The sequence below is a fragment of the Paramisgurnus dabryanus genome, chromosome 23 (assembly GCF_030506205.2).
Source record: "Paramisgurnus dabryanus chromosome 23, PD_genome_1.1, whole genome shotgun sequence".
Lineage (NCBI taxonomy): Eukaryota > Metazoa > Chordata > Actinopteri > Cypriniformes > Cobitidae > Paramisgurnus > Paramisgurnus dabryanus.
In genome coordinates, this window is record NC_133359.1 from 18,938,032 (window position 1) to 19,010,120 (window position 72,089).

The 72,089-nt window shown below is 39.6% G+C and overlaps 2 protein-coding genes across 5 annotated transcripts; one reads left to right on the forward strand and one right to left on the reverse strand.

Annotated features, from left to right (window-relative positions):
* Window positions 1–1,615: 1,615 nt before the first annotated feature.
* Window positions 1,616–35,041, reverse strand: man2a2 (mannosidase, alpha, class 2A, member 2). Of its 4 annotated transcripts, XM_065297659.2 has the most exons (25): window positions 34,800–35,041; window positions 31,282–32,084; window positions 28,742–28,903; window positions 26,825–27,082; window positions 25,774–25,918; window positions 22,534–22,705; window positions 19,623–19,750; window positions 19,327–19,500; window positions 18,755–18,941; window positions 18,248–18,425; window positions 14,787–14,989; window positions 14,050–14,232; window positions 13,830–13,944; window positions 13,681–13,748; window positions 13,172–13,337; window positions 11,506–11,742; window positions 11,225–11,347; window positions 11,033–11,147; window positions 10,807–10,940; window positions 7,705–7,846; window positions 7,049–7,182; window positions 4,661–4,738; window positions 4,031–4,225; window positions 3,775–3,885; window positions 1,616–3,700 (listed from the first exon to the last, which is right to left on the reverse strand). In XM_065297659.2, exons 3-25 carry the CDS (start codon window positions 28,871–28,873, stop codon window positions 3,548–3,550), a joined length of 3,531 nt encoding a protein of 1,176 aa, XP_065153731.2. In that variant the 5' UTR covers window positions 28,874–28,903; window positions 31,282–32,084; window positions 34,800–35,041; the 3' UTR covers window positions 1,616–3,547. The 4 variants fall into 4 exon arrangements, with proteins under 4 accessions (XP_065153731.2, XP_065153730.2, XP_065153728.2 ...); XM_065297658.2 differs by lacking the exon at window positions 4,661–4,738 and having other exon boundaries at window positions 34,800–35,038; XM_065297656.2 differs by lacking the exon at window positions 4,661–4,738 and having other exon boundaries at window positions 3,775–3,888; window positions 34,857–35,036.
* Window positions 35,042–35,987: 946 nt separating this feature from the next.
* unc45a (unc-45 myosin chaperone A) lies at window positions 35,988–47,780 on the forward strand. The gene is made up of 19 exons (XM_065297660.2): window positions 35,988–36,156; window positions 36,295–36,496; window positions 36,634–36,809; window positions 39,340–39,429; window positions 39,514–39,681; window positions 39,785–39,953; window positions 40,260–40,430; window positions 41,431–41,602; window positions 42,323–42,623; window positions 42,704–42,798; window positions 43,746–43,887; window positions 43,967–44,107; window positions 44,225–44,352; window positions 44,723–44,789; window positions 44,878–44,991; window positions 45,088–45,203; window positions 45,289–45,406; window positions 45,587–45,742; window positions 47,174–47,780. Exons 2-19 carry the CDS (start codon window positions 36,295–36,297, stop codon window positions 47,432–47,434), a joined length of 2,787 nt encoding a protein of 928 aa, XP_065153732.2. The 5' UTR covers window positions 35,988–36,156; the 3' UTR covers window positions 47,435–47,780.
* Window positions 47,781–72,089: the final 24,309 nt, after the last annotated feature.

Here is a 72,089-nt window from a genome sequence, read left to right on the forward strand (position 1 = left end):
CAAAAAGCACCATTCGCGCGCACGGCGCTCAATTCGCATCTTCCGTACTACACAAAATGCCACATCCGCGCCGCGAGACCTCCAGACACGCATCAACGCGTCTTCACATTGACATCACTTGCGCTTTACGCGTCTACCGCGGCTGGTGTAAACGCAGCATAAGGTTTATGTTTTTTGAAAAACACTTTAGAAAAGGGAGTCGGGCAACACACTTGTAGCCAATCAGCAGTAAGGGGTGTGTCTACTTACCGACATCGTTGTCTAGGTTGTGTATGTGTGGGGCGGGTCTATCAACAGAAGGTCCAGATTCTATTAGTGTTTGTTTAGGTGATTTCAAATATCAACATTGGCTTTCAGAGATCATGCACCCCGCCTTTAAGAGACGCTCCCATTTGCAATCAGAGTTTTGTGTTAAATAAGTGTCTTGCGAGACGCGAGCGTCTCTTTTATCATGAACCCTTTCGACGCGGATGCAGGAGGGACGTATTTCGACATGACACGCGATGCACATAGGTTCACATGACGCACTGAACACATCATTTTACATGACGAGCCACACACGACACACCAAACACATATTTTGATTTTTACAGGCCGCCACTTATCTGTGAAACAATTAAGATGTTACAAAACAGTCCGTAACAGGCCAGAAGCCACAGTAGTGTATGACTCATGTGTATTTTAAAACCATACAATAGCTTTTCACGCACTAAGACTTTAGTCAATAATCACAGAACATCTACCCCCGTCTCCTGTAGATATGCATTGCCTTTTATAGTATTAAAAATAATGGCTTGGATATTCTGAAGAACCCAAATTCTGTGTTGCACAAAAGAAAAGAAAGCCTGTGGTTGAGTAAGCAATGACCGAATTTTCATTTTTGGAGCACTAATCCTTTAAAAAAAAAAAACATCTCAATCTATATCAGCACCTCTCACATCTTATTAAAGTCTTTAGCTGTGAGATTGAATTTTATTGCCGTCTCAGCCCACATCACTGACAGATTTATTAAGAGGAATGGCTTCTTTCACAAACGCACTGAGCAAATCTGCCTTTTATGCCTTTACTTCGTAGGTGAAACCAAATCTGGTCTCAGCTGAGCATTAAAGGGCATCTAAAAAAAAAAAGAAAAAGAAAAAAGCTAAAGGGCAGCACTGATTTCCTCAGACCTGTCAGCTCGGTGTAAGGTCAGCTGTCCAGGGGTACACACCAAAGTATCTGGTAGAGTCCGTATGTGATGTTCTGGTCATTACCGTACGTGGTTTGATGTATAAAATTTCTTCTTTAGTCAATTCCACACTTTTGCATCCAAGGCTGCATCCTCCGTAGGTCGAATATGCAGGCTGCATACGTCACAAAGCCTGGTTTATTTCAGTTAACTATGCAGTCGCAATTCATAATCATATTACAACAATTTACGTTTAACTAAGTAAAATAATAAACTTATCAATTGTTAATATTCTGAAATAAGAGGATGCAGCCTTCAGTTTGATAAACAGCCTTTCACAACGTAGATGACTCTCTACTGCCCCCTGTCTTTAAAACACAATCATGTAAAAACTGAATAGCACCCATCTCCCTCAAAACTTGAATCAGTTTTCACATAACCATTAAGTACACATGTTAATGTCTGATCTTTATTAAACGGCCACTGTAATGTCTTTTAACACGTTCCTGTTGGGAAACCCAAAAAAGATTTTTAAACAAAATCCTTCTCACTGACTACACAAATCAAGGAAAATGTATGCACAACATAAGCATGGCAATGACACACAGAGAGAGAGAATGAAAATGAATAACAACAGGCTGAATTATCAAAGATACCTGCGCCCGGAGCCAAAGCGTGTACCAAGCAAATGAACAGACGCTTTGCTCTCTTGTTATTCATACTCGCCGTGCAAGCGGCCTTCGTCCTGCACGAAATGACGTTCCTGATAGGATGCTACTGTGGAACCTGATTAGCTGGGAAAGCCAGTTCGCGGTCTGACTGATCAAAGTGGACGCGCCGCGGAGAAATAAACACATGTAGTGTTGAAACGCATATGAGTGAAAATATCTTTCCGTAATTTAAATTAAAGTCTAGCTACTGTTTCGAGCGCACAGGTTTTTAGGTGAGATGTACAGTATGAGATGAGACACGACACAACGCAGCAGTTTGCGAGGAGGATAGCATTCGCACGTTCAGAATTGTCTGATTTAGGCTACTGAGGTGACCGACAGAAGCAGGGGTTTTCAAACTTTATAATACCAAGGACCCCCCCAAATACAATGAAACGTTTGAAGGGACCCCCTATCTAAAATATATATGTTTTTATGTATAACGAATATAATTGGCTACAGTTAAGAGTAATGCTGGATGTATAAACTATTTATTTGTACTGCAGCAGCTTTGACAATAAATCTTGTGTCGTAGCAGCGTTACAAGAATATATATTGCCAAGAAGTGAGTGAGATCGACCACTGTAATAAAACATTTTCTTGGGACCCCCAGTTTGAAAACCCCTGTGATACGCAACACCAAGTGGTTTTCGACTTGCCAGCAGATCACAATTTAGCATAGTAATTGGTCGAATACAAGTCATGTTTCATTTACTCTAATATACAGAAGGTATTCAAGCAAATAAAGAGGCTTCGTATATGTATGGATGTTTAAGTGAGCTCTTAAACTGATCTAGGGCCTCTTATGCTTTGAAATAAGACAAATGCTGCGTATCATTGAAGTCCAATCCAAATACGGTATTTACGGGCTGGCGGCTTTAAAAAAAACGGCTCAGACCTGCATACAAGATAACACAAGCAGTAAAAACAAACATTCGGCAACTCATAAACCAGTACTATGCCAAATGCAACACGTTACAAAAAATAAAAATGCGTCGGAGGATAATTCATAGCTAGCTTATTAAAAGGCAGCATTATTTTTATATAATAAAGTTCAGGTAAACATCCCCATGTCAGCTTTATGTATCACCTGCGAAATAACCGGCCAATGAGAGAGCGAGCTGAAGACCCGACCACTGCGTCTTCTCAAGCATCATGGTTGACAAAGAAAGACGATTTTACAGGCGTGAGTGACATTCATCATGCGTTCGCCACGTATAGTCCACATCAGATTTAAAGTAAAGCAAGCTCACGTGAAAAAACAAAAAAACAAAACGTGAATCGAGCGTAGCTTCCAAGGCCTTGAGTAGAAAACGCACAATGAAAGACGGCAAGTGACGCATCACATATTGCACCGAGTCCCGCAGGTTTGTATAGATCCAATCGTATAGCTTTGACATATTTACATAAAGTACAAACTCCAGGGGTGACCATTTTAAAAGAGAGTTTTTGCTCTGTCCAATAAAAACACGCTCAATTATTTCATTTCGGCTACGTTCGGCTGGAACATGCTCATCTTTGTGTGTAGTTCCTTCATGTTATATTTTCTTAATTTTGGACAGACTGGATAAACGATCTCCGACAGAGTCCTCCGTTCGTCCAGCTGTGGCTCTCTGCTTTTGCTGACACAGGGTCCAAAGGGAGAGCCTGGCTCGGGTGCAACTTTGTCCTAGCACAGCTTGAGCTTGTAGGCAGAGACTTCCATTGGCTCTAGATTGACGTAGGAGTCGTTGGAAAGCGGAGGCTGGGAGTGCATCAGAGACAAAGACATGGGCTGCAGCAAATGCACGTCCAGCCCACGAAAAAGTCCAGAAATGGAGAGCTGGGGAAAGAGATAAGAGATTAAAAAAGTCAACTATAAAGGAAGAATCTGCTAAGATAAGTTTCCTCTCTGACCTGTCCTTGTGTAGTCGTACAGTTAAAACCGGGATTTTGAGCCTCCAGACCACAGTCCAGCCCCAGGCGATGAAGTAGGAGAGCCGTGTGGGGAGATGGAGAGTGAGCGTCCTGCTGTGCAACCATATCAAATAAATGTCAGCAACAGAAATGCATTTCCTAGTACCAAGTATCAGGATACAACACGCGTCCGTATAAACACAGTAGTGCCACATTTTAAACCAAACACAGCAGGCGATTTTGACACATGGCTTACCGAGCTCTGGATGCTCCTGAGGTTCAGCAAGTGGAAGTCACACGGCACCGTGCTGGCCAATGGGGCAAAGGTGCGAATGGGGGGTACGCCGTGTTTCCTGGGCAACACGGGCAGTGCCAGCACATCGTGGTTTAGGATGGCGGAGGTCATGTGACTGAGCAGCGATGGGAAACTGACCGGTCTGCTGTCTGCCATCTGGAAGATCAAGATACATTAAGGTTTGTTTAATAAACTCGTATTTACATAAAAGAGATTTAAGTAAATGTTCACCCGAAAAATAAAATGTGCATATTTTACGAAATGTTAGTGGCTCCATTCACTTATATACGCCGAGCATCAAGTTAATACAAAATGAAGGTGCGTAAATAGTGACATTTTTATTTTTGGGTGAACGTATAAATAGACTCAACTACCGGTCGACATGTTTTCCTCTCGTACTCTTAAAGGTTGGGGCATAACAGCACACAAGGACACAGCGGATGGTTGACGGCCTTTGACATCTCAATTCAGCAGGTAACCCGTGGCTTGTTGCTATGGTAACATAAAGTGAACTACAAGGGGTCTTAAAACTGCTATTGCTACAAACCTACTAATCTAGTACACACTTCACCAGTGCATTAGTCATGTTACCTCTTTTTTGTGGTCTCCTAAAATACCAGCAATGATTTTGTTTATGACGTTGGTGACTTTAGCATAAGAGCCGAGAGGCTGCATGCATGTGAGGATAAAGCAGAAGAGAAGTACAGTGGACAAACAAAAAAACAAAGCTCAATATTTATTTAAAAAAAAAAAGAGCACAATAACTCATTACTTACAGAGACCCGTATTTTTACAATCTTTCAGGCGACAGCTGGGATTAATATAGATTTTATTTAAAATCATTCAAAATTAATCTTAGCTAGCGGAGAGGCGTGTTAAAACTCCAAAACCCATTAAGCAATATTACACACTTGACAGCTTTAAGACACACTAGTCTTAGGATTACACCCTCCCCGGAGCTTTCGGGTAAAGCAGCTCTCATGAGAAACAACACAGTGCCCCCTACAGGTGATGGAGAGATTATAAATCATTGACTTAATGTACTTCTTTTTTATTTGAATCTTATTTTAACACATACTGTGAGGTCAAAGACAAAAGCTTTATTCAGATTGATCGACCACTGTGCGCTTGCAGGAGTGCAAATGCACAGATCACAAATTGGCCTACTGGGTAATTTTTAAGAAAGACCTATGAACTCTACTTGACAAACGTTTTTTAGCATTAAGTCCTTAAAAGTAAGTGAAATATTCACATGCACAGTTGCATAACTGGTGCATATAAGACTTGCTTACCGGCGTACTTGTTGTATTGTCCATTTCAACCATGATATAAAAACTAAAACTGTGGTTGGACACGTCAATCAGATGATCTTGTCCTATTTAAATATGCTGATTTTACAGCGCTTCATAATTGTGCACAAAATCAGCTTTTTGTAAATCAAGCTTATCACTTCTTACAAAGTATCCTTATCTGCCCTATGCTTCATTCAGAAGGGCTCATCCCTACGCCCTAAGCCTCCCGAATGGTTTACCATCCCTCGTAAGAACTTAGAAGGGATGAGGGGTGTAAGGGAGGTACCTCGGGTGCACACTTTGTATGCCGGTTGACAAAAAAAATACGATTGGATAAGTGGGTAGTAGTTTAGTTAGTTTGTTTTGATTTGTGCTCACTTTGGTGGCACCATTGTCAATGGATAAGACTTGTTTTTAATTTTAGTTTTGGCTACAGGATGACTGCAGGTGAAATTATTAATTTGTTGTCATGCATACAATAAACTTTTTTCAGTTTATTGGTCTAATGTATTCATAAAAGTGTACCTGTGCAAAAAAAATCACAGGGGAGTGACCATCAGTTGCACCATAGGCTGTATAAAACATGGCCGTAGTGTCCGTGATGTTACCCATAGGCATTTTTGAAGCCCAAAGTGGGTGGAGCCTACCGTTCCCATTTTGGCAGTGCATCATTATGAATCTCTTGCGGATAACCAAAAATGGGCAAAGAGGCTGAAGGTGTGTGGAGCTGAGGTGCTTGGTTGCCCCCTAGCTCGGCAGTAGTGACGGCAGCGGCAATCAACCTGTCACTCAAGTGGCCACGTCCTCAAATGGCATTCCACTTTTTTTTGAAAATATGCTAATTTTCCAGCTTTTCCAACATTTGATTCTTACAGTTTTGGAATCCATTCAGCTGATCTCTGGGTCTGGTGGTACCACTTTTAGCATAGCTTAGCATAATCCATTGAATCTGATTAGACTATTAGCATAGCGCCTAAAAATAACCAAAGAGTTTCGATATTTTACCTATTTAAAACTTGACTCTTCTGTAGTTACATTGTGTACTAAGACCGACGAAAAATGAAAAGTTGCGATTTTCTAGGCAGATATGACTAGGAACTATACTCTCATTCTGGCGTAATAATCAAGGAGTTTGCTGCCGTAACATGACTGCAGGAGGCGCAATGATATTACGCAGTGTCCGAAAATAGTCACCTGCTATTGAAAGTAACCAAGGGGACTATTTTCGGCTGCTGCGTAATATTATTGCACCTGCTGCAGCCATGTTACGGCAGCAAAGTCCTTGATTATTACGCCAGAATGAGAGTATAGCTCCTAGTCATATCTGCCTAGAAAATCGCAACTTTAAATTTTTCGTTGGTCTTAACTACAGAAGAGTCAAGTTTTAAATAGAAAAAATATTGAAACTCTTTGGTTATTTTTAGGCGTGACGCTAATGGTCTATCAGATTCAATGGATTATGCTAAGCTATGCTTAAAATGGTTGCGCCAAACCCGGAGATTGGCTGAATAGATTCCAAAACAGTAAGAATCAAAGGTGGAGCTGGAAAATGATTGTAATTTGTAATTTTGAAGGCCCCTTTGAAGTAGACAATTTTGGGCACTTCGATTGGATGCAACCTTCCAATATGGGGGCCATTATTGTTTTGAAATATCCCATTTGGAATGCTCTGAAAATCAGAACTCACCTTTGCGCCGTTGCTCCTTCTCTCCAACAGAAGCCGAAAGCGGTTGGCAGTTCGCTTGTTGTCCTTAAGACCCTGTCCCAGACCCCTGTTATCATCCTGCATCAAGCGCCGGTCCAGAATCACCTCCAGCTGACCTAAGATAGAGGGAGATAAATAAAGAATGAGAATGAAAGAGAAATAAGACTTGCGTTACACTCACTTCATCTTCATTATCGGATTTGTTGCATCAAATCAATATGGAAGAAGAGCTTTGTGTCCCGCTATTTGTGTTTTCTCTCTCGTCATCTCTGATCCATAAAACCTTCTGAAGGGTACTCAACGATACGGGTTTAAAATGTATTGGTACTTTGGAACCGAGTCAATACCACATTAAAGCGACTGTAATGATATAGGTTTTCAACAGACTTAGTAGTATAGACTTCATGTGGCTGAATTACGAATTTTATTGAATGGTAATGGTTTGGCACATGCAGTCATTGCACCAGAGTGATGAGTCACGTGACCTAATTAATATTAATGAGATGAAATTTGTGTGAAGATTGGAGTATGAAAGTAGAGTTGGGTAAATGCTATTACACTAAGTAACAATTGCTGTTTAAAAAAAAAGTATGCAATTGTGAAGTTGCACTTGTACCTTGTGTAATTGTCCTACTTACCACTGGCCAAACTGGTAACCCCCAATGCCTGTGCCGCATGGAGGGTAAGTCTGTACTGACTGTCCTGAATGTACGCCATAGTGGGCATGGGGTAGAAATTACCCTGTATCGGAAGCTTCTGGAAGTAACGTCGCTGTTGAATCTGGAAAAATTATGAAGAATATGTTTGTTGGTTACAATAATTGTGTTTACATGCACTATGTTTTATGCTGCATTTACACCAACCACGGTAGAGGCATGAAGCGTGAGTGATTTCAATGTTAAGTCAATGTGAAGACGCGCGTCAGGAGGTCCCGCGGCGCGGAAGATGCGTTCGGCGCGGAAGACGTGTTTCTGCCTCGCTCGCGCGAAAGGCGCGAACTGAGCGTTGTGTGCGGTACGCGCGAATGGTGCTTTTTGTGCATTTTGCGGTTCACGCGAATTTGCGGCTTAAGCCTGAGTTGAAAGATTTGAACTTTGCCGGATTTTCACACCGCGTTAACCAATCAGGAGCCTGCTTGCTGCTGTTGCGGCAGCCCCGCCCGGAGTCACTCATTCAACCAACGCTTGATATTGTCCATAAGCAGTCACCCGGAGCTATACGACACAAGTTCTTATTTCTACAGACGAGACAGGAATAAAAAGGACTTCGCTTGTAAGAGTGTCAGTGAGGACAATGGGCAACCTGGTAAGTTGTAATACACATTTCACTTTTGAGTCACGTGACGTTTATCGAACATCGTCGTTTATTTTCCCCCTATAGTAAGGTTACCAAATACAAACTGGTAACTCTCTCGATAAATGCACAATCAACATCAGTCATCTTGCAAACAGCACTTGCATAGCACTTGCCCCTACCACAAGAAGCGGAGTTTGTCTCTGACGCGCGTCAAATGCTTGCTTTTTCCGCGCGTCTACTCGCTGTACACGCGCGAATGCATCCAAATTTTTCAAGCGGCAAACCACGCGCGGTAGATGCGATTTTGACGCCTGAAACGCGGTTGGTGTTAACTCAGCATTAAGGGGTGTACACATACCAAACGCGAATTCAATGATTTGCACGAGCAGATAACATATTAAGTCAATGCAAAGACACAAATAGAATTGAACTCGCACTGGGCGACGTGAATGACGCAAATTGGGTGGCGTGATTGCCACGAAAACGCACTATTTGCCTTAAACGCATCTAACGGGTAAAGCGTTGCTTCGCGTTTGGTGTGCATGCAGCATTATGCATCCTATGCTTAAAGGACAAGTTTGGTATTTTTGGCTTAAAGCCCTGTTTTCAGATTGTTTATGGTGAAATAAAAAGAATTTTCGCGTGTTTGTGTTTCATCTCACACCTCTACAATGGGTTTAATGGTGCACTGGAACAATCTTTTCTAAAATGCATTAAACTTTCGTTTACAAAGATGTGAAACTCACCGAGTGGTCAAGGGTGTTCACTGATATGCTCACACAAAAATGGCTGCAAAAGATGCTTTCCAACAGCTGTTTTAGCATTCATTGTTAACTTGTGGACCTATTTTTCCAAACGCCTCACACCCGTACATTCTTCCGCTTAGAGCTTAAATAATAGACACTCCAGCCCAGGTGGTGGCGCTAATCCGCCATTGCCAATTGCAAGAATAGAAACAAAGTTCCCGGCGCGGAGTAATACCGTACCTCACAGCACATCTAATACAAGTCAATGGAGTTGGTAAAAACTACGATAAAACCTGTTGGAATGCGTATTTTGCAGCGATTTATTTGTGTGAGTATATCAGTGAACACCCCTGACCACTCGGTGAGTTTCACGTCTTTGTAAACGAAAGTTTAATGCATTTTAGGAAGGATTGTTCCAGTGCACCATTAAACCCATTGTAAAGGTGTGAGGTGAAACACAATCACGCGAAAATTCTCAGGGCAGCCGCAAATGTCGAAATTTCAGTCAAAACCGTTCTATTTCACCATAAACAATCTGAAAACAGGGCTTTAAGTCTAAAATACCGAACTTGTCCTTTAATAAACTGATAACGTGTGAGGTCATTTAAACGCATAAAACGTTATGGGAAGCCCATAAACGGCTTTAGCAAAAAAACTATTTCCAAGCTTCTCTGTGAAATACTGCTCTGTGTAGCAAATAAGGGTGTCACGATTTCGATTTTAAATCGAAATCGACCGAAATTAAGTCACAACTTTGAATTAAAAAATTGGATCGTTGATGCTGCCACGCCCCCATGTCACGTCAGGACGGCTTGCCGAGCAAGGGAAAAAACTCAGAGGTGCCTTTCAAAACATCGCTCCAGCGGAACGAGATTTATATTTTAAACACGAGGGATGTATTGCTACAACCCCTTGAAATGGATATCATAAACAGGATTACTTCCTAGTGATCTGAATTCGGACAGAGCGCAGCTCTCTGCACGTGCGCGAGAGTGAGAGAGGCGCCAAGATGCATCAGGTTATATTTTAAACAAAAGGCATAGTTTGCCTCAGTTCGCATGAAACGCATAAAACTGAACAAATACGTAAGGATTACTACTTTAGTTTATGTTTAGACTTCGGAGAGATGTGCAGCTGCTTATGATTCTGGATTTATTTTTAGATGCTAGGAGTCCAAGACGCACGCATTAAGTTCATGTGCGTGCAAGAAGGAATCCTCTCTCTACAAGCTCTCTCGCGCAAAGTGAAGCCCACAAACCCCCATGCGAGTTGTGCAATGTGCATGTTAATGTGAAACTAACTATAATAATAAATAATGGCATATCATTTTTGGCTTTAAAAAAAAAAGAAGTAAAAAACTATAATTGAATCGAATCGTGTCCTTAGAATGGAAAATGTAATCGAATCGAGGATTTGGAAAATCGTGACACCCCTAATAGCAAATGCCTCTCCTTTTGAAAGGAGGTGATGGCGATTTACTACTAATCACGAAACCGGCTTTACTGATGAGATACGCATGAGAATCACAGTCGATTTATCGCCCGCCCCTACTCCCAATAATTGCTGAATAATCAGGATGTTAGACAATTCAAGCTTCAAGTGCACCAAGAGCCTGACAGACCTGGCTTCATCCATAAAATGAATTTATCCTCTTACGCAAAAAATCCAACGTTTGTCGGAGAGCCGGGTGAGCTTTACCTGAAACCCATTGAGGTCTGTGTAGAAAGTGTCTCCACTTTGAATGTCGGTAACCAGGCGCATGGCCAGCTCCTTGTTATTCTGGTCTCTGATGTCCACCATGGTGGTAATGTCCAGAGACAGACCATCCACTCCTGCAAGAGCCATACATCATAATCGAATAAGTGATAAAGCAGGATATCCTCGCACAAGTGACAGATGGATGGCTGAAGGATCGAGGGATTACCTGGAACATTATGAATGCGGACCGTCTGTTGAAAGTGCTGGAAGTAAGTCGTGACCTCGGCGAACAGCGGCCCTTCTAACACCCGAACGACCGGAGCTTCTCTCTGAGAGTAAGGCTGAGAAGAAAACAGAACGGAGCGTTAACTCACCAAACGCGTCTGATAAAGTGCTTTTCATCGCGGGGGGAAGATACCTTGGCATTTCCATCCGGTATGAAGAGATAAGCTCCGCTCTTGTCTTTCGAGGGTCGAGTTCCGTATGTCAAGAACTGAATCTGTACCCTGACCTCCTGAGGGTCATCTTTACGCCGAATACTCTGATGGAGAAAAGAACGAGTGCGCAAAATGGATTTAATGAGGGACACAATAGCATGTTAAGTCATTTACTGTTTACTACATAATGTAAAGAACCATTTCTTTAATATTGAGTGTTGATGTAGAAAAAGACTTTTGATGTTTTACTAAATGATCTCACCTCAAGCAGGCCTGTGGTTCCAGAGAAGCCCAGAGTAAGAGACTGGCTCTGAATGTAGAAAGGTTGAGAATCCGACATCTGGGATCGCACGGGCAAAGGGTCCGAACTTCGTATGCTTTGGCCCCGCCCCGGAATCCTTAGTAGCGTATCAGAGCGCAGGGTCATGGGGGAGTCGGCAGAGTCATACAGGTGAAAAACAGCCAATCCTAATGCGGGCAGTCGTGCCATGAAGGAAGCCTGAGCAGAACCAAAACAAATCCATGCAATAAATTCATTTAGTCTGAGCATACGAGGGCTGCGTCCAAAGGCGGCTGGTGCAATGACTTCGGCGTCATAAAGGCAGCTCCGGGAAACGCATTTGGACAGTCTTCATAGGCAGCGTAATGGAATTCAGTTTGAAATATACACTGAGAGGACCTTTGTAATAACTAATCCCATATTTGAAGAGTTTGGTTCTAAAACACGATAAACGGCATTAAACAAAAAAGTTATGTCAAAATCAGTATTGTATCTGGTTAGTCTTAAAAAGTAAATTCTTAATTTTACGCAAAATCCGATATCCGCCGTGTTATTCTGTCAACTTTTCTCCCTTTTCACAAAACGCAATAAAACGCCAGTTCTCCTTAAATCCACTCAACAAATCACAAACAAATCTCATTGTGTAGTTTGTTTAGTGTGTTGTGATTCGATAGCAGCTTAGCTTGCCGTTAGCTTGGCTGGCGACTGACGTATTCCTGTGGGCGGAGTTTAGTCAAAAAACTGTTCTACTGACGTCATTAAAGCAGGAAGCAAAGCGCTGTAGTCCAAACCGGCCCTTCGCTGTAGGCTTTGAAAGGGGAATTCTGTTAAAGAAAATATATCGCCTGCCAGTGAACTTTGAACTTTTCATTTTACAGGTATTATTTTTGCTATTATAGCAACATTACACACTAAATAGGGTTTAAAATGGGATCAGAAAGAACATGACCTTTAAAACTTAACAAATGGTAAAACAACAAAGCGGGGTGACCTAATACTTTTGCACAGTACTGTATATATAATTATTATACACTGTAGACAAACATAAATGATGTTAACAAATACTGTATTCTGCTCTATACCCGGGAGACAGGAAATAAAGCAAACATTGGATTCGGACGTGCCTTTAATGCCTTCCTGCCTTGGAATGCTGCCTCCGAAAGCAGCATTTTAGAAAATTTGGACGCAGCCAATGTGTTATGAAAACAAAGAAACATGGTATGAGTTTTTTTTAATAGTTTTTGTCTCTTGCCAATAGTTCATGACTCGTACTGTGTTTTGCATATCTTGTGGTGTGAGTTTTGCTCTGTGTTAAGTTTCAAATACACTTTGAAATAATGTGCCTAACGTGAAGAAACCTTAAAGGGATAGTTTACCCCCCCCCCCCCAAAAAAAAACATTTCTTTGTTTTGATGAACACAAATTAAGATATGGTATTTTCCTACTATGAAAGTCAATGGTGCTTCTGTTTCCTGCTTCAAATAACTTCCTTTGTGTTCAGCAGAACAAAGAAATGTATACAAGTTTTAAACAACATAAAGGACAGTTAATGATGACAGAATTTCAATTTTTTAGAAACTCTTTCTTTAACAAGCACATATAGATTAGTATGGATTGTGAAATTATATGTAGTTTTGCACAACCGTACCTGGTAAACCTCTCCGTTCATCTCGACTGCGGTCACCCACTGCGCGCTGAGCTGCACCGGTAATGTTTGTCCGTCTTCTGTAAGCACCCTTACCCGAGGTGAATTCACAAGCACCGTAACCAGACACAAGCGCTCCTGCTCAATCGGGTTAAACAGTACCAGATACCTGAGGAAGATGATGAAGATCAAGCCAATATTAAGATAAAGGATTTGGTACCTCTTTAAAGAAAAATTGCTCTCACAAACAATGACACTTTAATTTAAACAACACACACACACTTAACAAATGTTGGTAAAAAATTACAATAATACTTAAAAAATAAATTATTATTATTATTCAGTCTTTTTGTTTCTGAAATTCCCACAGGGGACATTTTTCCATCGAAGCACTGAATATAAGCCATTCTTTTTTTTTAAAGGATCGTTTACAATAATTCTAGTCGATTTTAAACGCATGTACTTTTAAATATTCCTCTTATTTCCTTAAAAATGTAGACGAAGGATCTGACCTGGGAGAAGATTCTAATTCGATAAGCGTGCGCTGAGGAAGAGAATCATGTGTGGCCCGTCGATCATCCTACAGAGACAGAAAAGGTCAGAGGTCGGCCATTTTTAAAAAGTGACACTCGTGTTAAAATAAACCAGTGCTGCTGCTCACCGTCTCCAGGAAAGGCTCTGTCTGATAAAAGCGATAAACATCTTTGTTTTTCATTATTAGAAAGTGGGCTGCATTAATGATCACCCGCTTCAGACCGACCAGGGCACGCAATAACCTGCACAACAAAACCAAACATGAGACACTTACCCACCATAAGCCGTTTATCTGAACAACACTGATGCCATTTTACAAATAAAGACCCAAGCTTTTATCCAGACACCTGTTTCCATAGTCGATGACAACAATCTCTTTGGCGGTGCCCGCGATGGCATCGTGGTGCTGAAACAGCCCTACGTTTCGCCTGGCATCGGTAAGCAGAGAGTAATCCGAAGTAGGGTAACGTCCTTCTAGGCCCGCGTGCCGTGCGTGTGAGACCGCCAGGCTGTAAAGGATCTCCGCCCCTCTGTAGGAAACATAAGAAACGAGAATAAACCTAAGCATCATTGTATCACTAATGATTCGAAAAATAATTTGTGTTTATAATAAAACAGCTAGGTTGCAGCTAGAATCCAGGGATCTTAAACTTGAAATGCAACACGCATATGTAGATTTCCCATGTGTATTACTACCCATTTAAGGTGTGATTAAAAAACTATAGTGTCAAACCACTACATAATAAACAGATAATTACATCATGCCGCTGCCACAGGTGAAAACATTGGTTGGATTAATGAGAAAAGCTCGTCCGCCACATGGTGACAGAGACCAATCGTTTTCATTACTCCTTGATAATGCCACAGAGAATCGGCCTCCGTTTAAACCATAATTTAATCTTGGCTAATAAAGCCAGACACTTGCCCAAAGTTGCCAAAACGCAGAATTGAATTAAGAGAGTTCAGTGCCAGCCTGTAAGTGCAAATTTAATCATGCAAGACAATTAAAAATAAACAGTACTACCTAAACATAATCGGTAACATAAAACTTATTATCACAAAGGTGCACTAATCAGGAACTAACCGTAGATGAGACTCTAACACGCGGTCCAGGTTTTTGTAAAAGGGCCGTGAGGTGAAGTATCCACTCCAGTAATGATCCTCTCTGTCCGCATAGGCGAAGAAGTCTCCGCTGAGCACAGGATAATCCGGCGGTCTCATCCCCTGGGCAACTCCCTTAGCCTTGTATAGAGCGCTAAAGTAGTCCGTCAATGTTGCAAACTGAGCCTAAGGGCACAAAAACATGTCTTTTAGCACAATTTTAATTCAAAATCAAATCACTCTTTTTAAAGTTGCAATCTTTGTAGATGTTATTCATTCTTGCACAATGCGGAGTTAAACACACTGTGATTGGTTAAGAGAAAAGATCTTGATTTTGCTCCAATAGCTCAGCACTGATTATAGTTATTTAAACCAGTAGGTCATTACAGTCATAGTGTGGATAAAATGATGTTTTGTTTTCTTAAAGGGACAACATGTAAGGTTTGTGCATGAAAATATTTAAAAAATACCAGCACAGTGTTATATTTTTTCATGGGCGGACTGGGACAAAAAAAAAACGTCACTGCCATTTTGAACCAGACCGGCCCCTCACTCGATAATGCACACATTTTCGGTCCTTTTGGTCTCTTGAATGTGTATACCAACCATGACATAAAACATTGTGCCAACCATTGTGCCTAACAACGCCCCTTAGCTGTTATAAAATGCACTTCTTGGGGTTTATTGCTTTAATAAGTTTTATAAATCATTATTGAGAACAAATTAATTTACTGAAAGCTACCAGAACAGCCAAAAGTGTAACCAAAGGTGTGGACGGACATTGTTAACATGAGAAGGAAACACAGTTTTTGGATATACTGTCCAAAATCAAAGCTAATTTTGTTTAAACAAAAGGGAACAAATGAAACGTTAAACTAAAAAACTTTTTTTAAAAGATTTTTAAAATCGTATTAACACAAACTAAGCCCTAAATGTAATTTCATTACTTGTGATAACAGTTCTGCCTTCTCGTGAATTCTTACATTATAATTTAATCCACAATTTACACACATTCATTCTTTATCTTATACTGTATGCTATAAACATTTATGATTTCTATTTGCTTGACGGACAGTCACTGCAGCAAGTGTTACATGGCAAATAATCTAAATGTCACTTTTAAATTAAAACTGCAAAATTGACCTAAAGTTCAGTAGTTTGCTAACTGTCTGTATTTTTTTAATATAAGGATGCATTTTTTTTTTAATGCAGCTATTGAAACAATATGCATTCATGTGTTAAGCACTGTACAAACGCTAGACTCCTGCCTTCTGTCATTTAATTGGTTGGAATTCTGCTTAGCTCTGTAATGTTATTGGCTGGAACTCACATTCGTCTTAATAGAAAATCGATTTCTTTTATTTGATTGGTTAAAAATCCTGCTAGGCGGTGTTATTCGATTGGCTGGGAGTCGTTTATGACGGTTTCTGTGAACAGAAACTCCTGCAGTCTTTCATTTTGATTCGTCAACATTTGGATAATAGCCTATGGGCCGCAGAGTGTGTGTCAAGGGTAACCGGTGGTTACTCTTGCACTATTTTTTATTATTATTATTCTTTACGCCGGCAGGACGTAAGGGAAAGGGGTTGGTGCTTTACAATGTGATTGGGCCATCCCAATGTCAATCGGGCACTGATCAACTGTCTGGATTTATAAGCCGGTCAGAAACAATAATATACAGATAAAAAAAAAGTGTCGGACTCTGGACTTTCGGCCTAAATAGCCCCGCAGCCCACCGGGAAAATGCCCGGTATGGCAGATGGCCAGTCCACCCATGTATCTTTGTTCATCATGTGTACTTACATTAAATGGATAGTTCACCCAAAAATTAAAATTCTGTCATTTACTCACCCTCATGTTGTTTGAAACCTGTATGTGCTTCTTTATTTTGTTATTAACACAAATGAAGATATTTTGATAAATTATGGTAAGCACACTGCTACTGGTACCCATTAGCTTCCATCGTTTTTATTTCCTACTGTTAGTTCTGTCACGGTTATAAAATTTGGCTGATGGTTCTTAATTGTCGAATAAATCATGACGGTTATGGCGATTAATTTGTTGTGATTATTTTTATTAATTTGTTTGCAAGGTTTCCTGGCACTAAATATTAATACACATAACAAATATTTAAAAATAATTATGTAATTAATATTACATTAAAATGTAATCAAAATAAACTGACTACAACAGAACAAGCCTTAGTAGTATCCTAATAAGGTCATATTAATACTGGACCACATGTCTGTAGTGGCTACAAAAGATCAAAAAAGCATCCTTCACTTCCCTAAATTTGTAATTGCTGTTTTTGAAACGTAGATGTTTTACATTTTAGTTCATACTGCTTATTAAAGTTTTTTTCACTGTATTGAATGGTTGCAATTCCTTTGCAATGTATCACGTTACACTGTCAGTAAAAAGTGTCTCGTTTATACAGGCGCTGCAGCTCCCCCTTGTGTTTTTTAGAGAGATGTGCAATCATAGCTGTGATCTGAAATTATCACGATGAGGTCAAACAATCGCGATGAGACGATTATGGAACTATGGAATTTAATGGGTACCATTAACTGTATGCTTGCCAACATTTATCAAAATATCATTTTTTGTGTTCAACAGAATAAAGAAACTCACAAAGGTTTATAACAACATGAGGGTGAGTAAATGCTGACAGAATTTAAATTTTTGGGTGAACTATCCCTTTAACCCAAATGTTTGAATGCAGAGAATTAGCTCTGTTCATAGGCTCACTTCTTAATGACATCACATGGGCATATCATCGGGTTCCACTTACTGTGGTAGAAATCATAGATGTGTTTGACTTCCTGCAGCGCTGTGCAGACCAAATGGCAGATGACATCATCAAATAAGAGCGATTCAAAGCAGTAATGTAATATGCTGATCGACGTACTCAATGCTGCATGTTGAAGTAGTATTGTAACGTCTGGCACGCCACTGTTTTGTTTTTCTATCAAGCCACTTTTACGTATACCTCACAAAGCATAGTTTATTTACATGTGTACAGACGTTCGATGCATGTGCATTGCGACAAAATACAATGCATCTCCTGGGCTACGTACTACAATCTCCTGCAGGCGCATGCACAACATACACATACGAATTATGTGCGTTTACAAAAACCCGGCGCTGCTTGTAAGCCTACCCTCGCATATGCATAAAAATGTGACTATACTTCTAACTATACTTCATAACCAGAGTTTGAATTGAATACCCACCAAATGCGGGTAAAAATCAGCTATAGTGGGTAAACTTTGTCAAATCCCTAGCCAATTTGGCGAGGTTACTTTTTATTATGTTCAATCGTTCATTTCTTTGTAAAGCTCATGTAAGCCAAATCTGCACAGTTTTAGTGCAAACACTTTAATCGTCATCATGGTATAATAAATTCAACATTATTGAGCAGCATGTGCATAAATATAAACATACCTTCACGTGCATTTCCGGATGCGAGTTCATGAAATCAAACAGTTTCTGGTAATTTAAGTACTGCTGGTCCCACTCCTGCACTTTATCGTACCGAAAATCATCTCCCAGAGGAACCAACAACACTTTGCTACGGAAAAGCTTGGACTTCTTACGATACTGATCGAGCAAGACGGTAGCCCTGTAAAGCAAAACACACTTGCATTTGCAATTCGATCTTGGAAAAACCTTTCTTAACACCTAAAATGAAATGCTTCTGGAAAGTTTATGGTTTACCCATAATGCCAGCATGGGATAGGTACTAATTGCAACAAGCTTGCTAATATAATGGTTTTGTAGGTCTCGCCGTGCAAAGCGAAAAATGGATTTGGACCCAGTTCAAACACGACCCATGTTGTGACACAGCTGGTGCCAGCAAGGTTTTATTGACCAACACAGGAAATTAACCCACATTCGTTCGCTAGCTTAACTTCACCTAATCAAATTCAACCCCTTATTTATCACCCTCACCTCTCTGCCACGTTGGCATCCGTGATGGCTCGGGGTGGCACCTTCCATGGGCAGTTGACTCTACTGCCCGGGAGTCTCTTGAAGTCAAACTGGCAGCAGATCTTTGGGTCGGGACCGCAGGTATGAGGCACATCGTAGCTGTAAAATGGCATCATGTGGCAGAACATATCCGTGCCCGATTCTGGATCTGGAAATAAAGGAAATTAAGCTCTACAAAATTGGGTTTGGCACGACTCCTTGGCAAGGTTTCAAGAGCATTTGCCAAAGGTTTGCGATTTCTGAAACTTTCGTTAGACATTTAAAGCCTTTCTAACGTTTATTAAACAAAGATGAGAAAAGCAATAAATCTTTTTATAACTACATTTTCTATAAAAAAACACATTTATTTAGATGACTAACACTAAGCAGGTGTAATAATAATAGATGAGCTGCTTACAAAATGAACACACTTTAAATTTAGGTACGGTATGTATTAGGTCTATTATTGTATAACAGTTTACCAGTATCACGTGTACCAAGGCATAAATAAATATTAATTTTGTTTGGGTTTTGTAGTAATGAAGAGCTCTCACCCCATGCCTGCCTCCACATGAACTCAAGGCTCCGTGTAGCACTAAAATGCTTCTTGATGGAGTAATGGATCCTCTGGATCAGCATGCTGGTCAGGTTGGCCCGTTTTAGCAAGTAAGGCATTGTGGCACTGTGACCAAATGGATCCACTGCCCAGGCCGATCGAGGGATCACACCTAAATCACCAAACATGGATTTATAAAAAGGGGGGGGGGCACTTTGTATTGACAGAACTTAATCAATAAATTATTGGGGGAGTGGGATCGTAAGTCTCTAATAGCAACACCAAAGTTCATACCTAGATTTTGCTCCAGCCACTGATGGCCTTCAATGAGTTGATCGATCATGGCAAAATAGTGAGCAGTGGCCTCGTCCGTCATGACCCAACCTCCTGTCACCATCTCCACCTGTCCACCGAGGATCAGCCTAAAAGAAAGAATTCAGACAAATCTCACAAAGAGCTTTAGAGATTCCATATCCATCTGACATCAGATCATTTATGAGGACTCTTAAAGGGATAGTTCAGATAAAAAAAAATAACCCCATGATTTACTCACCCTCAATATGCATGATTATCCTTTATTAGAAGATCACAATCTGAGTTATATTAGAAAATATCCTGGCTGTTCCAAGCTTTAAAATGGTTGTAAATGTTGCTACAGATTTTTAAGCCCAAAAAGTCCATCCATCCTTCCTAGAAGTAATCCACACAGTTCCAGTTGGTAAAATAAAGGCCTTCTGAGGGCAATGATACATTTTCGTAAGATGAATATCAATATTTATACTTTACAAAAAACAAAAAATATCTTCCGGAAACAACTGACACAACATTTATGGGAGAGTGCGTTTTTGGCGTAGGCCATAGCGCCTTGTCTCTCTCATTTCCACGAAGCCTTGTATGCTACGCCCCAACACCTCGTACGCTACGCCCCATACGCCTCCTACGCTACGCCCCAACACCTCGTACGCTACGCCCCATACGCCTCCTACGCTACGCCCCACACGCCTCGTATGCTAGGTCTTTATTTAGGCCTTTATTTATGCTACGCCTCGTACGCTATGCCCCACAAGCTACGCCCCACACGCCTCGTACGCTACACGCCTTTATTTACGCTATGCCCTCGTACGCTACGTCTTTATTTAGTCCTTTATTTATGCTACGCCCCACATGCCTCATACGCTATGCCCCATACGCCTCGTACGCTATGCCTTTATTTAAGCTACTTCTTTATATAGTTCTTTATTTATGCTATGCCCCACACACCTCGTATGCTACACCCCACATGCCTCGTACGCTACGCCCCATACGCCTCGTACGCTATGCCTTTATTTAAGCTACTTCTTTATATAGTTCTTTATTTATGCTATGCCCCACACACCTCGTATGCTACACCCCACATGCCTCGTACGCTACGCCCCATACGCCTCGTACGCTATGCCTTTATTTAAGCTACTTCTTTATATAGTTCTTTATTTATGCTATGCCCCACACACCTCGTATGCTACGCCCCACATGCCTCGTACGCTACGCCCCATACGCCTCGTACGCTATGCCTTTATTTAAGCTACTTCTTTATATAGTTCTTTATTTATGCTATGCCCCACACACCTCGTATGCTACACCCCACATGCCTCGTACGCTACGCCCCATACGCCTCGTACGCTATGCCTTTATTTAAGCTACTTCTTTATACAGTTCTTTATTTATGCTATGCCCCACACACCTCGTATGCTACGCCCCACATGCCTCGTACGCTACGCCCCATACGCCTCGTACGCTATGCCTTTATTTAAGCTACTTCTTTATATAGTTCTTTATTTATGCTATGCCCCACACACCTCGTATGCTACGCCCCACATGCCTCGTACGCTACGCCCCATACGCCTCGTACGCTATGCCTTTATTTAAGCTACTTCTTTATATAGTTCTTTATTTATGCTATGCCCCACACACCTCGTATGCTACACCCCACATGCCTCGTACGCTACACCCCACACGCCTCGTACGCTACGCCCCACACAACTCGTACGCTACGCCCCACACAACTCGTACGCTACGCCCCACACGCCTCGTATGCTACGTCTTTATTTAGGCCTTTATTTATGCTACGCCCCACACGCCTCGTACGCTATGCCCCACAAGCCTCGTATGCTAAGCCCCACACGCTACGGTCCACACGCCTCGTACGCTACACGCCTTTATTTACGCTATGCCTTCGTACACTACGTCTTTATTTAGTCCTTTATTTATGCTACGCCCCACACGCCTCATACGCTATGCCCCATACGCCTCGTACGCTATGCCTTTATTTAAGCTACGTCTTTATTTAGTCCTTTATTTATGCTATGCCCCTCACACCTCGTATGCTACGCCCCACATGCCTCGTACGCTATGCCCCATACGCCTCGTACGCTATGCCTTTATTTACGCTACTTCTTTATATAATCCTTTATTTATGCTATGCCCCACACGCCTAGTACGCCACGCCCCACACGCCTCGTACGCCACGCCGCACACGCCTCGTACGCCTTGCCCCACACGCCTCGTACGCTACACCCCATACGCCTCGTACGCTATGCCTTTATTTACGCTACTTCTTTATATAGTCCTTTATTTATGCTATGCCCCACACGCCTAGTACGCTACGCCCCACACGCCTCGTACGCCACGCCCCACACGCCTCGTACGCTACGCCCCACACGCCTTGTACACTACACCCTATGTCTTAATCTATGGCTTACACTGGAAACACACTCCCTCGTAAACACATACTGGTCTTTATTGGATGCTAGATATTTTAGTTTGTAAAGTGTTAAATATTGATATTTTTCTTTAAAAAAAATCACACTGATTGCCCTCAGAAGGCCTTTCAAAAACCCACTGGAGCTGTGTGGATTACTTCTGTGAATGAAGGATGGATATTTTTTGGCTTTAAATCAGAAGCACCATTTACTACCATTATAAAGCTTGGACAGCAGACATTTTCTAATTTAACTTCAATTGTGTTCGTCTGAAAAGGGTAATCATTTGCATCGAGGACGACCTGAGGGTGGGTAAATCATGGGGTAATTTTCTTTTTTGGCTGAACTATCCCTTTTTAATAAAACAAGAGTGATGTACCAGAGCAGATGGCTTTATTAAACTTCCTACAGATTATTTGATTGAGTAGATTAATGAATTAAATCAAGCGAAGAAATAATGTACTGACTTGCGCATTGCTTCTTGTTTATGGACGTCAGCGCTTTCCCACCATTTGGCGAAAAAAGAAATTTCAGACCAAATAAATTTCCTGCGAGGGTCTTCTGCCAGCTTCACCACCATGTTGTTTAAGATATGCTGAGTCTGATCGTTATAATACTTGTCAAATGTCTTGACCCATCCTGTCATAAAAGAAATACAGTATTAACTTAATTCAGAAAAACTATTCAATGCAAAACTCAATCAAATAAACATGATTTTTGTATTTGTCTACGGTTGACCTACAAAAATTGATGTCATTGACTGACTAAACTAAAAAAACTTTCAAAGCAACCATTGCTATTCTGCAGCATTTCGGTCCCCAATGAACAACTTGATGAAAATAACACCATCTGCTCATTATTCAGAGGTGTTGCTGGGGTGTGCAAAAATTTGTCTTTGTGTCAGCCAAAGCAACAACAGATTGGTGGTCACCCTGAGTCTCTCTAACAGAAAGACATTTAAAACTGATAAAAACTTTCAAGTAAATTATAAATTCAACACTCAATGAACATTAAACACCAGTGATAAGGTGTCGACCCAAATAAAACAACAAGGAATTGGGTCACTGACTTCTAGGTCATACGACCTTGCATGTAAAATACAGCCTAAAGTCTTAATCTGATTTTAAGATTTAGATCATCAAAGTTTGATTTCAGTCATTTATAGTTTTACTTTAATATTAATCTTTGATATGACCTTACTCAATATTAAAGTTATCAAGGATATATTTTTACATGCAAAATGATTTTATGTAAAAACCGGCAATCACTAAAATGACTTCAGACGGGTTTTCATCGGCAGGATCACACATGCCAAGAGGTGTACAAGAAGGTTTGCAGATGTATTTGTCCAGTGGGTGGAACTAATTTAGTTTTCGGGAAGGTTTTCCTGACGTTCTGTGCAAATTGTGCCAATGATGCATAACGGCAAGCCGAGTAAATGACCCAGTTTACCTGCACGAATCTTTCAATAAACTGCACTGGTGGTTCGATTCTGAAATGCTGCATCAATGACAGAATAAACAAAAAATGCTGCAACCTTTTTTGTAAAGATTGAAACGTATATAGCTTAAGATTCTTATTAGCTTAAGAAAGATAAAATTGATCATTATGTCAGAGGTTAATATGTCAACATTTCACAACACTAAGGAGCTGTTTCGCGGACAGGATTAAGATGAATCCAGGTCTAGCCCTTAATAACATTAGGATATTTAAGTAGTTTTTACAAACAAACCTTACAAAAAACATTACTGATGTGTGTATTAAGACAAAACAAGGTCTTTGACATATGTGACCCTGGACCACAATACCAGTCCTAAAACAAGTCACGGGGAATATTTGTAGTAATAGCCACCAATCCATTGTATGGGTCAAAATGATCAAGTTATTTTTGGTGTCAAAAATCATTAGGATATTGGGTAATCATGTTACATGAAGATATTTTGCAAACTTCCTACAATAAATATATATAAAAACTTTATTTTTGTGAGTGCATGCAGTTGCTAAGGACTTTATTTGGACAACTTTAAAGGTCACTTTCTTCCTGATTCCATTTTTCAAACTTTAGTTAGTGTGTAATGTTGCTGTTAGAGCATAAATAATACCTGCAAAATGATAAAGCTCAAAGTTCAATGCCAAGCAATATATTTTCTTTAACATAGGGTTCCCACACCTTAGTTAACTTTAAATTCAAGGACCTTTCAAGGACTTTCCAGATCCAATACCCTCAAATTCAAGGACTAAATGTGGGGACACATTTCAAGTGAGAGCAAGGTTACATCGTGTTACCTTTTAAGATAAATTGTTACAGTTCCTTTTTAAGGGAACTCGCGCTGCGTCACTGCGGTAACACTTTGGGGACGCCTCCAGGGGTAAGTGTGTCTTAATGTGTATATCAAATTCAACCAATGGTGAGGCTTAACGACAAAGACAGGGTGATGCGGGAGACAGGAAGTATATCGCTATCTGAAATATTGCCAAAGACGGCTTTACAGGGATTCAGGAAGTATGGCAAGGGAGACACAGCGCCTCGTTCCCTTCTCAGGGAACAACAGTTACATACATAACCCGAGACGTTTTTCATGTGTCAAACACAACTATGCAAAAAAGCATTTTGGTATGAATGAAGCATTTAAAGCGAACAGTTTAGCAAGTGTGCTTAAAAAGTCTAGACTTTTTATGATATAATCCTACACTACACAGGGAATAATATGGATTTTTTCCAGAAAACGTCTTGCATAAAATAGATTCAAGAACTTTCAAATGACCTGTATCTATGTATAATATTTTCAAAAACTTCCCAGGGTTTTGAATTTTGTCGCCCAGATTTACAAACTTTCAAGGATTTCAAGGACCTGTGGGAACCCTGTTAACAGAATTCCCCTTTTAAAGCCTACAGCGAATAGGTGGTTTGGACTACAGCTCTCTATTTCCCGACTGAATGACGTCAATAAAAGAGTTTTTGACTAAACTCCGCCCACAGAAATGCATCAGTCACCAGCTAAGCTCAAACGGCTCTGCTAAGCTAAGCTGCTGTCGAATCACAACACGCTAAACAAACAAAATCAGAACTTGTTAAGTATTTCTGAAGGAGGGACTTCATAGAACAAGGAAAACATCAGCCCGTTTTTAGGACAGTGAAAACAGCGCTATACAGATAATAAATTGTGTGAAATATATCTGGGGGTTTTTACACGTGAAATATGAACATGTTATTTTGCACAATTACAACAATTAAAAGCTTATTTATTTCAGAAAATTGACCCGTTTTGTGGTCCAGGTTCACATATTTTAAGATTAATGTCTGTGCAAGCTGTTTTCAGTAAAAATCTCCATGTAGTCAAGAATTTTATCAGTTTACCGCCTCAGCTCTGACCATAGATACTGTATGAATATGCCAATTTTTCCCCACCTCCACTCTTTTGCACCACCTCGGACCATAGATATACATGTAAGTATGCTACATTTCAGACATATAACTGCTAAGTTCGGTTTCACACAATGCATACATGAACTGCAACGTTTGCAGCACTAATCTTTAAGCGCTGATGTTAACAGGTTGCAGCACAGATTGCAGTGTGCAATCGTTTCAACGCCGGGTCTATGTGGCATCCATACATATCTATGACAAACGACTGATCCAACTGTGATTATGATTGGTTACATGTTTGTGGTACTAGACTTAAGCTCAACTCAAACTCAAACCTTACCTGGATCATTATGAGAATGAGGGACCACAAACACTTGCAATGGTTCTTCATCCCACTCGCTGGGGTCGTAAGTGATCTCAAAGCCTTGCTTCCAAACACCGCCGTCCACATTATCAAAGCTGAGCAGCGAGTAAACATCCAGCATCTAGAGAGACAGAAGTACCATCGACCAATACTGAGGTATGTAATGAAAACGTTTTGCTGGTCTCAATTGGTTCTGTCATGATGGCTTTATAACTCTACCACAATTCTCAAAGTTTCACAGCTGTCAGAGAATTTAACATAGATATCACATCGCTGGTCATGTTGTGGAGCTCTTGGTAAACAAATCGGGTCTCATGACATCTTGATATGATTGACAGATAACACAAGAACTGTATTCAGTGTAGGTGTGATAGCCTGAAGCACAACATCATACCCAATGGAAAAGCTTTGACTAAAAGTCACTTTTCAAAACTTGTCATGTCTTTTTTTCTATGTGATCAAAATATTTATGTCCTTTACATTTAAATCCTTGTCAAGTATGTAAAAATTCCAAAAATGTTATAAAAATAGCAAACCTGAGTAATTTGTTCACCTTTTTCCAATTTCTACAGTTCTGGCTAGATGGGATACAGCTGTGCCCTTAATCTTGCAAGATATTGGGTTTAGGGGTAAAATGGCTAGATGGGATACAGCTACAGCCTAAATCCCATAAAATGTTGGGTTTAGGATTTGGTTTGGCGGTAGGATAAGGATAAAAACACAGCTCATCTGGCGAGATGTCACGAGATTTTGTCCGTTGCTATATCCCTTCTAGCCACAACCAATTTCTTACCCTTTATGAAGCCCACCATATTCAGATCACATGATCAGCCGAACACTACTAATTTTGTCTCTGGCAAGTCAAAGTAAAACGTTGCAGATTCATAAATGTGTTATAGTATTATTTTAGATTCTTGGCAGGTACAAACAGGACTACAGCGAATGGTATCAACAAAAAACCCAAAATTGAATTAAAACATGCCCCCAAAACATTTCTGCCTGACCAAAACTCATTTCTAACTCTTACCTGCAGGTCAGTCTGGCTTCTGTGTCCCAGAGCGAACTGGCAGTCCTGTGGCTTGACGGATAGAAAAGTGGGCCTGCCGTCAAAGGGCAGCACCCAGGAGCCGTTGGCACTGCGGAAAGGTAGGTGCCCGCTGGGAGAGACGGCTCCAGTGTCGGTGAGCTCCAGAACTGAGTCTTTGATGTGGCTGATGATCTGATGGTTCTCCTCCAGGAGCTGCTCGAGCTGTTCGATGCGGTTCTGTAACACCGAGATCTGGCTCTGAAAAACCAGAGATGGAAGGAGGGGTCATCTATCTACAGGTACCACCACGGGCCTACAGCAGTAAAGCTGACCTGATCACTATAGAGGAGACGGCACACAGGATGATAAATCTGATCTGCAACGCACCTTTTACCAACAAACTGTAATGTGACATTTTCTAAAGGATATGTACACATTTCTGCCACAATGATGAGGGATGTGGGTGTTGGTTGCCATGGTGTAGCTATGTTTTATGGACGAAACCCAAATTTTTAATGTAAATCCAATTGCATAGACAAGTGAAAGAATGCCTGTCTACAACAAGCTTGAGGTATCATTCATATCTCAGATATATGAATCATACCACATACCATACATTTTTGTATATCAAAATATTCCTGTCTTCCTGAAACGGACTGATTTTGTGCAAAGCTCATCGATCTGAAAAGCGCCGTGTCCCTGATTGGCCGGCTAATCTGTATGTTGTGATTGACCTGAAAACCTTTGACGTCAGCCAGAAATGTGGCGCTCCTTACCATGTTTGAAAGATTTGGTCACAATACAATGCTAACAGGACTTAACTTACAGGCTGTGAGTCCGAAGCGGGAGGAATTATGATAATGCCGGTCTTCGACACGAATCCCAGAAAGTAAACTGTTGCCTACAATCCGTGTGTTTGTTGTAGTCAAAAAAAAAGAGATTTAGGTTGGAGACGATAACTTGCGTCATCGTTTACTTTGGGGTTTATACCTTTTGCATATCGTTAACATGTACTAATACACACTTACACACCAAAGGAAATGTAAAATCGTGAATCGGAAGATGAGTGCTTTTTAACCCTTTCTTCTAACAGTGTATTTCCCCAAAGGCTTACAACACACGGCAAAAATGACTTTCTTACTTAGTATTGTTGTCTTGTTTTTTTTTGTACAAATACATTAAAATTCTTAACCTTAGATGTGTTTTCTTAATTAGTAAAATTACCCAAGAAAAAAATCTAGTTTTAGACAAAAAAAAAATACAATTTAACTAAATGTGTGCTTAAAACAAGCAAAAATATCTGCCAATGGGGTTTGAAAAAAAAAATCTTGAAATAAGTTTACTTTTTTTTTAAATGCTTAATTCAAGAAAAATGTTGTCACCCAATTGGCAGATATTTTTGCTTGTTTTAAGCACAAATTCACTTAAATTGTGTATTTTTTGTCTAAGAACTTGACCAATTTTCTTAGGCCATTTCGCTCATGAAGAAAATACATCTTGATTTAAGAATATCTAGATATTGTACTGAAAACAAGATATAAATACTAAGTAAGAAAGTCATTTTTTGCAGTGTACGTACATCACTGTGAACTACATCCCATAATGGAAAGCATTTCTAAAACAACACCAGTACACCACCATTCCTAATCATTAGTTGTTGTTGTTGTTGTTTTAATTTACCAAAGACATTGGTTTGCAAAACAAAAAGCCAATGCTCACAGCAAGAGATCTTCTCTAGTTAATTTAGAAATTAATTAGCTAAAGTCAGCCAGAAACAAAAAAAAAACACCTAAGGCTTTGATAAATGGAGCCATTCAAACAAACCCACACAGCAACACCACAGCAAAAAATGCAATCCAGGGAAAAAGGGAATTCATAGGAGAACAATCTATTTAAGAAACACAATGGTCAGCTTACCCTCGGAAAATTTCCTCCGTTCTGTCTCCTCGCCGGATCGTGCTGGACTCTGTCCAGCATCAGATAGAGAGAGAAGACGGCCACACAGAAGATGGCCCCTCCGCAGACGGTCACCTGCTTCTTCAGTTTCATCCTTCTCCGCTTATCTGGCCGATGTTAATGCTGAGGGCAGGGGAAGCAAAAAAGGAAAGAATTTACATTTGCAGTCTTCTCTCTGACTGACAGAAAAGTTTGACCCGAAAAGTGCCTAAAAAATGTCAAGGGCTTGTTTAAAGTCCACCCCATAGAGCTCTGTATTCTAGAACAGGGGCTCGTGGGATTGGTGTGTGTATACACAGGGGGCACTGATCAGCAAGATCCGACCCACGGTCTGTGAACCGCAACCGAACTACAGCCAATTCCAGCCTCTTTCAAAGTGCCCCTTGTCCTCCAGCATTTAAACCCGAGGGGACGGCGAAAGAAAGAGGAAAGAAAAGAACAACACAGGTTCAAAACAGCGGGAACCCAGACAGAGAATCTACTGTCCCTCCGGCATAGCCTTTATGTGTGTGCGTGCATAGGCATCATTTACAATGGGGTGTTAGTGACATGCCCAATTTCATCGCCCATACTATAAAATAGCTTGTGGCAAGAACTACATTATATCTTCAAGTAAATAGGTATCTACATTTATGCATTTGGCACATGCGACTTACTGTGTATTCATGTTATGGTCAACAGTTTATTGGGTTTGAACCCAAGACTTTGCATCTACCAATTGAGCTGCTGTTGTTGTACAGGAATTTTAATTAGCTTGTATTATAACAGCAGGTGATCTAGTTTTTGAATGTCATATTAAATGTTTTGCCGAGTTGTCATAAGGGTCAGCAAGCAACAGGGGCAACTTTTTCATTTTTGGCTTTTTCACAGCCAGGTATCATTGCAGAAAATCACATGCAACAGCTGTTGCCGTGCGTACTTTGCATGCGTATGTCATGCATGCGCAGCCCAGGAGATGCATTGCATTTTGTCGTAATGCGTATGTGTTGAACGTCTACGTTTATGTATGAGTCAAACTATGCTTTGCATTCGACCGTAAGCGTACAAGTAAAAACAGACTATACTTCGGGCTTTAGTTGACTGCATGTTTGATAGTCATTGAAAGAGTATATATCACTTTATTATGTTATAATCTATTTATAAGCACAATAAAACTTGCAATAATCTATATATAATAATTTCCCAGTTTTTCCAAATTTTTTCGTCTTCGTCATCTATATAAATAGTGCTATATAAATAAGATAAAACATAAAATAAAATTTCATATACAGCAAATGGGTGATTCTCATGAAATCCAGATTAAGAAGGTGTCCAGCATCAGAATTTTTAAAAAGCTCTTGAAGCCAATTTTTTTTGCACATATAAGATTAAGGTCTGAATTTACTATAACCATTATTTTTAGAGGATTTAAAAAATATTTTTCCAATAGAATTATTTACATTTTTTTAGATTATCATTATCAAAAATTATCATTACCGCAACATGATATTACATTAAATATATGCATTTACAAACTCATGTTTCAGTAATGAGAACTAAAAAGTTGTATGGTACTATGACAAATTTTTTTTTTACTTTTATCTGAAGAGAAAAAATAAGAACTGCTTACCTGGTAACCATCTTGAGTGTCACAGTCAATTGTTTGTCTCCAACTATTTTTTTTTTAATATTAGTTCCTTGAGGGCTTAAACGATGATTGAAAATTGTTGCGGAGGATGAGAAAATTGGTCTTGGACACATTTGTATTCCTTATTATTGTCTCTACATTTACTAATGATCACCAAATACCACATGTGTCTTAACTTTAAATGTTTATAGTATAACATGCACTGAAGCTTTTTATATTAAGATTTTTTAATTATAAATTTTCCATGTCAAAGAACCCAAATCCAGTCATGGACACGTTGCTGCGGTAATGAAAATTTTCCCCTTAAATGTGGAAAAACAACCAAATTGGTTTGTATGATGCCATTTGAAATTATGTGCAAAATAGTACATGAAGAGATGTTTGTAACTCTATGCTTTTTATTTTGATAGCATTTACTTTTATTATCAACATTTTTCATGACACCTCGTAAGTCTAATTTCACGAGAATCACTCAAATTTGTTTTCATAAATGACAGATAGTACCCAAGGTTGCCACTGAACCGACGAAACTTACAAGTTGCATTTATTCACCTACAAAATGATATATAAAATTATGAAATGAAACATCACAAATAAAGTGGAGATAATGAAGATAATGACTTAAATAGCAACTTAATGTGATAATGTTCAGATGATTTTGGGGCAATTCAGCTTGAAAATGAACAATAATACACTAAATTAGATGTAATAATTGTAAAATATTTGTTAAACACTTAATGAATATGCATGTATACACACCTCTTTACTACTCTGTGTGCATGTGTGTGTGTGTGTGTGTGTGTGTGTGTGTGTGTGTGTGTGTGTGTGTGTGTGTGTGTGTGTGTGTGTGTGTGTGTGTGTGTGTGTCACTCACAGGGCTGCACGTAGACCTTCACAAAGCAATGCTTGCTCCTGTATGAGTTGGCCCAGGATCCATTGCATGAATGCAGGTCTTCACCAAGCAGGAAAAAAGAACAGGACCTGAATGAGATCAGTCGAGTTTAGTACGTCTCCTCTTTCTCAAGCGATTTTTTTCTTTACGATCCAGCTTGGCTGAGAGGCCTTCTCAGGCATTGGTGATACAGATTTGCTTGTGCACTTGCGTTCCACTGTCCTTCTGTGGCAATATTGTATCAAACATAAAAAACAAAGTCTTGACCATTAACATCTGAAAGCCAAGCACGAACAACACGTCCCCTCTCTGCAACCAAGGACGATCGACCTTGAGTCTGAATGGATTTGGTTCGTAAAGTTGTCCTACAATAAAAGACTATTCAGGTAGCCAATTCTGCCAAGTTTGACAGTTCAAGGTGGCGTCCCGCATAGGAGATACGAAAAGCAAATGAACTCGGAGCAGCGTGACCTGTATTTGCTAGTAAATTCAAGCAGGTGTACTTTTCTCGTCTCGCAAATCTAATATGAAGGTAATCCGGTTAGCTTCGAGTCAGGCAGTGTCTTAGCTCCCTCCAGAAGGATTTGGGATTAGGATCTTTGCTCCAACACTGGTAGATTGAACTAAGAAGCTACATTGAACTGAGAAGGCTACAGAAAAATTGCATAAACAGCTCTTGAAGGATGATTTTTATAAAAGCATAATGTTGGTATAGGTCTTTGTTTGGTGTGTTATATTTTCAAGCTCCAACGTCCGCAGCAAACCAGAAATGTAGAGTCAAGCACCTGCGAAAACAAACACGTTAGGAGAAATCTGATAACAACACATAACAAATCATCACATGCAGTTATTAAAGTGTTCATTCAAAACCATAACAGCATTAATAGCACAGAAACCAACATAATTCCAGGACAACATGCAATATTTTCACTGCATCTTGTGTTGTCTGTGTAGCAACATGATCCTCCTGAACGTTGTTTGGTTTCACCGGGTACAAGCTGTATATGGTTGAAATGACAATAAAGCTACTCTGACTCTCTGTGAAAACAAAGTACAGATTTTTTTTAGAGATTTTTTTATTATTCTGGTTAGATCTAAACTGCATTTTGTTGCCTTGTACTTGTCTAAATGTCAAAATATGTGTTTGACGCATCATGTGAACTTATGTGCATCACCCGTCATGTCAAAATATGTGTTCGGCGCGTCATGTCAAAATATGTGTTTGGCGTGTGTAAACTTACATGTCAAAATTATAAAATGCCTCTGAAATCGATTCAGAATCTATTCTGTGTTTCATGCACAGCTTGTGCTTATACTGCGGCATTTGGCCAGTAGGAAGTCCTTCTCAATCTAAAATCATTATGAGTCGGAGTAGTTTATAACGTGCATTTAAAAAAGCAACACTCGTTAAACAAACTCATTCAAAATATTCTTTATTATCATGAAAATACCTGAAACAATTTGAAGAACAGCGATATAAATATTCCTATAGACATTTCCTGGAATAGCGTTTGTAATGATACTTTTTCTGTGGCACAAAGGGAGTTTCTGCACAAGAGCGCCCCCTGGCTTTGGGATATGCCGGGATTTCACCGTAATTCGTTAAAATTCATTCATTGAGAAAACGCACATTTACACGATTAATCTTTGCAGCCCTAGATGCAACGAACACATATTTTGAATTTGCGCCCCTCGGAAGAGGAGTCATCGGCCGCCACTGCTGATAACCGATTATTAGAGGTGATATCTGCCGATAGTTAATACCAATACCGATACTTTTATGCTTTCTTTAAAACTGATAATTAATGTCACAATTTTGTAAGAAATGCAAATAAAACCTTTGTTTTCTCTATTTCAACAACAAGTAACTGGTCTTAGTAATAAACAAACCTGTTAGTCAAATTAACAATCTAAACTCACATGAACTAAATTCTAAAAATATTAAATTATTTAGGGGCTGTCCACACGGAGACGCGTATCACTGCATACGTATAAATTTGTTATCGTATTGGTGTATCATCCACACGGATCCGGCGTTTTGGGAGACTGAATCCGCTATTTTTTGAAACCGGGTCCTAAAGTGGATAAATCTGAAACCGACACCCTTGCGGTTTCGTCTGTACAGCCAATCCGTATATTTTGTGAAGCGAAAACGTCATCACATCACGTGTCGGAAGCGTCACACGTAACAGCAACAACAATAACGGCGGATTACGTGATTGTGTTTGTGCTACAGAAGCTACTAAAGCCTACTAGCTTTATTACAGCAAAATCTATTGCTTCTATGCAATTGTGGTGACCAACAAGCGATAATGGACAACACCATACGTTGGTTATGCGCATGCTCAAAGTCTTCTTCTCCGTGTATAGTGTATATCTGTGGCAGAATTACAGCGCCCCATACTGGTCCGGCATATATACTACACCGCTTTCAGTCGGTTTCAGTGGTTTCGTGTTTACGGATTATTTTTTTAGAGCAAGGAAAAAAAATGATCGGATAGGGAATGCACCGGCTTCGTGTGGATATAGCCTTAATAACATTTAGTTAATTACTATCAACACTGACTGAACTTTAAGCCGGTGATGTTTCTTAACCCTTCTGTTACATACAGCAGTTTGATGCACTTCCTGCCCTCTTTTGCCTTACGGGAACAATCTGATTATGTGAAAAATTGCAGATTAACTGTTATTGGCCGATACATGGCCGATTCAATTACATGGCTAAAGCTGTTACTTGTAAATTTAAAGCATGTTTTTTATTAAGTACTTGGTATCGGTATCGGCAAGTACTGAAATGCAAGTACTCGTACCCGTACTCCAAAAAAGTGGTATCGGCGCATCCCTAATTGTTTACAATATGAAGAGCTAAATCTTGTCAGTCCCTAGCAGTCACAGTTAGGGCCAATGCCAACAAACTACCAAATATATTTGTCTATCAGTAACTGTGAAAACAGTCAAAAAGCTTAACTGACTGATCAAATTTAAAGAAATTATAATATTGCTACGATGATACCTAGTAGCAGCTATAAAGTCCCAAAGACATTGAACTTAACATCCTAACGTGACTCCATATGTATAAAACAATGGCCTGTGTTCTCGTTCAGAAAAATGACCAGGACTCGTCAAACCACACATGAAAACATTAATATACATATTTATTCTTAAAACCGACTTTTCCTATCCCTACAGTTTGTTGCAATTGGCATATAAATAACCCACTGCAAGGCTTAGCCTATATCGGCACATGCAGGTAAGTTACTAACGTTAGCGTTATATCGACTATTTTACCGCCTTACGGACAATACTACTCAAAATATGAGCTTACATACAGGTAAAATAACGTTATATACACATTCAGCATCTAAACACATAGGGTCTCTTCCATTCTCTGTTAATATAACGTTATCCCCGATCCCTCCGACGCGATCAAGCTTCAACAAACACATTACTTTCGTTTAAAATGATTATACTACACTTCTAGTGCGTTTGCAACGACTGACCTGTAAGTAGCGTCTGCTTTTAAATGCGAAAGTGGTCACAAGACATCAAATATTTACCCGCTACATTCTCCTGAAAGACGTCTGTTATCCTGTGCTAGAGCTTGAGACTGACGCAAGGCATTCTGGGATGTGGAGTTTTTCTTTGGGATGAATCGCGCTGTTTTCTGATTGGTTGGAATATTGTGAGGGTTATTAAATGTCAAACTGTGCAAATCTACCGACCAGATTATTTATAAATACGGGCCAGCTGAGGGTAATTGTCACGCGGGGAACTTAATAAGAAAATGTCAATGATATCCTCAAAATTAAAATTCCAATAATAATAGCATTGTTTGTAATGGTTCTTGGGTAAACACGAGAATATATTAAAACCACACTCATATGCATACAAAGGTGGTTTTTGTGTGTTTTTAAAATAGTGCTTTCAGTCCAGGAAAGGTTATCCCATTAAACACCTGGGTATATGTTCATAACTGACAGCTTCCTGTTTTGTGGATCAAGCATTCCCAGTCTTCCCTACAGGTTATTTTGTGGTTCCCTCGGGGTTTTACATTTGAAACCCTGATGACAACAATCTTCACACTTCACTGAGTGTTTTGTCTTCTTCAATGATTGAGAAATACTACACCAGGAGACAGACACATTTCTTTCTGAGTGAATCCTGGAGAGCCTTAAGTCCTTAAAAGCGTTAAAAGTTGTGGGTTCAATTCCCAGGGAACACATTGATAAAATGTATATCTTCTTGGGCAAAAGCATCTATTAAATGCATCAATGTAAATGATTAGTCCATTTTGTATTTATATGTCTTGTTTTTACCAAATTTGTTTAAAGCAATTAAACTATAAAATGCAATAACGTTAAGTCATACATGACTATATGAATTTAACATTTACAGTTTTTTGGACAACAAATATTCTCAATATAGACGAAGACTACCACCTGAAATCATTATTATCGTCGTTAAATCAAAATGAAAATAACCTCTACCAGAAAAGGAAAAATATTCACTCTATCTTTTATCATCCTGTAACACTAACGGAATCCTAAATAATTGGTGAAGCTGGACCTTGTTGTACTTATATGGTCAAGCGTTGCATGAAAAAGAGGCGTGATTTATGACGCACTTATGACGCGCTTCATGAATATTAATAACGCCGTGCGACGTTCAACCAATAGGATTCGTCAGCGTCGACTTCGCTCACCAAGACCAGGAAGCAAGCAACCAGGCAGAACTGTCCAGAAGGGAGTGAACAGATCTCGTACAGATACAAATATCTCGCAAACGTTAAAAGATTTAAAATACGCAAATAGAGTTTTGGCTGCATTTTATCCTGAAGTAAAAACGAAGACGCAAAAGGTGAGATAATCAGCACGACAAAAATCGATCTCAATCCAACTCTAACGTTACTATCATGGTTATGTGGAGTGATGTGTAGTGTTGCTTCAAAAAGTACCTGTTTGTTTGTACTACTAACTGATTGTTATGGATGTTTAGATGTCCCAGGACTCCTCTGAATTGAGAGAGGAAGGGAACAGTTATTTTAAGGCGGGTGATGTGCAAAACGCTCTCAGCTGCTATACAAAAGCTTTAAAGATCAGTGATGGACAGTCTGACAGTGGTGTTTTGTACCGCAACCGTGCTGCATGTTATCTCAAACTAGAGGACTTTAACAAAGCAGAGGCAGATGCAACCAAAGGTAAGAAGTTATTACATTTTTATGCACGTGAGTATTCACTGTTTATGTAAACTGTAAACATCCATTCCTAATCCCATGATTGGTTATGTTGGGATAGTTGTCAATCATCCGTCTGTGTTGTGTTTTCTTCTCTCAAGCCTTGGATGTTGACCCGGGTGACATTAAGGCCCGGTTCCGTCGAGCACAGGCTCTGCAGAAGCTCGCACGGTTGGACCAGGCGTTTCTGGATGCTCAGAAATGTGCACAGCTGGAGCCAAAAAATAAAGCTTTTCAAGATCTGCTTAGACAGTTAGGAGCACAGATCCAGCAGAAGGTGGGTTAATAATGATGTTATTAAACCTTAGTATCATTCAGACTTACAGTTCAGGTTTTTATGAATTTGTGGGCAGAAAGAAAGCATTTTTAGTACTGCATGATGCTGCATTTACATTATGCATTTATCTAAAGTAACATGCAGTGCAATACAAGGTTTTAAAGTACATTTTATCAGATGTGTGTTCCCTGGGGTCTAATGGCAACGACCTACACCAACATCTTGCAGAAGACTTTGGCACAAGCAATCCCCACTCACATTTTCTTAAAGGAGACATATCATGAAAATCTGACTTTTTTCATTGTTTAAGTGCTATAATTGGGTTCCCAGTGCTTCTATTAACCTAGTAAATATGATAAAGATCAACCCAGTAACTTTGTTTCGGTAAACCATTCTTTGCAAATATGTGAAAAAGTAGGTCATTGAAATTTGGCTCCCCTTGTGATGTCAGAAGGGGAGCTTAATATAATAATACCATCCCTTTATCTGCACTATCCAACCACAAAACTGCCATTTAGTGCAGAGAGAGAAAACAATTGACAATTGAGTTTTAATTTCAACAAACCACTATTATGGCGATCAGTGTTTGCATTTCACCAGCTCATTTGCATTTAAGATGTCACGCGCAAAAATTGCACATTTTTGCTCACACAATCACAAAGTGGAATTTTTTACATGTTATAATAAATTATCTATATGGTATTTTGAGCTAAGACTTTACCAGGGTACCCGCGGAGTCTTAAAAGTCTTGAAAAAGTATTGAATTTCATTTTCCCATATTAAGGCCTTAAAAGGTATTGAATTTCACCTCAAAGTCTTGAATTTTTCACGGAGGTCTTAATTTTTCAAATGATCAATAGATTTATATGCTGTTAATTCAGACACAAAACTCGCGTGCGCACAAACCACGCGCGTGCGATAGATACGAGCGCAGAACACTATCCATGTTCGGAAAAGCATTTTAGCGAGTGCGCAGAACACTATTCTCGCGTGTTCACAGAACACTAATTGCGCGCTGAAAAACGTCCTCCCGAGAGCGCACCTCTGTTCAAAGTCACGCGAGCAAAGTAAAAAGTTAAGTAAAAAGGCTGGGATGAGCGCTCGCTCGACTTTCTCTATGCGCTCACAGGTGCACCACACGCACTTGCTCGATCAAGATGACTTTGGGACTGTGGGGGCGGGACAATGACGGGTGCCCTCGCACCTGTGATCGGTTGTTTGATTTAATCAGTGACACACACAATCTTCTGTTTCACAATCTGTCTCTAGTAAATCTAGGTAGAGAAGACACGTTTTAATATGATCATTATGTCGGAGAAGGTCATTTATATGTTAAACAATAGTCTTGTGTGATCCATGCAATAATAAGCTGCAAACAATAACGCAAATTTGAAAGCTATTATATATTTTGTTTACTGTTTAATTAGATATCATCTTGCAATATATACTATAGGCTACATATTTACATTGTCACACTAAGTTAGCATTAGAAAACTTTAGTATGGTCCTGTATAAAGATTAACAGAAAATATTAACAGAAATATATAAATATATGAGCTTGTGTCCAGTTTTTTGTTTGGTGCAGTGAACAAATCTCGTCTTTTATGGTCAAAATAGCATAACATTTTAATATGTTGTTGTGTTTGAGCGTTTTTTGTTTCATTTTCCATAATATGGTTAATTTTGTTTGTCGGTATTGTTTTGGTTCAGAGCATTACTGATGAGTGTTATTAGATGTTGTTATTATCTTAACTATATTAAACGGCAAAAAATGTTATACCTTAAAATTGGTGTTATTGTTTGGTTTGCAGCTTATTTCATGGATCAAACAAGGCTATTGTTTTAACATAAATTACCTTCTCCGACATAATGGTCATATTAAAATGTGGCGGGCTTCACAAGATAAAGAGGAGGGCTGCATGTGGCCCCTGGCCCTCCAGTTGCCCATCCCTGATTGAGAGATTTTCAAATTTACAATAAATGTACATTTAAATCTATTTGATTGTTGGTTTTGATTGTTGGGTAAAGATAAGTGTTAGGCCATTTGGGCCTTGGACTCAGCCTTTCAGAGGCATGTTGTCATGAATGTTCAAACACTTGTAAATATTAATTATTTGAGGTATATTACATTATTTAAAATGATTTATTCTACCCGAATGGGTGCGATGTAGGTATTAAATTTCATTTGAAGTGGTATTAAAAAGGTCTTAAAAAGCCTTGAATTTAGGTTTGACAATCCTGGGGGTACCCTGTTTACCTACTTTCCTGGGATACCATAGATTTATTTCACATCTTAGCAATGTCTTGTGAAAGTGAAATGTCCCCTTAACCCATTTTTCAGGTGTTTAATGTGTGCCTTATTTTGATTGGTTGATCAGTCCATTCCAGTGGACATAGGATCTGAAGGGGTTAAGAAAATATAGAAATTTAGTTTTGGTCTCATTTGCAATACCCTAACCGTAGCCCACCAGAGCACCCTGCATAAATTGCAGTTTGTTTACATTCAGATTGATTTGTTTATGTGTTGTAGGCAGCACAGATGTCCACCACAGACTCACGAGTCCAACAAATGTTCAATCTCCTAATGGATAACTCGGCGCAGGCTTCAGATAAACAAAAGGTTTGCAAGAAACCTAACCGTGCTAAGACTGTAAGTGTTTTTATACAGTTAGCAATTTCTTAATTTTTATCATCTTTCATTCAGGCCGCTCAAAATCTGGTGGTGCTCTCGCGGGAGGATGCAGGTGCTGAGCAGATCTTCAGGAACGATGGAGTTAAACTTCTCCAGAAACTTCTAGAGTCTCAGCAGGAGGAACTGGTTCTCTCTGCTCTCAGGACTCTGGTTGGTCTGTGTACCGGACACCAGTCAAGGGTAAATGCTCATCAGACATCAAATAATGAGCTATTTAATCTCATAAAATAAGTCAACAAGAGTAGTCATTTCAGAGATTCATCTTCTTTGTTTTTGTCTGAAGACCATGGCCATTGTGAATGAGCTTGGCATGGACAGCCTGTGTGGTGTCATGGGTTCTGGTGATTCTGCTGTGTCTCTTTCGGCGTGCCACCTGGTCCAGGTGATGTTTGAGGCCCTGACAGAAGGCATGAAGAAAGCGGTTCGAGGGAAGGATGAGGCCATACTGCCAGGTGAAAGAAAGTTTTAGCGACCTACTTAATGACAAGACAAAAAATAATTTCCAGGAGAGAATTTCAGATAACTTATTTTATTCACGAGGGTAGTTATATAAAGAGTAAATGAGAAATGAGAATTTTCAACCGTACAAACTTAAAATAGGTCTAACTTGAAAGGTGCTGTAATAATATGCATGACACCCCTAGATGTTATTTTTATACTGTCAGACAATCTCCTGTGACTGTTAACTGTTTTCTGCAGTCATAAACTAAACCATAAAATCTCAAAGATTTAAAGATGTTTTTCTATGCGTATTGCAGAACCCTCCCGTGAGCTGCGTTCAATGTTGCGTCATCTTATTGACATGCTGCCCGCATCCGGCGTGTCTGGACCGGGACGTGACAGCGCCATCAACCTGCTCGTCAAACAGGTGCCGAGAAAATCTCTGAAAAACCCAGACAACTCGCTCACCCTATGGGTCATCGATCAGGGTAATGACCAGAAACCTGTTCTCGTTGAGCACATTAGCCTTCAGTACATTTAAATGTGTGTGTGCGTGCATCAATTAACAAATTTATGCTTTAGGCATTTAAAGGGATAGTTTACAGAATTTTTTTATATTTTGTTTTAGACATGTATGAATTTGTGATAAACGCAAAGGAATATATTTTGAGTATTCTTTTTTCCAACTATGAAAGTGAATGGGGCTCATGATCGGTTTGGTTACAAACATTCCTCGAAATATCTTCCTTCGTGTTCATCAGAACAAAAAAATGTATGCAGGTTTGTAACAGCATGAGAGTGAGTAAATGATGACAGAATTTTCATTTTTGGGTGAACTATCCCTTTAAAGGTGCAGTGTGTACCTTTTAGGAGGATCTCTGGACAGAAATGCAATATAATATACATAATTATATTATAAGTGGTGTATAAAGACCTTTCATAATGAACTGTAATGTTTTTATTACCTTAGAATGAGACATTTTTATACACATACACTGCTGGTCCCCTTACATGGAAGCCACCATTTTGTGCCGCCATGTTTCTACAGAAGCCCTTAGCAGAGAATTTTTTTAAATAAGTTGTCTCAGACGATGACATGTTTGTCCTGTGGCGGCTACCGTAGCTTCTCTGTGTTTTTCAAAAGCAAGGAGTGACCCGTGGACTGAGACGTAGGTTGCAATTTGCAACCTCACCACTAGATGCAGCTAAAATTTACACACTGCACCTTTAAGCTACATTTACATTTCTATGCATTTGGCAGTTGCTTTTATTCAAATCGACTTACAGTGCATTACAAGCTATACATTTTATCAGTATTTGTGTTCCCTGGGATTCAAACCCATGACATATTGCAATGCTAACGTAAGGCTGTACAAGTTGTGCTACATGATAGCTACAGATCATTATATACAATATCATAATAAGGTTTCCTAAACTGCGACACAACAAAGTTTTGTCTTTGTGATTTATGTTTTTCTTTCTTTTAAGGCCTGAAGAAGATTTTGGAAGTAGCAGGGACGGTTCCTGAGATGGGAGATGGGCCAGCACTCACAGACAGCACACCCATGAGCTGCTCAGTTCTTCTTAATAAACTCTATGATGACCTAAAGAGTGAAAAGGAGAGAGAAAACTTCAGCAAGCTTTGTGAGGATTATGTACAGTAAGTGAAATCTCATAGATTTGCTTTTGAGAACCGGTTATAAACTGGAACGGAATGATTTTCATAGAAGGTTCCTTTAACCCTGGAGAACCCACGGGGTCAAATTTGGCTGCTGTTAATTGCTGCTACCCAAAATCTTGTTGGGTTCTCCATAGGGAACATATTATGTAAAATCCACTTTTACCATGTTCATGTGTCTGAGTATGAATGTGTGTTGGCAGTGTGAACTACTTTTTTTAATCTCTATTAAACCAAAGCAGTCACATTCGACATGCCGTTTTCATTCTCTATCAGTGTGATGTCACACCAATAAAGCCCCACCCACGGCCACTGACTGACAGTCCTGTATTACCATAGTTTCCACCCTCAGTGAGTTGTACGTTGTCAACCAAATCTCAATAGTAAGATACAATGGTCTCACAGACTGTATTCACAGAAATCAGATCTATTTTTAGCGCTTACTGTCTATTTTGTTAAAGGAGTGAGGAGCAGTAGCTCATTTGCATTTAAAGGTATACACACCCAAATAGAGGCATATTAGACATGCTATAATAAATTACATGCGGGGTATTTTGAGCTAAAACTTTACAGACACATTCTAGGCACACCTGAGACTTATTTCCCATACAGAATCCAGAATCTAATCGATCATGATATGATAGAAAATGTAACTTCATGTTTTGTGGTTCTTCTCACCATCCATCAACATTTTGTCTACAGGCATCACTTTGGCAGCTCAGGTATGGAGAGGAAACTACATGCCATACAAACTGTCTCAATCCTGCTGCAGGGTCCCAGCGATGTTGGTAATCGCACCCTGGAGCTCAGCGGTATCATGGATGCCGTAATTTCTCTCTGTGCGTCCGACAACATCACCCACCAGCAGGTGGCCGTAGAGGCGCTCATTCACGCCGCCGGCAAAGCCAAGAGGGCGTCGTTCATCACAGCTAATGGCGTCGCTCTACTGAAAGATCTTTATAAGAAAAGTGAAAATGATCGGATACGCGTGCGAGCGCTGGTGGTTAGTATGACATTTTTGAGTCACTTGATTTTATTGCATTCATCATTGTGTAAACTGACATATTTATGTGTTTTTTTAAGGGGCTATGCAAACTTGGCTCAGCTGGAGGCACCGATTTTAGTATGAAGCAGTTCGCTGAGGGTTCGACGCTTAAACTCGCCAAGCAGTGCAGGAAGTATGTTTCGTATTATTAGTTAGATGCACATGGCAGAACTTAGTACATATGAACTGTTTATCTTACCTTGTAATAGTAATGTTTGCTAAGGCCAGGAATGCTAAACATTTTAGCCTGGTGATAAAATTATTGATTGGCATTACACTGCAAAAAATGATTTTCAAGGAAAAAATTCTTAGTATTTTTGTCTTGTTTTCAGTAAAAATATCTAAAAATGCTTAAATTAAGGTGCTTTTTCTTGATGGGCAAAACAACCCAAGAAAATAAGTCTAGTTTTTAGACCAAAAATAGCAAGCAAACAAGCAAAACAAATCTGCCAATGGGGTAAGCAAATTGTTCTTGAATTTTTGCTTGTTTTATGCACAAATCACTTAAATTTGATATTTTTGGTCTAAAAACTAGACTTATTTTTTTGGGTCGTTTGCTCATCAAGAAAAAGCATCCTAATTTAAAGGAACAGTATGTAGGATTGTGGCCAAAACTGGTATTGCAATCACAAAACTTGTGGCTAAAACTGGTACTGCAATCACACAACTGGTGGCCAATACACAAAATGACAACATAAACATCAGTTGAGGGCTGCAACTCCACTTTTTAAAAGACAATATCCTGGCCAGACCGCTGTTGTGAGTGATATAAGTATTTGAAATGAAAATGATTTCTTAATGTCTAGTGACATATCAGGGCCATTTTATGATTAATTGATATAAATTTCTTACATACTGTTCCTTTAAGTATTTTTAGATATTTTTACTGAAAACAAGCCAAAAATACTAAGAATTAAATCATTTTTGCAGTGTAAGTAATATATTTCTTTGTGCATATTCATTAAAAGTTGTTTCTGCATGTGTATGCATATCTAAATATGACTTCGTCAGATGCATAGATGCATCTTTAAATGCAAATGCAGCTGGGTCACTTCAGTATATCGTTTGTTTATTTCCCAGGTGGCTTTGCAATGAAGCGTTGCCCCCAAGTTCACGCCGCTGGGCCATCGAGGGTCTTGCCTATCTTACGCTGGACGCAGATGTGAAAGAAGACTTGGTGGAGGATAAGAAAGCTCTTCAAGCCATGTTTGAGCTTGCTAAGGTATCATTCACACATCTTTTAATGTTTTTGTCCAAACACACATGCCACACTTTCAATAATCTTCTCCTCATCTTTGCAGTCTGAGGACAAAACGGTGTTGTTTGCTGTCGGATCCACGTTGGTCAACTGCACCAACAGCTATGATGTGGAGAAGCCGGACCCTCAGATGGTCGAACTAGCTAAATACGCGAAACAGCACGTACCCGAGGAGCACCCAAAGGTAGAAATACAGTCGAAGTAAAGTGTTTGGAGTGTCTTTCTAAACTCATATGGGTTTCTTCTGGGTGATCTATTCCTTTAAAGTGTTTATGACATTATTTGATGTGTCTGTATGTAGGATGCCCAGTCTTTTGTAGAGAAGAGGGTGGTGAAGCTCCTGGAGGCTGGGGTTGTGTCAGCTTTGGTGTGTATGGTGAAGCACGAGAGTCCAGCCCTCACTGAAGCCTGCAGGGAATGTATCGCCAGGTATTTCACCTTTACCCCAATCACCTAAGCCTAATATTTACAACAAAGCACACCACATGTGACCCAGCCTGTGAAAATATAACTTTGATATTTTTTAATATTGAGTGAGTAAGGTCATGATAAAGATTGAAATCAATGTATGAAATGAAAGTTTAATCAGAATTAGATTACTTAAGATTGGATTTCACATATCTAAGGTCCTTACATGGTTAGGAAGTTTCAAACTAAAATGTCATTCGTTTGCTAACATTTTAGCCATGTGCTGGCATGGCTGCTTTCCCAAATTCAGATTAAGACCTAGATTCAGTTACTCTGTCAGGGGAGCTCCCTTGAAAAAGTATTTTTTTCAGATGCATTTTCTTTCTAACAGGGTTATTTTGGCTCTGGTGGAGAGACATGATGACAGGGGTTTAGTTGTAGCACAGGGCGGTGGAAAGGTAACCAAAACCACAATTAATCTGTTTTACATTATTCTTTTAAAACATTTATTTTTAAATTAATTTATTATTCATCTGTCAAACACAGGCTTTGTTGCCGCTAGTTTCTGAGAGCACAGATAAGGGCAAGATCAAAGCAGCACAAGCTCTTGCCAAGCTCACCATCACATCCAATCCTGAGATCGCCTTCCCTGGCGAGAGGGTATGGTTTTATATCAAAGCTATATCACAGTGGACAAGTATGAAAATATCCATGTTACCGTTTGTTCAATGTGTTAATTTTTCTGTGTGTCTGTAGGTCTACGAGGTAGTTAGACCACTGGTCAGTCTGCTGGCGCTTGACTGTACGATGCTGCAGAACTTCGAGGCTTTGATGGCCCTCACCAACCTGGCTGGCATCAGTGAGAGACTCAGGTTAGCTGCAGTCCTGTTCACTTAAAACATTAACTCCTAGTCTTCTACCATTTTAGTTATGTCATTTGTGCTCCATCTTCCACAGGCAGAAGATAATTAAGGAGAAAGCAGTGCCCAAAATAGAGGGGTATATGTTTGAAGAGCACGATATGGTTCGTGCCGCAGCCACTGAATGTATGTGTAATCTGGCCTTGAGCACTGAGGTATGTTATAGCATGCATCACACTTCAGCATTGACATTTATTGGTAATTTAGTGTGGTAGCTCATCCAAATATGTTCATTTTGAAAAAAAAAATTAAGTGTCCTCTATGAGAATGGAGATATATCATATAATGTGTTTTTCACTGTGCACTTCTATTGGATGCTTATTTTTATCTATTAGGTTCAGAAACTTTACCAGGTTAAAGACAGTGACCGTCTCAAGTTGCTGGTCCTTTATAGTGGTGAAGATGATGAGCGCCTGAGGAAGGCTGCATCAGGCACGCTGGCCGTGCTGACCGGAGACATCCCCGAGCTCTGCTCACGTATTCCTGAAACGGTAAGTGACTAGTCATAAGAGTAAAATAGTTATAATTAATCTACTTGCATGTAATAGATAAACACATCAGTATACTGTACATTATAATAGTAGGGGAGAGTGGGGCACAACCTAATGCTTTTTGGTTTTGGCTCAATCATTCAAAAAATATTTGAGTTTGATTAATTATATTTTTACACAAGCAACACACACATCTCTGCTACAAATTACCATTTGAAGTTTGTTTCTAGTACTTACCATTCGTGACAGAAGTGCAAACGTTACACCTTACCCCATAGGTGGGGTTAATTGTAACAGGTAGGGGGTTAGTTGTAACACTTGCTAAAAATTAAGTTTGCAGACAAATATTTCAATACTGTTTTGTGTATATACTTGAAGTGGATATTGTTTATATATCTGCCTGTAATAGACAGGTATCCACTCTGTATTCCTTCATCCAGCCCTTTTCTAACAATAGTTCAATTATAAATGAATACAAATGTTTAAATATGTGAGAAAAAGCAGCACAATTATGACAAAACATTTTTTTATATGTGACGCAGTCTGTAATAACCATACTACAGTTTCAAAATCTAATTCTGAGATAATGAGCATCAAAGTCTGATTTTAGACATTCATTTCATTATGATTTCAATCTTTGAGGTGAGCGTATTCAATCAATATTAAAGATATGAACCAAAATAAATTTGTCACTCGATTTTTGATAAGACAGGCACATTTATTTTGTTGGCAGCCAGCAATCATTTGTGTGTAGCCTATTTAAAACAACGGCAATAATTACAATAACGTTAGCGGTTTTAATATCGTAAGTGCTGAGGGGTTAGTTGTAACACAGCGTTACAGTTAACCCTGCTGGGTCAAAATATTTTCAATCTCACCAAAAAAGTTGCTAAGAGCTGCAGACATATTTCAAAACAATGCTATGTTTTAGTCAACAAGACACTGATTAATATGACATAGCATTGAATTTGGTATCTTACACACTCAACCCAGAAACCAAAAAAAAAAACATATGATGAAAAAATTTATTACATGCCACCAAAACACTCGTTCATCAAGAACTCTCTGGAAAAACATTACACATTTCCAATAATTTGCAGGGGATACTCTTTTGGCAGCGTGAAAAAATACCGGAAAACCAAAACGCTCAACCTTGTGCAACAATGTAAACAGCCTGTGTTACAACTAACCCCACGTTAGTTTTTGCCCCGCGCACCCCTATGCAATAATAGCCTTTTTAATAAAATATGAATAATAAACAATGCCGTTTAAAGAGCTCAAATTAGCAAATCCTCATTTGCTGTTGATAAAAGAAGTAGTTGATATTTATCGATGGGGCAATTGAAGCGTACATAAGACAAAAAAGCTCTGAATTATGGCACACTCTCCACCAAAGACATCTTCATTCAACATCTCTCTCATCCTCTGCAGACCAGCCACTGGTTAGAGATTTTTCAAGCTTTGTTGCTGAGTGAAAGTGTGGATCTGAGGCATCGTGGGGTGGTAATCATAATGAACATGATGCAGGCCGACAAAAGTCTCGCGGAGAAACTGATGGAGAGTGAAGCGCTGGAGATCCTCTCTGTCCTGGCTAAATCAGAAGACCCCACACAGGCCCCTGTCTGCAAAGCCGCCCAGCGCTGCCTGGATCTGGCTATTGAGTACGGCCTCATATGCAGCAACGAGGGATGAAATAACAGCAACTCTGAATATTTACAACTCGGATAGGACTTGGTGGCACAATATACCAAGAGGTAGTCTTAAAGGCACACATTTCGTACAGTTTAAAGAGACCAAATATTGTTTCAGTCACCTGCTTTCCATTACTTGCACTCAAAAAATGATTTTTAAATATTTTTGCATTCCAAAATATGAATTATTCTTCATAAATGTAGAGCTCTTTGTGTTTTAGGGCAACACAGTATTGATATTTATGCATTGATTTGATACCACTTCACCATTTATGTTTACGTGTTTCATTACTGATTGTAAAATGAGATATTTTGGTTTTATATAAACACTAATTTTGTTTGAAATGTGGTCTTCTTTTTATTATTATTATTTGTTTACTTCCAAAAATAATACATTTTAATTATGGCTATTACAATATAATTGAGTTGTTGAATCTTTTAAAAGAAGCTTTACAAATGGGAATTTGTATTTCTTTATTATTCTTAAACGTTATAATTTTGCCCTCTTTTTAAAATATTTTATAATATAATTCATAGGCTTAGTTTTGTCTTTTAAAACAACAAAGCATGGTTAAAAAATATTTTGTGAAGTAATGACTTCAAAGTACCGCGAGAGCGTTTCTAAAAATCATACGGAGGAATCTGGTTTCGAATTGCTCTCGCGGTACTTCGACGTCATCAGCCTGTTGGTTCTTGCGGCGCCGTATTAAGTCGAACATATCTGTTGTTTCATTAAGACAGAGGTGTTTTTGTTGTTTGTTTGTTTGTTTTAGAGAAAAGTAGCGAAGCCGATTAAAAGGAAAATACGCAAAAACTACAAATCGCGAAAAATGCTACGTGTCCTTTCGCTTTCCGTACCGACTCTCCGTCTGACCAATCAGCGACGTTCAAAACGTTCTCTTTCAGACACGTGTAGCGCTGCATAGACATCATATAGGTAGACGCCCTATCGACAGCTACTGCCTACTGACGCGGTCGAGCCGTGGGGCCGCCATCTTAGATCGGTCACCCGCTCCACTCAGTGTAATCTGTATGACAGGTGGAATGAGCTATCAGCGCATTTAATTAATCATATCTCACTGAATACCGAACTGATTTTCACGCGGATTTTTTTGCTGCAAAGGCCTTTCATGGAGCTATGATACAGGACACACGGTTCGTCGTATTTTAACCCCTTATGTGGCGCAAATCCCGTTTGAGTGGTGGGTGACAATGTGATTTACATCTTTAAATGAACATTTCTCTGGGATTTTTTGGGCTAGAAGCCTAATCTCGGTCTTGTTTTAAAGACGACAATTTAGGGGTTTTCACAGATGTGTTAGAAGGTGAAAATATTAAATATAAATATTTTTATAGCAGTTTACCTTTATTTTAATACATCAAAATAATGCATTAACATATTAATTTTATATATAAAAGTATAAAAATGTAAATGTTTCACACAATAATGTAAACATGAAGCAATATGTCTCAAGTAGTTGTAATACAAATTTCAAGTTAAAATCATAAAAATGAGGTTTGTGTCACACTTTTAATGGTTTTACCAACAACTGCCACTAGATTTTGCTGCATATTCTTGTATATTCACAAACTAATAAATTACTGTCACCGCATTATTATTAATGCAAAAAGGGTTTGAAATGTTAAAACTACATTCTGAGAGCTTTCCGATGATATATAGCTTGTCATGATTTTTTAGGTTTAGAGTAGAGGTTTAGTGTTATAATATGCAAAAAAAAAAATTGGTCTACATGTGGGCCCGTAACCTTTTAGAAACTGACTCTCACTATGTCATAATTTTCCTCAAATGGTAATGAAATATGAAAATTATACTATTTGAGCTTTCCAACAATAGTTTGTCCAGATTTAGGTTTAGAAAAGGGTATTAGTGTTACAAACACTAATGTGGACAGCGCCACTTAATATTCATAGTAGGAATGAATATTCACTTAACAGTAATATAATATTCTGATATAAGATATAAAGTGAGCAGACGTCCAAAATCTTAATATGTGATGTAGGATATGGTAAAGCACCTCTGATGGTAAGGCACATCATCTTATATAATCCACAAGTAACTACTTTAGCACTTTAAAAGTGTAGTTAAGTTGTGAGCAAAGGTGGAAATTGTTTGCGGTTGTCATATGGTTTGATATTTTGTTGTCTATCTAATATCTTATATTATTTTTTTAGACCAATGTAAGGTTTGTGTCAAAGCTGCCCTAAACCAAAGTACCTTTAGGGAAGACATGCAACTAGGCGACTTGCAATTTTGGGCCCTATGAAAGAATATAACATTGGGCCATCTACCACACCCACGTTACTACTAATAAAAATAATCTTTGGGGGCCCAAATAGTTCAGATGCCAAGTTATAGTTATTTACTTTTATATCATTAACACTTTTATGTCCTTAATAAAAAAAGTTTTACAGGGGACATCTGACTTTTTCCATGTTTTAGTGCTATAATTGGTGAAAGATCAACCCAGTAAATTTGTTTTGGTAAACCATGCTCTGCAAGCATGTGAAAAATAGGTCATTGAAATTTGGCTCCCTTTGTGATGTCAGAAGGGGATAATACCGTCCGATAATCTGCACTATCCAACCACCACACTGCCATTTAGTGCAGAGATCAACTAATTTGCATTTTATAGGACACATCCAAAAAAGCACATTTTTGCTTACATACTCTGGGGACACAAAATATTTATTTGACATCTTAAAAAGTCTTGTGAAATGTCCCCTTTAATGTTTGAATATTACACATGGTTAATTTCTGAGAGGAGTTGAAATGCAGATTTAAATGTGGGTATAAAAATGCATATCCAGTTTGACATTCATCTCTCAAAAATGGTAAAATGTCCAAAAAAGGAAAAGTCCACATTAAAATAAACGTCACAATGCAGGATGATCTTTGATAGACAGGTTCTCTGTTAAACTACATATTTATTGTGTGTCATGCATTCACTCAATGAAAGTGTTAAAGGTAGGGTAACACATTTGGAAAAATGCTAACGGTAGCCGCCTAGCAATGAAATCCCGATCCCACCCTCAAGTCAAATCGCTCTCCAAAGTCACGCCTCTTTCCAAACACATGAACACGCACAGATCAGACGGTCACGTCTCATGTCTCATTCACCAGTGAGAAAACTTTGCAGTACAAAGTGAATAACACTTCCAAAATAACCAACATAAACAACTGGTTTACATCAGAATTAGTTTAAGCACACGTTCGGTTGTGTAGACGTAGTAACTATATCGTTATGCTAATCCGTAAACGAACACAAATTTCATAAGCAACACAACGTTTCATCAAAGTATAATATCTGAATCCATCTCAATACAAACATATCGCGTACCTACCTTACCAAAATAAACAGTGCAACGACCCTTTCAGACTCTTTGCCTCCTGTAGCTGTTTGCATCTCGTGGTAAAGCAGTAAAGTTACAGATGTTAATTTGGGTTTTTGCTCTTGCTGATCCAGGCAGTTTTTGCTGTTGTTGTTATAAAAGATGCATTTAGTTTTGTTGCTCCTGTGTAGGTTGTCAATTCAGCAGAAAAGTTTGGTGTTCTCGCTGTTTACAGACAGAGCGCACGTGAACGCGCCGATGACGTATGGTATCTGCGTGGACTCGCTGCGCGGTGGGAATTCAAATTACGCTTACGTATGAGGGACATAAAAGGAAACGTCCGTTCGGACCGAAATCTATGATTTGTTGAACATTTTTTGGTCCTACGCCTTTCACAGATGATATAAATTTTTACAAATACATTTAAACAACTTAACACAGTGATTGCTATCAGGATGTGAGGAGACTTTTAACCAGCATAACTAAAAATGTTTCAGGATCAAATCTGTTACCCTACCTTTAATGACAGACATCAATAACTCAGGGGGTGTGACTAGAGTACCTTTAATCGATTGTTTTCGCTTTGTAATCGTCTGAACTGACAGCTTGTGATTGTCTCATGAGGACTCTCCACAGGTACGCTCTCCACATCCTCCGATTCGGACTCCGTCTCCACAGTTACCCGCACAGATGTGGCATTCTGATAAAGATCAGCATCGTAACATCATCATCAACACTCAAATATTATGAATACATCATAACAGTCCCGAAACATAAATGAAAACCCGTTTCCTATCCCATTAAAGATCAACACTGAGTTTTTAGCATTGATGTACATTGTACAACCTTTTAAGGCCCTGATGTAAGGTAAGAGAAGGAAACGGTCTTTACCTGAAACTGGTCCTACATTAATGCATTTTGCCAGCGGAAGCTTTAAGCAACTTACAGTGCAACGTCACGGACCAATACATTTCATCAATTCATGTGTTCATTGCAGGGTTTCTGCAGGTTTCACCAAATCAAATTTAAGACTTTTAAAGATCATTATGAATTAAATTTAAAGGGTAAATTTCCTATGATTTTTTTAAGATATCAAATACATTTTTGGTGTCCCCAGAGTTTTCATGTGAAGTTTTAGCTCAAAATATCCAACATATAATTTACTGTGACATGTAAAAATTGTCACTTCGTAGGTGTTGAGCAAAAATGTGCCGTTTTTGGGGGTGTCCTCTAAAATGCAAATGAGCTGATCTCTGCACTAAATGGCAGTGCTGTGGTTGGATAGTGCAGATTAAGGAGCAGTATTATCCCCTTCTGACATCACAAGGGGAGCCAAATTTCAATGAGCTATTTTTTCCACATGCTTGGAGAGCATGGTTTACCAAAAATAAGTTACTGGGTTAATCTTTTACATATTTTCTAGGTTGATAGAAGCATTGGGAACCCAAGCACCTAACATGAAAAAAGTCTGATTTTCATGATAGGTCCCCTTTAAGACGAGTTTTTCACCTTGAGACTTCAGGACGAAGTTTTAAGAAATCCTCAATGATGAAATATATGAATAGAAAATATCCGTTTATTCAACTGAAATCACAAGATTTTTAAATGTTTTAACCAATTTATAGAGTTTTCACTATTATTTTGATAATTCAGGATGATCAAGTAATCTGATATTTTTTGGTAATAAAAATAGACCTAAGGTAGCAAAAGCTTTTAAAATGACAATCTTGTCTTGATGAGACAATAATAATTGGTGCAAATAAAGTATCAAAACCCAATAAACACATGGTTTTTTTAAACAACAATGCTAAAATACAGTGATGAAAATAAGTATTTGAACAGCCTGCTATTTTGCAAGTTCTCCCCCTTAGAAATCATGGAGGGGTCTGAAATTGTCATCGTAGGTGCATCATGTCCACTGTGAGAGACATAATCTACAAAAAAAATCCAGAAATCAAAATGTATGATTTTAAACTGTTTATTTCTATGATACAGCTGCAAATAAGCATTTGAACACCTGAGAAAATTAATGTTAATATTTACAGTAGCCTTTGTTTGCATTTACAGAGGTCAACGTTTCCTGTAGTTTTTCATTTGTTTGGCCCACTCCTCCACACAGATCTTCTCTAGATCAGTCAGGTTTCTGGCCTGTCACTGAGCAACACGGAGTTTGAGTTCCCTTCAAAGATTCTCTATTGGGTTTAGGTCTGGAGACTGGCTATTCCATGCCAGAAACTTGATATCCTTCTTACAGAGCCCCTCTCGGTTATTCTGGCTGTGTGCTTCTGGTCATTGTCATGTTGGACGACCCAGCCTCGACCCATCTTCAATGCTCGCGCTATTTAATGTGCACTCCGGTTTACCTCTGAATTGTCCTAGACGTGACTTGATGCGGCGCTGAGCTGCGCGTCCGGTGTGTGACCCCCTTAAGACAGTTTCTAAAATAACTGAACATGTGTTCGACATATGCATCTCGGACGGCTTGGGGCTGAGTAAAACATGGATTTAATATCATTTTTGGCCAAACTATCTCTTTAAAAAGTGACACAAACCACATTTTTTTGTGATTTTAATTTTACATTTTTACAAACTACTTAAGACTTATTGCTTCATGTTTACATTATTTATTTTGTGAAACATTAACATTTTTATCATTTTTTTTTATAAAATGATTGTGCATTGCATTATTTTTTTATATTAAAATATATTTAAACTGCTATAAAATGTCTTCTGTTTAGTATTTTCACCTCCAGCAGCGATACTTCAGTGACAAAACTAAAGTTGTCTCATTTAAAACAAGACCCAAGATTAGGCTTCTATCTAGACCAAAAAAATGACAGAGTTATAATAATTTTTAATTAAGAAGTTAAATCTGCAGTTTTTTGAGCGTATCTGCGTGCGTGGAATATGGAAAGGCTTGCTTTTTATCCACACCGTGCCCTTATGACGTCAGAGTACCGCGAGAGAAATGGTAAAGGACGACCATTTTGTAACATTTCGACATACTCTCGCGGTACTCTGATGTCATAACGGTCTGACAACGGTCGGAACGGTTTGCGCAGCCCCTTTGATTCTTTACGGTCAAATACAAGTTGGTGGTTCTTCTCAGTAGAAAGTAAAGGTACGCTTGAAACCCTTAAATATAACTGGTTTAGTTACTTACATCGTGTGTTGCACTTTCACCACCGCTAACAATCCGAAACATCGCGCAGACGTGTACTCGCTCTGTAGTTTGTAGCTCGCGCTCCGGCTACTGTAAACAACTCCACCTTCTTTGATTTGATTGTCTATTGCATCATTTTGACATTTTTGACAAGCACTGACTGCTGATTGAGGCAGACAGGTAGACATAGGCGTTGCACAGTATTTACAGTTATAAGGCAATTATTATTCCATTAGTGATGATTGCTATTACTAGGGCTGCACGATTTGGGTAATTTTTCCCATTGCGGTTATTCGTGGTAATATAGGGATTGTTAATGTACGTCACCGCAGTGTTGCATTATGGGACGTGGGCGCCATGTTTAGAGGCACCGCCGACCGCTATGCCATTTAATTGTGGGTGTGTTAAGCTAAAACTAGGTAAACTTGAAGAAGAACCGAAGAAATTTAGGAGTTTGAAAGAAAAAGAGAAGGGACCCTATCGGGAGAAACTAAGTGCTACTGCCAAAAAACTTTATTTGGACAAATAAACAACAGATCCATGTGATTTAGCAGCCCATGACTGGATTACGGATCCAGACGCACTACCTCCGCTCACATATCTGTTATTATTACCTTGTTTTTGGATTGAGTGCATACACTTTGCAGGAGTTTAAGAGCTATAAATCCCTTCAAGCTCATAGTAAGATGACATTCTTCTTTCGGAGTTTTATGACGGTTGGCAAACCAGCTAAAAGATATATGCCATTTACTTACAATGTATACGTATCTTAATGAATCTATAAAAAAATATCCGTTTTATTCTGTGCAATGAATCAACACATGTATATAAGATGGCTCTTCTGTTCTTGGCCAAGTTATTAAAACAAACAAAATGCTAAATATTCAGCTAACGTTATGTTATTTCAAAGTCACAAGCAGTGGGTTTGAGCAGTTGCATTTAATAAAAAATATTTGTTATAATCGTCAAAATTGTCTAAAGATTTATTTTTATAACTCTTGTGGTTATGTTGATCAGAAATGAATGAATAACGTTACATAATTTACATTTACAAGTTAGTTTGACAGTGTTAGCATAAAAACAAGACAATTTAAGTGGTTCTGCTTTTATTAATCACAAATTACTGAATGACTGAAAATGCAGCAAACACACTCTATAGCTGATGCAGGGATTTTTTTGAAAAGTAAAAGTTTTTTCTCCTGATTGCGGCAGGCAAACCACGCGATCCGGCGTCTTTTCGTCAGCTCCTCCACCGGCTTCCCCCAAATAAAAGCTGAAAAAACGTATTCCGTTGTTCAGTTTCCTCCCTGAACGATCGTGTGACCTGCTGTGACAGTTCTTGATCGAGCAGTACTGACCAAACATATCCAAGTTTATTAAAATCTCGACAGAAAATACAAAAACAACCTCCAACACACTAACTCAAATACAGCGGGATAGGAGGCGATCCTGCAAATATGGCGGATTACTCATAATGCCACACGGCGTGACGTCAACTCCACATTCCCTATTGCGATGTGCGGTTGCGATTTATAATAAATGGTATCATGAGTCAACTTGATGGGTTTTAAGGAAAATACACACAGTTTAGTGATAATGCTAAAATGTGTATTTGTAAAACTAGTGTCAGTAATCTTAAATCCAAAATACCGCCATACAACAGACATAGTTTTTTTTTAGCTACCAGATCACGGTCAACCTCCTCTGCATCCATCTTCGCTCTGGTATTTCTACGCTGCGCACACACAAGTGACGACGCACACCACACACGTGCATGCCACACATGCACTGCCTTTTTTGTTAGTTTTTCTTTCTTTTTTAAACAGCAAGGAAAATCTTCAAACTGTTATCAGAAAGTTTGTGTTAACAAGTCCACACATTTATTTATTTAATATAATTGCAACATTTTGCTGTCATATAATTGCACAGGCTGACATTGCGATTGCGATTGCGATGCGATTAATTGTGCAGCACTAGCTATTACACACCACGGGGATCTTAATGGTGGGCACGAGCCTGCGTGAAAAAAATGGATTTGGTCGTAAGAGCGTGAGAAATGGGGTCAACTGCGTGTGCCCTGCCATGTAGGAGTATTTTCTCAAGGCCTGCGACTGAGGGTCATATTTCAATTCAAAGGTATGTAACTTACTCCGTTTTTTATTAACATGACTCTGACAAACATCAAAGTACAGTTTGCGTTGGGCACCAACTCCCCGGGGGCCACCATCTTGTTTGCTCAGAAAATAAAAACGTTTCATTCTGTTTAAATACGAATCACAACAACATACATAGATACAAACAAAATGACGAAATATACAGCATTTTGCGGTGAGTAAGCAGATGACGCGACATCCCCGCACCAAAATTGCTTGGATTTATACCGACAGATTAGCTTTGTCACATTAAATTAAACTACAGATGCAGAAATGCACTATATAATTACATATTTGTATATATTTAGTTTGTGTTGTTGTCAAATACAATTATAAATTATAACAACAGCATTTTTAATAAAGTTTTATTCTCACACGGTTTCGGGATAAAATTTTAGCTCGCATTGCATTCTGGGTAGTGGCGGCCATTTTAGGGGACGCGGTCGTAAGCATAGATATGTATAAAGGCTAGATGGCTCAAGGCGGAGTCCCTAACGGCATCACCTGGCGGCCATCTTACGACAGGGCGCTCGCTCACTCGTAGCATTGAGTTTAATGGTGCAGGTACTTTTAAAAGACCAAAACTTGCTCAATTTTCTACCGATTTTCAAACGGTTTGGATTTTTACAAACGTTATTAACGTGGCTATAATTCTGGATGCTTTAACATGTTTCATGAATTTATTTTTTATTTTTAGTATAGGTATGCAGTGTCATAGGTACATCTTTGACGTTTATAACAAACCAAACCGTTTGAAAATCGGTAAAAAATTAAGCAAGTTATGGTCATTTAAAAGTACCTGCATCATTAAAACTCAATGCTACGAGTGAGCGAGCGCCCTGTCGTAAGATGGCCGCCAAAATGCGGACGTTGCACTCCATTGGCCAGCAGCGCGGACGAGCCATCTAGCCTTTATACATATCTATGGTCGTAAGGATTCACAGCAATAGTACGGGAATAAATGGATCGAACGATGGTCAAGTGTAAATTACATATAAATACAAACTCAACAATTAAAACTGCAAGCAGTGATGGAAGGGCCCTCGCACACCTGACACCGCCACGCCGTGGCATGAGAAGAATTAAAGGGAACAGTAGTAAATAGGCATTTAAGCATGTAAACATAGGTGAACCATTTAAAAGTGTAGTATAATGTGCCACATTTCCTGTTGCTAATTACAAATGACAGCGAGGTAGCATCGTGTAAGATAGCATGAGAGAGAGAGAGAGAGTGAGTGAGCGAGTGTGTGTGTGTATGAGTGACTACATGTAAATATTGGCACGTAGATGTGTTCTGTCCAGGACTCTTATCAATCATGTGAAGTTTGGGACAAATCTGACATTGCATTATCATTGTAAACATGTTACTTCCTGTTACCACTTGGTGGCGCTATGACCGTAACTGACTATTGGCATCATAAGTGACTATCAGTGATGGGAGTAACGCGTTACTGTAACTCCACTATTTTTTTAAATCAAGTAACGCAATTACAATTACTGAAATTTAAATGAGTTCGTTACGCGCGTTACTCTATTTTGTAAAAAATAGACAAGACATATCTGACATCGCAGGACTGTAGTTGGCGGCGCAATGATTCATTACACTTCATCATAGCTGACAGTGCATATAGAATGAACATGAAAAATCTAAACGGGACAACATACCTTTGTTTAAAAATTGTGCGCAAGTCATAATCCATCCGGTCTCATGTTTGTAAATTATCTTCACCAAGCAATCGCAGTATGACATCAACTTGCATTTGTAGTCCACAAAGGTAATAAATCTAAGAAATGATCATATATTCTTAGATGTTTACATCGGCTTCATGGAAGAGAACGATCCGCGATTGTTGTTTCCACTAAAATATTCACACTGCGGTGTACACCCGTGTTAAAACTCCATAGTATGTGTGAGCTCGCTTTTAGTTTTAGTTTCAGTCTCTCCGTATCCGAACAAAAAATCCACTCGCTCTGTGTCCATCTGACAAAACAATCCACTCGCTCTGTGTCCGTCCGACAAAACAATCCACGTAGCCTACTCCGTTTTCTGAATAAATATCTTCCTTTAATCCTGTGTATCATTTAAATCCAACAGAAAACAAACAATATATGACCAAAGAGCGCAGTCCCTGTGGCAAGCTTCACAAGCTGTGTTCCAATTCAAGTGCTGCACCCTACTAAGCATGCAATAAAAGGTGAGCACTTGCCCATTCAAGGCGCTCAGAAGTTCGCGAAGAGAACTGAAATGAGACGGTCTAACCTTCGGAGGACCCATAATTTGCCTCATCTGCTGCACACGCATCGTGCCTGTCAGCAGGACACAGCGGAGACGTTTCTAACTTATTAAAATAAATATGAAATCAGAAAAATTATAATTTATTTTAGAAAATTTGACATGTTGACACAATTGTCTCCAAATTTTTAAAGAGACACTACACAATTTTAACACATTTTATATTTTTGTAAACATGCAGAATATTTGTCTAAATGGTCTAAATGATATACATAAATAAACTAAGTTTAAATATTAAGATCATTTCTAACAAAAATATTCAAAGGTTGAATCTAAAGCAAAATAGGCTCCTACAGTATGTGATATATTAGAGTCTTATGTGTAAAATAGCCCATCCATATCATTTTACTGTTTGACTGTTCAGTACTGTTCATATTTACATTTAAAAAGCAGACATAAAAGTAACTTAAAAGTTACTTTTCTAAGTAACTAATTACTTTTGATATACAGTAACCGGTAGAGTAATTCAGTTACTTTTAAAAGAAGTAATTAGTAACTGTAACTAATTACTAATTTTTTAGTAACTTGCCCAACACTGGTGACTATTGACATGTAGATGTGTTCAGTCCAGGACTCTTATTAATCATGTGAAGTTAGGGAAAGATCGGACATTGCATAATCAGTGTAAACATGTCACTTCCTGTTGTCAGCTGGTGGCGCTATAACCATAAGTGACTATTGACATGTAGATGTGTTCAGTCCAGGACTCTTATTAATCATGTGAAGTTTGGGACAGATCAGACATTGGATAATCATTGTAAACATGTCACTTCCTGTTGCCAGCTGGTGGCGCTATAACCATAAGTGACTATTGACATGTAGATGTGTTCAGTCCAGGACTCTTATTAATCATGTGAAGTTTGGGACAGATCAGACATTGGATAATCATTGTAAACATGTCACTTCCTGTTGCCAGCTGGTGGCGCTATAACCATAAGTGACTATTGACATGTAGATGTGTTCAGGTCATGACTCTTATTAATCATGTGAAGATAGGGAAAGATCGGACATTGCATAATCAGTGTAAACATGTCACCTCCTGTTGCCAGCTGGTGGCGCTATAACCATAAGTGACTATTGACATGTAGATGTGTTCAGGTCATGACTCTTATTAATCATGTGAAGATAGGGAAAGATCGGACATTGCATAATCAGTGTAAACATGTCACCTCCTGTTGCCAGCTGGTGGCGCTATAACCATAAGTGACTATTGACATGTAGATGTGTTCAGGTCATGACTCTTATTAATCATGTGAAGATAGGGAAAGATCGGACATTGCATAATCAGTGTAAACATGTCACCTCCTGTTGCCAGCTGGTGGCGCTATAACCATAAGTGACTATTGACATGTAGATGTGTTCAGGTCATGACTCTTATTAATCATGTGAAGATAGGGAAAGATCGGACATTGCATAATCAGTGTAAACATGTCACCTCCTGTTGCCAGCTGGTGGCGCTATAACCATAAGTGACTATTGACATGTAGATGTGTTCAGGTCATGACTCTTATTAATCATGTGAAGATAGGGAAAGATCGGACATTGCATAATCAGTGTAAACATGTCACCTCCTGTTGCCAGCTGGTGGCGCTATAACAATAAGTGACTATTGACATGTAGATGTGTTCAGTCCAGGACTCTTATTAATCATGTGAAGTTTGGGACAGATCAGACATTGGATAATCATTGTAAACATGTCACTTCCTGTTGCCAGCTGGTGGCGCTATAACCATAAGTGACTATTGACATGTAGATGTGTTCAGTCCAGGACTCTTATTAATCATGTGAAGTTTGGGACAGATCAGACATTGGATAATCATTGTAAACATGTCACTTCCTGTTGCCAGCTGGTGGCGCTATAACCATAAGTGACTATTGACATGTAGATGTGTTCAGTCCAGGACTCTTATTAATCATGTGAAGTTTGGGACAGATCAGACATTGCATAATCAGTGTAAACATGTCACTTCCTGTTGCCAGCTGGTGGCGCTATAACCATAAGTGACTATTGACATGTAGATGTGTTCAGGTCAGGACTCTTAGCAATCATGTGAAGTTTGGGACAGATCGGACACTGTATGCCTGAGTTCCAGCAACCTGTTTCATAGCGAAACATCAAACTTTGGCTGGCCGATACAGACACAAATTTTAATATAGAATCAAATCCTTCGCAATTTAGCATCACAAAGGCCTTAAGATGACACTCGCCAAATATGATGATGATCCGACGAAAACTGTAGGAGGAGTTAGTTAAAGTATGACTGCTGGAAATGAGAAAAACTGAGCCAAAATCTGAGAAATAATTCAAAATAGCTGACTTCCTGTTTGGTTTAGGGCGTTGCTCCAAGAGACTTTTTTGTAGGGCTTGTAATAATACATGAGCATACCGAAATTCGTACATGTAAGTTAAACACAGTCCAAGGGCTGCTTCATTCAATATTTGAAAGTGGCGCTAAAACATGTTCCTTCAGGTTGCCAGCTGGTGGCGCTATGGCTATAAATGAAAATTGTTATGTAGATGTGTTCAGGTCAGGACTCTTAGCAATCATGTGAAATTTGGGACAGATCGGACACTGTATGCATGAGTTCCAGCAACTTCCTGTTTCATTGGAAAACATCAAATTTTGTCGGGCCAGAACCGACACAAATTTTTACGTAGAGTCAAATCCTTCGCAATTTAGCATCACAAAGGCCTTAAGATGACACTCACCAAATATGAAGATGATCCGACGAAAACTGTAGGAGGAGTTAGTTAAAGTATGACGCCTGGAAATGACAAAAACTGCGCCCAAATCACAAAAATAACTCAGAATAGCTGACTTCCTGTTTGGTTTACGGCTTCGCTCCAAGAGACTTTTTTGTAGGTCTTGTCATGCTACAGAAGCGTACCGAATTTCGTAATTGTACGTCAAACACAGTCCGAGGGCTGCTTCGTTGAAAATTTGTAGGTGGCGCTATAGAGCCATTTTCCCACGCCTAATTCTAAAGCCTACACCACATGTAAATTTTCATCACTCTTGACATTTGTGCAAAATTTCATGAGTTTTTGAGTATGTTTAGGCCCTCTAAAGTCCCGCTGAAGTCGGAGAAGAAAAAGAAAAAAAATAATAATAATAATAATTAAAGCTGCAAGCAGCGATGGAAGGGCCCTCGCACGCGTGTGCACCGCCACCCTATGGCATTAGTAAAGCAATGAACCAGGGGGATATAAATTAAAGTGGGTAAATATAGGTGGATATTCAAAGGACAAAAAATGTGCCACACCGCCTGTGTGCAGCAGGTGGCGCTATGACTGTACCTGATTATTGTTATATTGACGTGTTCAGGCCGGGACCCTTATCAAACTTGTGAAGTTGGGGGCTGATCGGATAATGTATGCCTGAATTACAACAGCTTCCTGTTTCATGGCGAAATATCACACTTTGCCAGGCTGCCACGGACACGCCCTTTAACGAAAAGTCAAGATCTTCGCAATTTATCACGGCAAAGGGTTAAAATCAGTCTGACCAAATATGATGATGATTTGATTAAATCTCTAAGAGCAGTAAATCACAGCGTAAAACATGGCATTTCCTGCTATCTCTAGGTGGCGCTATGACTGAAGCTGAATATTGGCATTAAAATGTGTTCAGGTCAAGACCCTTATCAAACATGTGAAGCGTGAAGCAGATTGGACATTGTATGCCTGAGTTATAACAACTTCCTGTTTCATGGCAAAAATGTCGAACTTTGTCAGGCCGCCACGGACACACCCTCCCACGAAAAGTCAAGATCTCCGCAATTTAGCATCGCAAAGGCCTTTAGATGAGACTGACAAAATATGATAATAATCGGATTAAATCGCTAGGAGGAGTTCGTTAAAGTACGACGCTTGGAAATGTCAAAAAATGACAGAGAAAATTCAAAATGGTCGACTTCCTGTGGGGTTTAGAGCTTCGCTCCAAGAGACTTTTTTGTAGGTCTTGGGGTGCTAGATGATCCTACCAAATTTCGTATCTGTACGTTTTTCGTAGTGGGGGAGCTGTTCTCTTGAAATTTTGCAGGTGGCGCTATCGAGCCATTTCTACACGCCCACTTCTGACGCCTACATTACATGTAAATTTTCGCCACTTCTGACACGTATGCAAATTTTCATGAGTTTTTGGGTATGTTTAGGCCCTCAAAAATGCGATCCATTTCGGAGAAGAAGAAGAAGAAGAAGAAAAAATATAGCTGCAAGCAGCAATGGCGGGCCCTCGCACGTTTTTTTACCGCTACACGGTGCGTCCGAGAAAACGATGCACGGTGGGCAAGGGCGTCAAGTGGGTAAATTTCAGTGGGCCATTTAATGTTGTTACTGAGCCATTTGGGGACTGTAGGTAAAAGAAACCCCACATTTTAGACAAACGGGGGCGCTAGTGAGCCACTTAAGAGACACGCCTATTTCTGACCTGTTTGTGCACACTTAACAGCCGACAACTCTAATGTGTGTGCCGACTTTTAGGTTAATCTAAGCACGCCAAGAGTCCTAAATATGCCTGAAATAAAAGTAAAGTTTGGGGCATTGCCATGGGAACAGCTTTTGAGATATCAAAAATCCCTTCGCAATTTATCATCTACAATGTCTCGGCATCATGTTGACCACTTCTGGTGTTAATCGCATGAATATCCTAGAAGGAGTATTTAAAGGAACATCGGCGTCAACTGAAAGGCTTAAATATGCCTTTAAAATTAAAGTAAACTTTGACGCGTTGCCATGGGAACAGCGTTTGAGATATCAAAAATCTCTTCGCAATTTATCATCTACAATATCTCGGCTTCATGTTGAACACTTTTGGTGTCAATTGCATGATTATTCTAGAAGGAGTATTTAAAAGTTAACTGCATACAACTGTAAGGCTTAAATATGCCTTTAAAATGAAAGTAAAGTTTGACACGTTGCCATGGGAACAGCGTTTGAGATATCAAAAATCCCTTCACAATTTATCATCTACTATGCCTCAGCATCATGTTGACCACTTTTGGTGTTAATCGCATGAATATTCTAGAAGGAGTATTTTAAAGAACATCGGCATCAACTTAAAGGCTTAAATAAGCCTTTCAAATGAAAGTAAAGTTTGACGCGTTGCCATGGGAACAGCGTTTGAGATATCAAAAATCCCTTCGCAATTTATCATCTACAATGTCTCGGCATCATGTTGACCACTTCTGGCGTCAATCGCATGAATATTCTAGAAGGAGTATTTAAAAGAACATTGGCGTCAACTGAAAGGCTTAAATATGCCTTTAAAATGAAAGTAAAATCTGACGCGTTGCCATGGGAACAGCGTTCGAGATATCAAAAATCCCTTCGCAATTTATCATCTACAATGTCTCAGCATTATGTTGACCACTTCTGGAGTCAATCACATTATTTCTCCAGGAGGAGTATTTAAAAGTTTACCGCATGCAGCTGTAAGGTTTAAATATTCCTTAAAAATGAAAGTAAAGTTTGACAGGTTGCCATGGGAACAGCGTTCGAGATATCAAAAATCCCTTCGCAATTTATCATCTACAATGTCTTGGCATCATGTTGACCACTTTTGGTGTCAATCGCATAAACATTGTAGGAGGAGTATTTAAAAGAACATCGCATGGAACTGTAAAAAAAAATCCACCTTTGTGACTGACACACTTCCTGGCGCCTGGTGGTGGCGCTATACCCGGGAGTCACAATAGGCACATCGATGCGATCGGAATCTTCAGACGAACAAACACCCCGCGTGTCATCACAATAAGACATTTTTTGCCTTTGATATTAGACACTTCCTGTTTCTCTGATGTCGCCATAAATTTGTCGCCTCGCCATGGCAACACCGTTCGAGATATCAAAAATCCCTTCGCAATTTAGCAAGTCCAATGTCTCGACATCATGTTCACCACGTTTGGTGTCAATCGCATGCATCCTCTAGGAGGAGTATTTAAAAGTTCAACGCATGCATTTTTTAAACAATCCAAAATAGCCGACTTCCTGTTGGGCGGAGCTTAAATGTTAGAGGGCGAAAGTTGTTCGGGTCGATGAGATCTATATGCGTACCAACTCTCGTACATGTGCGTACATGTTTGCCCGAACTGCGCAACAATGTTTGTTTTTGCATTACAGGGGGCGCTACAGAGCCCCCGTGCCACGCCCGTGTTCCAGCCTTTGCCCGGTCGCAATGACGGACGACTTTGACGTGTGTGCCAAATTGCAAGAGTTTTCGAGTATGTTTAGGCACCCAAAATGGCCAAAAGTGTTAAAAAAAATAAAAATAAAAATAAAAAAAAAATAAAAAAAAAATATAGCTGCAAGCAGCAATGGCGGGCCCTCGCACGTTTTTTTACCGCTACACGGTGCGTCCGAGAAAACGATGCACGGTGGGCAAGGGCATCAAGTGGGTAAATATCAGTGGGCTATTTAATGTTGTTACTGAGCCATTTGGGGATTGTAGCTAAAAGAAACCCCACATTTTACACAAACAGGGGCGCTAGTGAGCCACTTAAGAGAAACGCCTATATCTGACCTTTTTGTGCACACTTAACAGCCGACAACTCTAATGTGTGTGCCGACTTTAAGGTTAATCTAATCACGCCAAGAGCCTTAAATATGCCTGAAATAAAAGTAAAGTTTGACACGTTGCCATGGGAACAGCGTTTGAGATATCAAAAATCCCTTCACAATTTATCATCTACTATGTCTCGGCATCATGTTGACCACTTGTGGTGTTAATCGCATGAATATCCTAGAAGGAGTATTTAAAGGAACATCGGCGTCAACTGAAAGGCTTAAATATGCCTTTAAAATGAAAGTAAAGTTTGACACGTTGCCATGGGAACAGCGTTTGAGATATCAAAAATCCCTTCGCAATTTATCATCTACAATGTCTCGCCATCATGTTGACAACTTCTGGAGTCAACCGCATGAATATCCTATAAGGAGTATTTAAAAGAACATCGCATGGAACTGTAAGGCTTAAATATGCCTTTAAAATGAAAGTAAAGTTTGACAGGTTGCCATGGGAACAGCGTTCGAGATATCAAAAATCCCTTTGCAATTTATCATCTACAATGTCTCTGCATCATGGTGACCACTTTTGGTGTCAATTGCATGATTATTCTAGAAGGAGTATTTAAAGGAACATTGGCGTCAACTGAAAGGCTTAAAAATGCCTTTAAAATGAAAGTAAAGTTTGACGCGTTGCCATGGGAACAGCGTTCGAGATATCAAAAATCCCTTCGCAATTTATCATCTACAATGTCTCGGCATCATGTTGACCACTTTTGGTGTCAATCGCATGAATATCCTAGAAGGAGTATTTAAAGGAACATTGGCGTCAACTGAAAGGCTTAAAAATGCCTTTAAAATGAAAGTAAACTTTGACGCGTTGCCATGAAAACAGCGTTTGAGATATCAAAAATCCCTTCGCAATTTATCATCTACAATGTCTCGCCATCATGTTGACCACTTCTGGTGTTAATCGCATGAATATCCTAGAAGGAGTATATTAAAGGAACATCGGCGTCAACTAAAAGGCTTAAATATGCCTTTAAAATGAAAGTAAAGTTTGACGCGTTGCCATGGGAACAGCGTTTGAGATATCAAAAATCTCTTCGCAATTTATCATCTACAATGTCTCGGCATCATGTTGACCACTTTTGGTGTCAATCGCATGAATATCCTAGAAGGAGTATTTAAAGGAACATCGGCGTCAACCGAAAGGCTTAAATATGCCTTTAAAATGAAAGTAAACTTTGACGCGTTGCCATGGGAACAGCGTTTGAGATATCAAAAATCCCTTCGCAATTTATCATCTACAATCTCTCGGCTTCATGTTCACCACTTTTGGTGTCAATTGCATGATTTTTCTAGAAGGAGTATTTAAAAGAACATAGCATGGAATTGTCAAAAAAATCCAGCTTTGCGACTGACACACTTCCTGGCGCCTGGTGGTGGCGCTATACCCGGGAGTCACAATAGGCACATCGATGCGATCGGAATCTTCAGACGAACAAACACCCTGCATGGCATCACAATAAGATATTTTTTGCCTTAGAAATTAGACACTTCCTGTTTCTCTAAATTCGCCATAAATTCATCGCCTCGCCATGGCAGAACCGTTCGAGATATCAAAAATCCCTTCGCAATTTAGCAAGTACAATGTCTGGACATCATGATCACCACGTTTGGTGTCAATCCCATGAATCCACTAGGAGGAGTATTTAAAAGTTCAACGAATGCATTTTTGAAACAATCCAAAATAGCCGACTTCCTGTTGGGCGGAGCTTAAATGTTAGAGGGCGAAAGTTGTTCGGGTCGATGAGATCTATATGCGTACCAACTCTCGTACATGTGCGTAAATTTTTGCCCGATCTGTGCATCAATGTTTTTTTTTGCATTACAGGGGGCGCTATAGAGCCCCCGTGCCACGCCCGTGTTCCAGCCTTTGGATTTCTGCGATGACGGACGACTCTGACATCTGTGCCAATTTTCAAGAGTTTTCGAGTATGTTAAGGCCCCCAAAAAGTCCAAAAGTGTTAAAAAAAATAAAAAAAAAAAAAAAAATAAAAATAAATATAGCTGCAAGCAGCGATGGCGGGCCCTCGCACGTTTGTTTACCGCTACACGGTGCCTCCGAGAAAACGATGCACAGTGGGCATGTGCATCAAGTGGGTATATATCAGTGTACTCTTTCATGTTGCTCCTGACCCATTTAGTTACAGTAGGTAAAAGAAACCCCATATTTTAGACAAACGGGGGCGCTAGTCAGTCACTAAATAGACACGCCTTTATCTGACGTTTTTGTCAACACTTAACAGCCGACAAATCAGATGTGTGTGCCAAATTTAAACTTAATCTACGCTGCCAAGAGCCGGAAATATGCCTGAAATAAAAGTAAGTTTGACGCGTTGCCATGGGAACAGCGTTCGATGTGTCAAAAATTCCTTTGCAATTTAACATCTTCCATGTCTCAGCATCATGTTGACCACTTCTGGTGTCAATCGCATGAATCCCATACGAGGAGTATTCAAAAGTTCACAGCATGTAAATGTCAGCCTTAAATATGCTGGAAAATGAAAGCAAAGTTTGACTAGTTGCCATGGGAACAACGTTTGAGATATCAAATATCCCTTCGCAATTTATCATCTACAATGTCTCAGCATCATGTTGATAACTTCTGGAGTCAATCGCATGAAAATCCTAGAAGGAGTATATAAAAGAGCATCGCATGGAACTGTAAGGCTTAAATATGCCTTTAAAATGAAAGTAAAGTTTGACAGGTTGCCATGGAAACAGCGTTCGAGATATAAAAAATCCCTTTGCAATTTATCACCTACAATGTCTTGGCATCATGTTGACCACTTCTTGTGTCAATCGCATGAAAATCCTAGAAGGAGTATTTAAAAGAACATCGCATGGAACTGTCAAAAAAATCCAGCTTTGTGACTGACACACTTCCTGGCGCCTGGTGGTGGCGCTATACCCGGGAGTCACAATAGGCACATCGATGCGATCGGAATCTTCAGACGAACAAACACCCCGCATGGCATCACAATAAGATATTTTTTGCCTTAGATATTAGACACTTCCTGTTTCTCTGATGTCGCCATAAATTTGTCGGCTCGCCATGGCAGAACCGTTCGAGATATCAAAAATCCCTTCGCAATTTAGCAAGTCCAATGTCTCGACATCATGTTCACCACGTTTGGTGTCAATCCCATGAATCCACTAGGAGGAGTATTTAAAAGCTCAACGCATTCATTTTTTAAACAATCCAAAATAGCCGACTTCCTGTTGGGCGGAGCTTAAATCTTAAAGTGCGAAAGTTGTTCGGGTCGATGAGATCTATATGCGTACCAACTCCCGTACATGTGCGTACATTTTTGCCCGATCTGTGCATCAATGTTATTTTTTTGCATTACAGGGGGCGCTACAGAGCTCCCTTGCCACGCCCATATTCCAGCCTTTGCATGAGCCTAGTGGCACGTGACTTTGACATCTGTGCCAAATTTCCGTTGTTTTCGAGCATGTTAAGGCACCCAAAGTGCACGCCAAGAGCTTAAATATGCCTGAAAATGAAAGTAAAGTTTGACGTGTTGCCATGGGAACAGCGTTAGAGATATCAAAAATCCCTTCGCAATTTATCATCTACAATGTCTCAGCATCGTGTTGACCGCTTTTGGTGTCAATCGCATGAAAATCCTAGGAGGAGTATTTAAAAGTTCACCATATGCAACTGTCAAGAAATCCACCTTTTGTGACTGCCACACTTCCTGGTGCCTGTTGGTGGCGCTATACCCGAGACTCAAAATAGGCACATTGATGCGATCGGAATCCTTGGCCGAACATACACACTGCGTTTCATCCCAATAAGACATTTTTTGCTTTAGATATTAGACACTTCCTGTTTCATTGAATTCGCCATAAATTTGTCGCCTCGTCATGGCAACACCGTTTGAGATATCAAAAATCCCTTCGCAATTTAGCAAGTCCAATGTCTCAGCATCATGTTCACCACGTTTGGTGTCAATCGTATGAATTCCCTAGGAGAAGTATTTAAAAGTTCATGACTGACACACTTCCTGGCGCCTGGTGGTGGCGCTATACCCGGGAGTCACAATAGGCACATCGATGCGATCGGAATCTTCAGACAAACAAACACCCCGCATGGCATCACAATAAGACATTTTTTACCTTAGATATTAAACACTTCCTGTTTCTCTGATTTCGCCACAACTTTGTCGCCTCGCCATGGCAGAACCGTTCGAGATATCAAAAATCCCTTCGCAATTTAGCAAGTACAATGTCTCGACATCATGATCACCACATTTGGTGTCATTCGCACGAATCCCCTAGGAGGAGTATTTAAAAGTTCAACGCATGCATTTTTTAAACAGTCCAAAATAGCCGACTTCCTGTTGGGCGGAGCTTAAATGTTAGAGGGCGAAAGTTGTTCGGGTCGATGAGATCTATAAGCGTACCAAGTCTCGTACATGTGCGTACATTTTTGCCCGATCTGTGCATCAATGTTTTTTTTTGCATTACAGGGGGCGCTACAGAGCCCCTGTGCCACGCCCGTGTTCCAGCCTTTGGATTTCTGCGATGACGGACGACTCTGACGTCTGTGCCAATTTTCAAGAGTTTTCGAGTATGTTAAGGCCCCCAAAAAGTCCAAAAGTGTTAAAAAAAATAAAAATAAAAAAAAAAAAAAAAAAAAAAAAAAAAATAATAAATTCTAACAAAACCAATAGGGCTTCGCACCATTCGGTGCAGGCCATTCTGGCCTGCTCCTCGGTGCTCGGGCCCTAAATATAGCTGCAAGCAGCAATGGCGGGCCCTCGCACGTTTTTTTACCGCTACACGGTGCGTCCGAGAAAACGATGCACGGTGGGCAAGGGCATCAAGTGGGTAAATATCAGTGGGCTATTTAATGTTGATATTGACCCATTTGGGGACTGTAGGTAAAAGAAACCCCACATTTTAGAAAAACAGGAGCGCTAGTGAGCGACTTAAGAGACACGCCTATATCTGACCTTTTAGTACACACTTAAAAGCCGACAACTCTGATGTGTGTGCCAACTTTTAGGTTAATCTAAGCACGCCAAGAGCCCTAAATATGCCTTAAATAAAAGTAAGGTTTGGGGCGTTGCCATGGGAACAGCGTTTGAGATATCAAAAATCCCTTCGCAATTTTTCATCTACAATGTTTTGGCATCATGTTGACCACTTCTGGAGTCAATCGCATGAATATCCTAGAAGGAGTATTTAAAAGAACATCGGCGTCAACTGAAAGGCTTAAATATGCCTTTAAAATAAAAGTAAAGTTTGACGCGTTGCCATGGGAACAGCGTTTGAGATGTCCAAAATTCCTTCGCAATTTAGCGTCTACAATGTCTCAGCATCATGTGGACCACTTCTGGTGTGAATCACATAATTTCCCTAGAAGGAGTATTTAAAAGAAAATTGCATGCAACTGTCAGGCTAAAATAAGCCTTTAAAATGAAAGTAAAAAGTTTGACGCGTTGCCATGGGAACAGCGTTTGAGATATCAAAAATCCCTTCGCAATTTATCATCTACAATGTCTCAGCATCCTGTTGACCACTTTTGGTGTCAACCGCATGAATATCCTAGAAGGAGTATTTAAAAGAACATCGGATGGAACTGTCAAAAAAATCCACCTTTGTGACTGACAAACTTCCTGGCGCCTCGTGGTGGCGCTATACCCGAGACTCACAATAGGCACATCGATGCGATCGGAATCTTCAGGCGAACAAACACCCCGCTTGGCATCGCAATAAGACATTTTTTGCCTTAGATATTAGACACTTTCTGTTTCTCTGATTTCGCCATAAATTTTTCGCCTCGCCATGGCAGAACCGTTCGAGATATCAAAAATCCCTTCGCAATTTAGCAAGTCCAATGTCTCGACATCATGTTCACCACGTTTGGTGTCAATCCCATGAATCCACTAGGAGGAGTATTTAAAAGTTCAACGCATTCATTTTTTAAACAATCCAAAATAGCCGACTCCCTGTTGGGCGGAGCTTAAATCTTGGAGTGCGAAAGTTGTTTGGGTCGATGAGATCTATATGCGTACCAACTCCCGTACATGTGCGTACATTTTTGCCCGATCTGTGCATCAATGTTATTTTTTTGCATTACAGGGGGCGCTACAGAGCTCCCTTGCCACGCCCATATTCCAGCCTTTGCATGAGCCTAGTGGCACGTGACTTTGACATCTGTGCCAAATTTCCGTTGTTTTCGAGCATGTTAAGGCACCCAAAGTGCACGCCAAGAGCTTAAATATGCCTGAAAATGAAAGTAAAGTTTGACGTGTTGCCATGGGAACAGCGTTAGAGATATCAAAAATCCCTTCGCAATTTATCATCTACAATGTCTCAGCATCGTGTTGACCGCTTTTGGTGTCAATCGCATGAAAATCCTAGGAGGAGTATTTAAAAGTTCACCATATGCAACTGTCAAGAAATCCACCTTTTGTGACTGCCACACTTCCTGGTGCCTGTTGGTGGCGCTATACCCGAGACTCAAAATAGGCACATCGATGCGATCGGAATCCTTGGCCGAACATACACACTGCGTTTCATCCCAATAAGACATTTTTTGCTTTAGATATTAGACACTTCCTGTTTCATTGAATTCGCCATAAATTTGTCGCCTCGTCATGGCAACACCGTTTGAGATATCAAAAATCCCTTCGCAATTTAGCAAGTCCAATGTCTCAGCATCATGTTCACCACGTTTGGTGTCAATCGTATGAATTCCCTAGGAGCAGTATTTAAAAGTTCATGACTGACACACTTCCTGGCGCCTGGTGGTGGCGCTATACCCGGGAGTCACAATAGGCACATCGATGCGATCGGAATCTTCAGACGAACAAACGCCCCGCATGGCATCACAATAAGACATTTTTTACCTTAGATATTAGACACTTCCTGTTTCTCTGATTTCGCCACAACTTTGTCGCCTCACCATGTCAGAACCGTTCGAGATATCAAAAATCCCTTCGCAATTTAGCAAGTACAATGTCTCGACATCATGATCACCACATTTGGTGTCATTCGCACGAATCCCCTAGGAGGAGTATTTAAAAGTTCAACGCATGCATTTTTTAAACAGTCCAAAATAGCCGACTTCCTGTTGGGCGGAGCTTAAATGTTAGAGGGCGAAAGTTGTTCGGG

Bases quoted from the DNA above. Each gene is read 5' to 3' on its own strand.
- unc45a (XM_065297660.2), top strand. From the start codon at position 36,295: ATGTCCCAGGACTCCTCTGAATTGAGAGAGGAAGGGAACAGTTATTTT. The intron at 36,497-36,633 runs GTAAGAAGTTAT...TCTTCTCTCAAG, and splicing joins AGAGGCAGATGCAACCAAAG to CCTTGGATGTTGACCCGGGT. The intron at 41,603-42,322 runs GTAAGTGAAATC...TTTTGTCTACAG, and splicing joins CTTTGTGAGGATTATGTACA to GCATCACTTTGGCAGCTCAG.
- man2a2 (XM_065297659.2), bottom strand. From the start codon at position 28,873: ATGAAACTGAAGAAGCAGGTGACCGTCTGCGGAGGGGCCATCTTCTGT. The intron at 14,233-14,786 runs GTTAGTTCCTGA...TGTTTCCTACAG, and splicing joins GTGTTAGAGTCTCATCTACG to AGGGGCGGAGATCCTTTACA. The intron at 11,148-11,224 runs GTATCTTCCCCC...TTTTCTTCTCAG, and splicing joins TACCGGATGGAAATGCCAAG to CCTTACTCTCAGAGAGAAGC.